Here is a 72,089-nt window from a genome sequence, read left to right on the forward strand (position 1 = left end):
TATCTCAGACACTGATGCTCTGTCTGGTATTCAAAAGAAAAACTGATTGCACAAATATGCAAAATTAGTGTGCATCCTCTGGCAAAGATGAGCATGATCGGGAGTAGGTCAGAAGGTTTGCACAGGCTCGTTGCTGTGGGCGTTTTCTGGCACCAGCCCCGTGGGCTGCCCGCCTGGCTCCCAGCCCCTGCACTGTGAAAGATAAAAACCTAAGTGATACTCAGACATGCACTCACGAGCAGGTTTTTTCCTGTCATAAAGAGGCCTGAAGTCATTGCTGACATCTGCCTTCTGTGGCCTATAAATGCTTAATGTAGAGAAAAAATCAGCTGCCAAACACTAGTAAACAAGAAAAATAGCTTTAATTGCCATCATGCTTCACTCCGAGGCCAAATGCACCAGAACACACATGTTCTGCGTTCAGTGGTTGATGCATGCTTGAAAATTATATTTAAAGGTGGACAAAAGAGAGAAAAATGCTTCTTTACAGGCACACTAATTGACATGATGATTAATTTTTTGTTAACTGTGTTCGGAAGTAGAGGAACAGCCAGCAAAAAGTAGGAAACTCTTTTTATACTCTCAATTAATATTTTTCAATCATAGGAAAAGGGAAATAGTAGTATTATGAATTTACAGAATAATAAAGTGGTTTGTGTTGGAAGGGAGCTTAAAGACGATACAGTTCCACCCCCTGCCATGGGCAGGGACACCTCCCACTGGATCAGGGGCTCCAAGCCCCATCCAACCTGGCCAGGGATGGGGCAGCCACCACTGCTCTGGGCAACATGGGCCAGGGCCTCCTCACCCTCATGGTAAAACATTTCTTCCTAAAATCTCATCTAAGCCTCACCTCTTTCAGGCCCCAAATCTTTTTCCCAACCTCCTGGTTGGTGTTGCAGTGAGTGTGGATGTAATTTCATTACAGCAAAGCACTCCCAGCTCCTTTACTTCCTGTGAAATATCCTTCTCCTGGCACAGCCTTACAGGGAATAGAAACCCTGACTTGGCTGGGAAGTACTGGACTGAGTTGTCATGTATCTCCTCACTGGAATGATAATAATGCAACAAAATAAACCTCACAAGATTTTATGCTGTCCTTGAACTCTCGGATGCAGCCCATGCTCTGCTTGGCACATCAACGCTGTCCCCTCCTGACTCTGCTCCTGTAGAGCCCAGGTCAAAGGCAGTGCCAGGCTGCAAGCAGGTGAACAGAGAGAGAAGAAGATATAGTGAATGAATTATTCATTACGACTTGCTCATTCAGCTCTGTTTGTCATTAAAGACCTGCTTTAGAAGCAAATACTGTACAACAGCGCTTTACAGAGGTAGCAGAGAATATTTTTTCTGCAGCACGTTGTAAATCTATGCACGTTTCCAGCCGTGGTGCTCTCTCCTTTCCTCTCTCCTTTTCTCTCCCTGTCTCTCTCTCCCACCCCATCCTTTCTTTTCCTATTGCAATACATTTCCTAAGCTAGATTTTTCTGTGAATTAGTTTTTAATGCCTCCTTATGAGAGGCAGTTTTTCATATTTTATATCTCCATCAATAAAGATTTCTTCCTTATCACCAGTAAAATTGGAATTTTGATTAAACATGATCCGTCAGCACTAAGCACATAGTCTGTATTAATTTCAGTGCCTCATTATATGCCAGTGGTATTTATATGAGTTTATATATCAAATACGCTATGTGTGCATAAGCAGAGACTTCCAGAACAAATACTACATATATGAGCCATAAAGAATAGAATGGAAGAAAGCCTCTCACTTGGCCCAGCCACAGAGCATTTGCTGCCCTTCCCAGTAAAGGTCATGGAGACAGAGGTGGGGAAAGGGCATTTTCAGGGACCAGGGAAGCTCTGGGAACAGCAGCAGCCTGATGCTCCTGCAGCACAAGAACCGGGAGGTAAAGAACCTCACGGCATTGCACTCACTGCAGCCAACCCTCCGCTCCCTGGGGGAAGTCATAGGTAAAAAGCACTGATGGATGAACACCTTCTCTAGAAGCCATCTGCTCATTTAAGAAAAATGGTGCAGTGTTCTGATGCTCACAAGTTCTATTAACTTTTCATTCCTAGCCTGGTCTGGTAAGATTTGAGGGAAACCTGCTGTGTGAGCGTATATTCCGAGGGGAAGCACCCAGCGACTCAGTCACAAGCAGCCGTTAGTACAAGGGGACTTCCAGCCTAGGGCTCTGCATTGCTCAGACTTCCTTGTGGGTTTGATTGAAAGCACCTGCTGCTGAGAAGGCATCGGTGGTTTATAACCAAAGTCTGAATTAAACAAAGATTACAAAAATGTGTATTAGTGGCCTTGACAAAGTGGGCATTTCCTTGGCTTGGAGAAATGCTCTGTGACGAGCAAGTATCATCTGACCAGAGGAGTTGCTCTGAATGTCAGGGCTATTTGCATTCTGGAGCCTTGTGTGTTCCCCTAAGGAGGGGTTAGTGGTGCTTTAGAGGTCATTACAGGGAAAATGCCGATGATGGAATTCTGTATTCAACCTGATGCCACACGGCAACTAATATTTATGTTCTCCATCCCTACATCTCTCCAATACTCTCTGTCTTGAGCCCTGTGGATGAGATGGCAGTGCCTGTGAACAGCTGAGCACACACGTGGCTTGCTCTGCATGCCGGCGGTGCAGGAGACCAGGCTCTCCTGAAGGGGTGACACTGGATCAAGCAGTAGAGCACACCTTATTCAGCTCTTCTCTTGGCCTTGGCCGGGAAGCAGCAATGTGTTGCGTTGCCCAGCCTGCTGCAGCCCCAGGGCAAGTGCTTGTCCCTGCAAGGCTCTCTGGGATCTGTGTACACCCACTGGAAGCCTGGGCAGTGACACCCACCCCAGCAGAGCATCCCACATCCCTGTGGGGATGGACTGGGGTCACCTCTAACAGCTCATCCCACAGGGTGTTCAGCAGTACTACAGTTTTTCTGTTCTCCAGCTCAGAGCGTGTAATGATGACCTCTCCTTTTTAATTTGATTCTGTTTCTAGCTCAAAAAACCTCTCTGGGGAAGATGCCTCTGCTGTGCCATCTGACAACAGCCGTGAGATACCATTGTCGGAAGACCAACAGAGAAACACGTTTGCTGCTGTTTCCCGATCCCATTAATAATGGTGCTGCTGAATCAGATAAATCTCACAACTATTCTTGAAAATGTGCAGTTTGTGGTTCCCTAAAAACAGATTAAGATTTACTACTCTCCATTTAGATAACAGCTGATGAGGAAAATGGGTTATCTCTGCAGGGCACCATACAATCTTTACTCTCACAGACTCCAAGGAGCACCTTATTTTTATTCTCACATATATAACCAAATATGTCAGAAGAACATAAAGGAAGACAGATAAATCATCCATATTTGAAACATAGTTATGACTCAAGGAAAGAAAAGTGTACAAATTCCAGATTGTTCTGAAGGAAAATTATGGGCATGTGCACAGGATTGGAGGCTTTTCTTATCTGAGTTTAATGTTGAATATACAATTTTTTTCCATTTGCTATTATCAGACAAGAACAGAAAGTAATTAACTTCTAATAGTCCTCGCATCTCCTCTCTGAGACTTCTCTATGTTTTTCCTTTAAAATAAAAGGGAGGCATTCACTGCCGTGTAATAGGTCTTTGTTTGCCATGCTTGTTTAGAGCCTTTTCAGGTACTTCAAGAAGTGTCTGAAATGGAAAGTCAGCACTTGTCACGTGTTCTTTTCTTTCCCTTCTTCAGGAATGCTTGTGCATTTACACTCCAGTGGAGCAGTGTTCACCTGCACCTGCTGAAGACCCGCTCCGAGGTGACGTTGAAGCCCAACCTGCACAACGTGGCTCCGTAGGGTTTGTCTCCCAAAGTAAAGCTGTCCCTGGATGTTGTCTGGGAGGAGAGAAGCAGGTGAAAAAGACTTGTTTCTGAACAATTGGGGTTTTGGTGTCCAGCATCAGGGAAGGGCAGGACTCACCTGCTGAGCAGGAGCAGCCCCTCTCTCAGCCCAGGTGCCTGCCTCCTCGCTCAGCCGTACCCCGACTCACACTGTGCCAGGTGTTGACAGAATTGCTGCAAATCCCTTTGGACTGACAGCAGTTACTACTGCAACCTCTGCTGGGGATTTTTCCCCTTCATCTGCCTTTCCTAGGTGGAACATGCAAGCACTAAATATCAAAGATTCTCTGGAGTATGTGACTGATGAGGTTTGCGAACATTTACTGCCATGCTCGTCACAACTGGCCTGTCAGCTGCTGAGGGAACAAGGGAAGATGGGAGCCTACCATCCCCAGGTACTTCTCAGAGAGGCGCAGCACAGTCACAGCATGGTCGCAGCGGTGCCTCTTCAGAAACCTCCAGGAACACATTCTTCCTGAAACACTCTTCCTTTTGCTGCCTGCGTAGTCACATGCACATTGCTGAACTCCAAGCTCTGGGTGCTTAAGTCACCCCTTTCTGCTGAGCCTGAACCCTTCTTTCACCCACCGGGGTCACTGGGACCCCCTCATTGCCACAGTCCTGCTGTGCAAGCCATCCCCGTCCAGTTCTCCTGTGCCCAGCAGGTGACGTCTCCAGAGCTCTGCAGCCACTTCAATTCTTCATGCTCGCTTCCCCTGATGCATGTATCACCATTAACCACTTCAGATACTTTAAATGATTCAACTTTAAACACATTTTAAGCTATCATAACTTATGGGGATAGAATTGTATCTTCCTGGAATAAGCACAAAAATGATGATTTCAGAAGGAGTGGGCTGGATTTTAAGACTGGAATGGTCTAATGATCTCACGTGCAATGCCTGGTACATTTCCTTTGGGCTGTGCCTATCCCAAGCCCCAGGCTCTCAGATATTCTACAGAGACAGTCCCTGAAAGCATCCAAGCTACATCAACTAACTCCCACCAAAGGAAAATCCTTCATAACTACTCTAACAACTAGTCAGGGGCTAATTAGTGTTTAAAAGATACTTTCTGTCTAGTTATCTACTTTGAAATTATGGGTTTGAATCCTGTAGGATGCTTTCCAGACTTCATTAGGGTGTAAACGCAGAGTAATTTTAAGTAACCTGTTAAGCGAGCTTTTCTGTGATTTTTTTTTTTTTATTAGGATTCCTGATCCAATGGCAGAATGAAAGAGGCAGAGATCAAATATTAAAATTATACTTTATAGTAGGGAATTGCAAAAGAAACCAAAATAAAACTGTTAAGCAATATATTCACATTGCTGTGGGTGTAATTTACCTGTTTCATGCTAGTGAGTTCACCTTTCATAACTGGTTCTGGTTTCATCTGGAGCTCATGCAAGTCTTGGAACTTAATTATAGTTCTAATATTCTTGCTAATGAATTTGAGTATAATTATGGAGTAGGAGTAATTTCAGAGGTACTTTGTGAATACTAATCACTCTTTTTAACTGCTGTGCTGTTTAACTGAAAATACGGCTTCCTCCCAGGGGGTTCTTGGAGGCAGTGCGGTGGCGAGTGTGGCCATCCCTGCTGAGGCAGCTCCAAAACTCTGCTTTCTTAAAATGATGTTCTGTGTGTGTGTGTGTGTGTGTGTGTGTGTACGTCCGTGCCAGGATGAGCCCTGTCCTCCGCTGGCCCAGGGGCAGTAGTTCCGCTGGGATGAGCCCTGACCTGGCAAGGCCTGGGAGTTCCTCTTCAGGGATCACTGGAGATTGCCTTCCACCCACAGGAGCCCCAGGGTGCTGGCAGTTCTGGTGGGCTGCTTCTGGCGGAGAAATGTCTGCAGGTTTCCCTTCTGCAGCAGCGGTGGGGTCGGTGTCCCACCTCCATGGATCACTGCTCGGTGTGGTGACGTGAGCAGGACAAGAAGGCGAGGGGATGGATGGATGGATGGATGGATGGATGGATGGATGGATGGATGGATGGATGGATGGATGGGTGCTCTTCAGAATGATGTCTGATGGAGAAGAAATAGATGTTCCAGTGGAGTAGGGGGATCCAGAGGAGGCTGCAGCTGTCAAATGGGCTAGGTGAACTTGAACAGAATGCCTGAATTTTACAGTATCTGCACAGCTAATAAAATCAACAGATTTCTGTTCCTCCAGGCAAACACAGCATCACTGCTTCTCTGCCTCTTTTTCATGTCTTATTTTATGCTTGCAAGACATTCCAGGAGTCTGAGACATGACATTTCTCTTCACATGCTCTCTGTCTTAAGGCAAAATTTAACCTCTGGGAAAGGTTATTGATTTGAGAAGTTTTGCAAAGATCGATACAAATGACAACCACTATTGAAATGGAAGCTTATGGCTTGCACTGCATTAACACAATATCCATATTGAGATGTGTTTTCTTTCTTTCAAATAATAAGTTCAGATCTGCTCTGAAAGAAATAATTAACTGAGAAAAATGTTAATTAAGGAAAATGATTTTTTCACAGCACAGTCCTTCTAATGAAACAATACTGACCGAAAAGACTGAAGCTTAAATTGATCAAAACTGGTGTCAGTGTTTGCACAGTCTCACAGTGTGTGCACTCCCTGTGCCCAGCAGAATGAGAACTTTGCTTCATGATAATGCCATTATGAAAGGTCTGCAGTCACTTCTTCAGCCATTCTGCATAGTGACAAGTGGGAGATACAGATTTACATCCTTACGTTTACTTCATGGTTATTTAAATTTGAAGCTATTTTCCTTGGCCTCATTCACATCATCACACTTACTGTTAAGCAAAATATATCACTTATGGATATGTTTCCCTATGTGATTTATTGGTATTCCTGTAGCTTAGCATACAGCGGAAAAATGTACATGCATACACAAATATATCTCTATATGCATACATGCGTGCACTTATGTATATGTGCATATAAGGGGAGAGAGAGTAGGATTGCGGTTTGCACTGCTTCTTTGCTGGGGCAGAGGCAGCAGCTCTGTGCGCAGGGATCTGTCTGTGTCTGAATCTGTGCTCTGGCACACAAAAGCGGAGTGGCTGCATGAGGGCTGTGTGCTGCTTTTGCTTGCTTTTTGCACAGCTCTGACGGGCACCGGGGACCTGTTGATGTCTCCACCCTGTGTGCGCCGGAGGCGCCAAGCTGGGGGACCTTTGGCAGCTCCTCCTGCAGCTGCACACAGAAGCCTTCACCTTCACCGGAGCTGCGCTGGTGCTTGCCGTTATTTCCACTCTGGCGCAGTATGAGACGTGCTCCTCTAAATGGCATCTTCCCGCTGAAGTCATGGATGCCTCGTTCTGCATGGAGCAACATGCACACACGTGCCCTCAGGCACAAAGGCAAGCCCCAGTACTTTGCTGCCATGCTTTAGTGAGTGACTGCAGAGACAAATTCCTAATTCTCTGATTTGGTGGTGGCAGTGTCTGCACAGGGTGATGTGCGATGGAAGTGAAGTGAACTCTGAGTGTAAGGCACTTAGCAGACAGCTAGAGGAGTATTCCTTTGATTTTAGACAAATCCTCCCTTCAGTGTTCTGCTTTTGATCTTTCAAGGAAGGATAAGTTTTATGTAAGACAAATGTCTATCAAAGTTTCATTCAAAACGCATGCTTATAACAGGAGGTGGCACATTGATTAAATGTGACATTTGAAGCGAGGCAGTCTAAACAGCCTGGGAATGCAGAAGGATTAAAGTGAGGTCTCACAGAAAAACTATTGCTGTTTTATTAGGCAAGCGTAGCCTTTTAGGCAATGAAGTTTGGGTGCTATTAATCTATACTGACAGACAATGGTTGATATTTGGAATTTGGACAGCTGTAATTTTTTTTTTTTTCTTTTTTTTGCTATCATTTCTGGTGAATAGAGTGTGACCCTGTGCATAAAGGACTCTGCAATGGCTCTACTCAATGTAATTTTGTGAACAAATAATAGTTATCTCTTGGAAACACTCTGTCTAGCTCTTGGTCACCATTTGAAAAGCATGATTCACAGTCATAACTGAGATGGTTCAGAGCTCCTGGGAGCTAAAGGTGCAGAACCAGCTGCTCAGGAGCTGCATCACCACACCAGCACACTGCAGCTCTGCAGAGCTGGGAGGGGCGCCTGGGGAACGTCAGCACCCTTCAGGCTGGGAAGCGAGGGCTGCAGCTGATGAAAGAACTCTGTGCCTGCCATGAAGCCTACATCCATCTCTCAGAGTAACAAGAGCAAGGATGAAGCAGAGCAAATTTGTCAGAGACAGGCATGATCCTCTGATATGTGTTTAGTGCAGGTGGAGAGTTCTTTCTTACTCTGTGCTTCACAAACCCATTGCAAGGTTGCTGTCATTTCTGAACTATTGTAGCAGTTCAAGGAGCCATGAAAGTTGGTCTCAGCAATCCGTTACATTTCTCATTGATTGCTATTTCCTTTCATGCGGTTCATCCTCTTGCCCAGCAGTCAAAAAGGTCAAAGAGCAGCACTTATTGCTGTAAAAGCTAAAAAATTGTCCAGCAGAAAGGAGAGTTGAACTTTAAGGAACATTGTTGATTCACAAGGGATTAATCTCAGTTTCCATTTGCCTAGAACAAAAGTGTCCGTTCCTGTCTTTGCACTTCTGATGGTCATAAATATGAAAAAATTCAAGCACACATAATTTATATTGGTTCATATCAGACACCTAAGTGGCACATGTATGGGCTTCTTGACTCTCTTGAGGGTTCAGTTTACAAAGCAGAAAAGGTAAAAATGGTCCAAACAACACAAGCAGATGTCAGCAGCACCAAACACATGATTCTCCAACCCAGTGGCCAAGAGAGTTCAGTGCCACTGTCCTTGCAGCACTCAACTGGGCCAGGTCAGTTCAGAGGAGAGTTTGCACCACCGGAGTGATTCAGCACTGCCAAAAGAAAACTGAGGGCTGGTGCAGGCCACTGAGGAGGTGCCCGTTTTCCTTTCCCAGCAAGAAGGAACGGACTGACCCCTGAGCACAGCACGCTCCTGCCCTTTCCCAGGCTTCCTTGTCTGTCTGTGCGTGGTGTCAGCAAAAGGAGAGCGAGCAGAGCGGTGCCTGGCTCTGGGTGTGCTCAGGGACTCCTGACTACCCACCCCTTTGACGGGGGTTGCCGGTTTGCCCTCCTGAGACGGTCACTGAGCTGCTCGCCATCCAGGGTAAGGGCACGTTAACACACATGCTCATTCCAAATCCAACACTCTTCCCCAACTCCACCACTGTTTCTGCCCAGGCAGGCAAGCGTAAATACAGACTTGAGTATTCCCTCACTCCTCCTACCTCGCTCTCCCCAGGGCTCAAGGACTGAGCAGTGCTGTGGGGGGCAGACAAGGGCAGCACTGAAGATCCTGCAGAGGCATCCAGATTCCTGCTGAGGAACTGGGTCGTCAGTCCTTGGACTGGCATCGCTAATGGCCCTGTATTGAGGTAATGCTTGTGGCAAGTAGAATACCCAGTTATTAGAGATCAGGATGAGTTATAAGAGACCACAAGTACATTAAATATCAGAAAATGGTATCTGGGTAAAATCTTTGGTGCCTTATAATTAAATACAGGATTCTTTGAATCAGCAATGGTAAAAGTCAGGTTTCGAACAGCACTGACATTAAAGTGCTAGTGAGGATGCTTTGTCTGTTCAGGCTGATCTGAGTCGGGAGAACGACAGAAGCTTCTGTCACCACCTCATTCAGCATGGAGAGCCGGGCCTGCCGGGGGGGCTGGTTCCTGCAGCTGGGACACGGGGTGCCCTCGGATCTGGCTGAGCCATATCATCCACTCCTGGGGTGTGCAGTGTCTGGATGGTGCCATGGCCTGAGGGGGGCTGGGGACAGGCATGAAGCGCAGAGCAGGCAAAGGCACCCTCAGCCCTCTTTGTCCTCTCACAGGGATTACCCACAAGAACTGCTTCAACACCATTTTCAAATACTGTTCTCTAGAAACGAGGAACTGTAGGAGAGAGTTCTGCTCTATTTGCTCCTGCGGGGGAATGAACAGCCGAGGCAGCTGCCCTGTCCCAGCGTGGGCACCATTGAGGAAACTCTCCTTGTTCCACTGGGGAGGGGCAGGAGCCAAGTGAGAAAGCCTGGCTGTGCAAAGCCATTCTCCTGGCACTGATAAATGTGACGAGAACTTGGTTCCAGGGTATGTGCAATAGACCAGCTTTCCTGGGACAGCAGCTGGCAAGGGGCCGGAATGTTTCCAGGGCCAGCAGCGGCAGCAGGCTGCTGCTCGGGGACAGAGTGACCTGTGACCAGCGTGGGAACCACTGACAGCATGCTGCTGCTGCTGGAAAGGAAAGCCCTAATAAACTGCTTGAAGAGCGCTTGAATGCAAGAGTAACGATGGAGGTGGGGACATCCTTTCTAATCACAGAAAGAGTGGGCTGCCTGGGAAGTGGAGCGGGCAGGATTCCTCCTCTACGTTTGCACTGTACAATCAAACACTTCTCTCACTGCCCAGAAACCTCCCTGTTTCCTGGCACGGAAAGAACAACACATTGGAATGAAGTCAGGGCTGCAGTCACTGTACCTATGTCAAAAACATACAAAATGGCAGCAGACACACTGCAAACAGCAGCCGGTGGCACAGCCAGGAATCTGCTGTGGTCAGGGGAGATGGGGGGGCTGACCCAGACAGAGGGGAAGCAGAGCTCAGGCTTGCATCCTGGGAACAGTATTCCAGCTACAGAGTGGGATGTAGACACAAAGACTATTTGCATCTGAGATGTGGGTGTGAGACCTAGAAGAAGTAGAAAGTGAGAGAGCTCCACTCATAATTCTTCATTCAAATTGTTGGGGAGAGTCCATTCAGCTGTGCTCCCCTCCCCGGACACAATCCAGAGGCTGTGCATAGCGATTGAACGTTTTAGCAACATAAAAATATGAATAATGAGCAAAATTTGATTTAGTATTGATTTAATTAGAGAGCTCTAATACTGATTTAATAAAAGAGAGCATCTGTACCATATGCTCAGCTGGCAGAATTAGTCATTTGGTCAGAGGAAAGAATCCCACAAGGGAACTTGCCTGACCTGCTGGTCAGCAGTTCAGTGTGCTTCAGCCAATTGTCTCCCTCCTAAAAAAGCAAAAATAGTGATGACCTCAGGACAGCTGGCAGGAGACGCTCGCTGAGGGCTGCACAAGTCTACATTAAGATGTAAGGTATGATCTGCTGCAGGGTTAGGCTAGAGGACTGTCACAGCAGCAAGACCTGGGTGAAGGAGAGGATCTGGACCCTTTAGGGCTATCCTGAACTATATTTCTTTGGAATTAAAAATGCTCTGCACATCACCAGGAGGCAGCCTTGCTGCCAAAGAAAGATGCAGGCTCTGTCCTTCCTAACTGGATGAAGTGGGCAGCACGCATTTGCTGATTCAGTTTTTCATCGGCCTTGAGTTTTTCTGAGCCCAGAGCCTCCACCTGCAGTCCAGCCCAGGTGCCCAATTCTCTCCAGCTCAGCAGTGCGGACAGGCAGGAACAGCCAGGGCACTGCAGTGCTCCGGGTTGCGTCCCAGCCCAGGGGACAGGGCTGCCACCCCGCTCACTGCTGGTCCTGCTCAGGGCAGCTGCAGCCACAGGTGCCTGTGGGGAGGGAGAGTGGGGAAAGCAGAACCTGGGAAACCTGTCTCAAGACCAGGCACTGCCTCGAACATGGAGGAGACTGGGAGGGATGCTGTAGGGTGGGGAACGGACGTTGGGGAGATAACCTGAGCCCAAGGGGAGCGATGTCGGCGGGGAAAGGGGCTGAGTCCCTGGCAGGGACCCTGCAGAGCTGAGTCCAGGCCAGCCAGGGCCAGGTAGGGTGAGACTATCCCAGGCAAGGTTGGGCTAGAACGGTACCTAATTTGGGCTTGGGGTTAGAGTCCCCAGCTTTGGTATATTTGGTATATAATCTGGATTTTGATTTGGGGTTGAAGTCACCAATTTTGGTACATAATTGTAATTTTGGTTTCGGTTTGCTTGTGGTTTGTAATTGCCTGTGTGATTGGTGAATGTCTGTGCAAGGAGTTAAAGTCTCCACTTTGATTAAGTTTGAGAAAACGACTTTGTCTGGTTTGCTCATTTGTTTTGTTTAAATTGTCATTGAGGTGGTTTGCTGATCTGTTTCTTCTTGGATCTTGAGACTGCAGTGGCTGTTTGTTTTGATTTGTCTGTGATCTGTCTGTAATCTCCTGTTTGTAATATGGGTGCCAGATGATTGCAAGGACGTGTTTGTGTTGTTAGTGTTGAGTGCATTCCTCATGGGTACCTGAGAAACAGATCTGCAGGAGAGCGTGCCTGCCACTTGTGCAACTGAATGGCATTGCCTTTGCTTTCTGGGCTGCTGTGCTGATCCCAAAAGGCTCTGGTTTAGAATGAATAGAAGGTTTCTGTCAGAAAGAATTTTTTTTCTGGTTTTCATTTCAGTGAGAAAACTATTGTTTCCATCCAAATTATTTTTCCTCCTCAAGTCTGGCAACTAATCCCCAAAATCCATTTTTTTTTCCCAGACTCCTAATTACAAGGTCTCACACTGGGGCACATCAAAATATAAACCAGAAAGACCTTCATATTGGACCTGTGTGCAGGGCAGATGAATACTGATGCCAGCAAAAGACTCAGTGCTGGAGCGATTGAAGAGCAACACCAACTTGCTCCTTCTCCAAGTTTCTGGCATCTCCTCGTCATCATAGAGGCGATCTCTTCCTTTTCCCTCCTCTGTTTTACTGTCTTTATCCTAGTAGTTATCTTTACCTGGCTGTGGGTGTATATTCAGGGCAGAGTTAATAGAAAAGGAAGAAAATTAGTGTTTCGCTGTGCATTTCCATGCTGTACTCACCAACTTATTCTGTGATTGCCATAATAATAGATTAATAAGCAAATGGAAACAGGCCAGAGATAGGTTTGACATGTGTTGTGTGTGCTATAACTGTGCTGGTTATGTTGCATACTTAGAAATTAAAATAAGCCCTTTGGAGTACATAAGCATTGCTTTTAATTACAGGTATTAGATAAGAATTATATTGGTTTTATTTCCAAGTCACAAAGTATCTACATTTTTCTGCAAGATGTTTTTCACAAATGGTAAATATAGTGCTCTTGGAGAAATCATGTTTCTTTGATAACGCACGCATGTTTTTTTGTTCTATCTCCCACTACAATAACGAAAATAATGATCCTATGTATCACTACACGAATCAATGTATTAATAATAAGTAAGGCACATTTTTGGTTGATTAAGGCTGGCAGATATCCTATTTCCACTTCACGAGATGTGCATCTCGGAAATGTCTGTTACTATGGACAGTATCAGCACTCTCCATCTCAGGACTAACCAGTTTATTGCTGGTCTAGATTTTGGGAAAATCATAAAAGAGTGTTGGAATTTTTATTGACTATTTTTTTGCCTTGCTTTTTGTTACTATGGAAAAAGCCCCTTCTTATTCTTAAATCATTTGATGGAGCCATTTCCTATTAAGCAGATTCCATTTCCCTGGCAGTTGCAACTGCTCCTCCCTCTGCTTGCTGGCTCTGCATCACCCCAGCTTTTTACATTGCTTCCTCAGAACGGCGAGTGAAACCCCTGACGTTTCCGCAGCGAGCTTCTCCTTGGCAATGGTGGTGCAATAGGAAGAGCAAAGCTCTGTAGGCTGGGCTGTGTGCTGCTTACCTGCACGCCGCAACCACAGGGTCAGTGAGCAGCGGGGTGCCCCCACCCTGGGGCCATGCCAGCAGCCCATCACAGCACCCAGTGTGGAATAATGAGCTCCTGTGCGGTGTTCGATGCCCCAGGACATGAGAGAGGCAGGTGAGATGAGCCTACAGCACCTTTCCCACACGGACCCACTGGATCATCGAGTCCAACCATTCCTAACACTCCCTAAACCATGACCCTCAACACCTCATCCACCTGTCCTTTGAACACCTCCAGGGAAGGTGACTCGACCCCCTCCCTGGGCAGCTGTTCCAGTGCCCAATGACCCTTTCTGTGAAAAATTTTTTCCTGATGTCCAGCCTGACCCTCCCCTGGTGGAGCTTGGGGCCATTCCCCCTTGTCCTGTCCCCTGTCACTTGGGAGAAGAGCCCAGCTCCCTCCTCTCCACAACCTCCTTTCAGGCAGTTGTAGAGAGCAATAAGGTCTCCCCTCAGCCTCCTCTTCTCCAGGCTAAACAGCCCCAGCTCTCTCAGCCGCTCCTCGGAAGACTTGTTCTCCAGCCCCTCACCAGCTTCGTTGCTCTTCTCTGGACACTGAAGAGGGTGTTGATAATGCAGGGATGTTTCTGTTACTGCTGAGCAGTGTTTTTGCAGTGTCCAGGGCATTTCGGCTCCTCATCCTGCCCCATCAGTGAGCAGGCTGCAACAGAGGAAATCCAGGATGTTGTTTTTCTGGACTTAGAGATCACAGTGGTCCGGATTTCGCTTAATCCAGTGTCTGTAAAACTTCTGGGTAAAAATCTCGGGTTTGTCCTCCCCTTCACCTTTTCTTATTGTTACTATTAATTTTTAAATAGGATCTATCAAGCCTCTTGGCCACAGACCCATGGATAAGTCTTGTGATAACTAGAGGAGAAGGAGGAAACACAATGTTTCGAACACACACTTAGGGGAGGCAGATCCTCAATAGGCAGGTTTAGATTTATTCATTTTTGCAAATTGTTATGCTGTGGGCTTTAGGGAAGCATTTTCTTTAGCATGTGAGGGGTGGTCAGCGACGCGTGCAGCACACAATGCTCCTCACTAATCTGGATAAAATGCTAGAGAAGACAGAAGTACTTGGACTGAATGGTGTAAATCTTGTTTCAGTTCTCTATGAAGACTGGCAGTCTCTTGCCAGCTTCTGAAAAAAACCCAGAGCATCAATGTTTGACAACAGTTCTGATTGCTGAATAAATGCTGGTAATTATATTATCAGTTTATCACAGTTTATTATGTTAAAAATCCTTTCCATTATTCAAGCCATACCTGTGAAGATAATGTTTTGAGATGTTTCAGGCCTGTTAAAGTGTTCTCAAGTGTTCTAACAGTAGGGGTAGGCTTGCCTTTGTATTTTTGTTGTTTCTGTGTAACAGCAGATGATTAATGTTCTTACTTATCATCACATTCACGTCTGAATCTGGGTTGATGAATGTTGCTCTTTGTAGTTTGCCTCCCACTCACAAATTCACAGCCTGATCCTAATGCCAATAATCCTAAACCTGGGACTCCTCATTTACACATGGCTCTGTTTACAGGTGTTTAACACTTGGAGCAATTAGCTCTGTCTTCCCTGACTTGGCTACTCTCCTGCTTTCAATGTTATGGTGAGGTACTTACGTATTCAAAAAAAGTAGACTGCTCATGTGAGGATAAACCTTCCTGAAAAATCGGAAATCACGCACATCTCACTGTTTTATGTCCTGAGATTACGGTCAGGCTGACATTACTGTAAGTCTTTAAGCAGTCAGTGTCTCTGCAGGCCCATGAGGGTCTCTCATAGTGTGCCCTCAAATACAGAAAGAAGCAGGAAAAGCCTATCCATGTTGCACCAGGGAAGGGCTCACCGCACGTTGCTGGAATATGCATTGTCCAGTGATGACTTTGACACATGAGAAGGGCTGAGGCAGAGGAAGGACCACAAGCAGAGTGCAGCCGAGCAGCTGCTGTGGGAGCATCTGCGACAGGTGCCCCAGGGACTGTGCGTGGTGCTGGGTGATGACTTGGCTCTGCAGCTGCACACTGGACCAACCACCATCCCCTCTCTGCTCCCTGGGCAGGGGCCAACCTCTGCCTTTCCCCAGGACGGGGACGGTGGCTCCTGCGCAGGCAGAGTGCCTCACATCTGCTGGCGAGAGCATCTGGCAGCCCTTTGCCACAGTCCTACCAGCTGGAAAGGGCACTCTTCTGCCAGGCGTGATCTGGGGAGAGCGTGATGGGTTTCCAGGTCTCCTGGAGAAGGAAAATGAGAGATTGACAGCCTGTGACAAAGAGCTGACTTCAGCTCCTGGCCCCTCCATCATGAGTGAGGGTCTATGATATTTGAAGGGGAGTGCTGCACAGAAGGAACTTGTGCGCTGGCTGGTATTGAGAGATCGTACAGGGACATCCAACTGTCTTGGGTTGCTCTCCTGTGTTGGGAGTGCAGATGAAGGAGAACCTTGGTGTAACTGAGAATTAAAGCTGATAGTGGAATCCGGTCATGTCAACAAGACAAAGGCTTAATTGTTTTAAGTTACTCAGAACACAGAGCTTCTTGAGTAGTATTCCTTGGTGCCTCTTGCTGTGGGGAAACAGGTAATCAAATGCATAATGAAGAGGAGAAACAAAGAAGTGGAAAACTCGCAGTTGTGTTACCAGTTTTCACCTGGGAGCCCTGTGGGCTGCGCATGGGAGGCACCTGTGTGCCAAGCACGTGCTAGGGTCAATGCGTGCCCACAAGCTGAGTGCTGCTCCCATGTGAGCGCACGGTGTTGTTCCTCGCCCAACCTGTCCCACACTTGCCCACTGAGCATTACTGGGATTATTCAGCTTAACACCCCTTGTGCTCTGTGAAGCTGTCTGCCTTTGCAGCACAGTTTTGACCTCACCGTGTTCGGCGCTTGATCTGAGGATCCCTTCGGCAACGGTACTGTCAGACCCTGCCATATCTGTGGGCTTTTCCTTGTGGCCGTCTCTGCTACCAAGGGCTTAGAGACCGGAGCACCTGCCCTTGTACAGCCACGTGCGCATGGGAGGGACAGGCAGAGAAGAGGAAGGATAAAGGTCTAGCCAGCAATTTCAAGCTGATATTGGGGACCTTTTGCACCCAGTATCAAGGCTGCCCCTCTGAGAGGCAGCCTAAGGGTGTGTGCCCTGGAAACGGAAAGAGCTGGGATGGTTGGTCCCTGGTGAAGCCTGCACTGACAGCATAGTCCTCATTGCTGCTTCTCCCCTCTGCAGCTCTGATCTCACCTGGACTGTGCTGTATACCCGCAGATACTGGCAGGGACTGGGGCGATGTACCAGGTCTCACAGCATATTAAATCTTTGCTATCAAGGGCCTGTCTGTACCTTCTAATGAATGAGATGAAACAAAGCTTCAGAAGGTGAAGAGATGAAAATGAAATCTAAAAGAATATAGACTGCAATATGAAGAGTGGATGTTGGTTATTACCAAAATAGATGCTACCAATGTGGCTTACACTGTTATTTGTGATACAGGACAGAAGCAGCTTTCATCTGGGCATTCAGTCCTCTCCTCTGATTAAGAAGAGAAGTTGTTTTTGCTTTAAAACTTGCTTTTGTTTAATTTAAACCTAACTCTGAGAGATATGTCCCTACACCGAATGCAGTGATGTGCCTGTGTCATAGTTTATGACAAAGTGTCTATAAGACGATGATGCAATGATACCTGGATAGATGAGAAATGCATGCAGTGCAAAAGAATGGCAGCAAACTCTCTGTGATCCCTCTGTTCAAGCAGTAGCGAATGTTGGTGGTATGTGCAGAGAGCTTGTGAAGATTAATGAAATGGCAAGTAGAACAAGTGTGACTTCCTCGTGGTCCCTTCCAATCACCTCACAAACCTGTCTGTTATCCGTCTGGCTCTTTGCACTTGCCGTGTGCTCTTATGTTTTGATAGAGGAGAGAAAATAAAAAAAATCATTTCCCCTAGGAACTCATGAGCACAATTGTGCTGCATCAGCCTTGTGATAAGTTGACGTTGGGAAACAACTGACAGTATATTTCCCCTGCTGTATTTGGGTGAAAATCAGTTGTTTCTCTTAACTGAAATGTTCTAGGCTTGTCTGTGTCAGGTAATAAAATTGAGTTGCTTTTTATAACTAAATGTCTTGTGATATCTGTTTCAAAGGCTGACATTTCTAATGCACTCACACACTTGAGCAGAAAAAAAGCTGTTCAATTTCAAGTGTAAATTCATCCACAGATGTTTTAAAGATCTAAGAAAAGGTCGATAAGGATACTGGAAGAATGGTGTGGATGCTCCACGCTAACATGGTCCAAGACGCTGTTTCAGCAGAGGAGAAAGGGGATTTGGCATCCAAGTTTGTTTAGTAAAGCTAATAATCTTAGCATTTCATACATAGCGGGAGTTTACAGGTTGAAAACAATCTCAAAAGGGCAGCTTGAAAGAGCAGTTAATTGTACTAAAAAACCTCTGATATGGTCTTCCATTTTGAGCAATTTTCTACTTTTTCTGTTTATCTGGGGTCTGAGGTGCTCTTTATTGGAATGCCTGATCACAGGTTTTATATTGTGCATTCACACAAACGGTTCCTGTTATGTCTATTTATCTACTTATTTATGTTTGTGTGAAACACCACCAATAAATTGTTAATGCTAACTGATGCCATCTGGGGACTTTCAGAGTCCTCTGGTGTTCCTGGCCCCTTTGAAAGGTCTGTCTGCATATTTAATTGACTGTTTTTCCTCTTTGAATGCTGTGTTCATGCACTGACTTTATTTTATTTAGGCTTGTTGTCCGAAGGGCAGAGGCAGATCATGGAGGGCGCCTGACTGCAGAGACACAGGGCAGCACTGGGCTCTCACTGCAGGAGCTCGCTGTTGAGGGTGAGGTTTTCAGCCGAGGTGTCTCCTGCGGCTGCAGATAGAGGGTTGGTTGGGCACTAATGCTCCTTCCTCGACAGAAGAAACGCTGATCTTCGCCTCATCGCCTGAGCCTGGCTGGACTGCCACAGGATGGCATCCTCTGCATGCTGCAGTAGATGACCACACCACGACCCTTTGGTTCTGCCGTGTGGCTGAGAGGCAAGCGATTTACCCGCACAGGCAGGTGGATCTGTGAAGGGTCATTGACTTTAACCCTCTGGCCTGTGAAGGGTCATTGCCTTTCTGCCCTCTGGCACGCAGTGATGAGCAGAGCCCTGCCAGCCCACATGTTCATTGTGGTGGGACAGGTCACCCCCAGCCCAGCAACTGAATCGGTCCCAAAAATAGGCTGAGAACCAAGCGTGAAATCCATTCCTCAAAGAACAGATGGTTTGGGAGCAAACACAGGCCATGGACGGGTTGGTCCTGGTGGGCAACTGGACAGAGCATCCCTCCTCTGGGTACAGCTCTGTATGACAGCTTAGCATTAGGAGCAGCACCCACATCTTGCCTTACAGACTCGGTGCCAGAGACCAGTCCTGAGCACGTTTAACTTCCTAAGGCACACATACCTGTCCCTAAAAAAGATGAGGATAAACACTGGTTCAGCCTTCTGCTGTGCTTTTCTGGCAAGGACATTTGTGCTTGTGGACTCCACAGGAGTGTTCCTGGGCCGACTCCTAGCCCAGATCCCCAGGAGAGCAGGACCCTGTGGAGGGCAGTTGGAGGCTGGCAAGAGGCAGTTGGTATCGATGTGAATAGCTCTGTAAGCTGCAGTCTAATTCTTCTGTGTGGTCCGACTGGAGGAGAGCAGCCGCCCTGCTGCAGCGACTGCCCTGGCATGGCAGAGGGGATGGTGAAGGCTGTCTGTCTGCTCATTGCTGTCTGCTTCACACGGAGACGCACCTCCAGGCAGCCTGGGATGATATCAGCCTATGAAGATGCTCCTGCAGGGAATTTAGCACTGCACGTCTCGGGTTGGTATGTAACACAGAATGGAAGGGCCAAAAAATCATCAGTTAAAATTATCTTCAGACATTGTGGTTTTACTTTCCTATTTCAGGACGTCTCCCCTCACTTTGGAGTGTGAAGGCAGAGGCACCCTCAGCTGCTAGCAGCTATCCATGCCTTGATATTAAATATTTATGTCTCCTGCACTTCTCAATGTGTGGGAGTCACTAACGCTCACCAAATTAGCTAAAGCAAAGTGATAGCCTATGGCACGTTCCCAATGATCTGCCTTGATGCGTGGCACGGGGCCTCTCTGAGGCTGTGGGGGGACATTTCTCTACACCTGCAAAACAAAGATGTGTTCCCTGATGCCTGCACCTCCAAGAAACTGCATCTCCAGCGCTTGAGGTAATTAATGCAAAAACCTGCTAGAAACAATTTTTACACGGCCAGGGGTGCTGCAACCCAGCATCGTGTGCACCTACACACACGCTGTGGCAGTCAGGTGCAGACATGGATAATTGGGACTGAAGCAGGTTCTGGTTTGTGGGGGGAAGCATTACTGTGGCCTGCAGAGGTACAAGATTTTACAGCTGAAATTATCTTCTCTCAAATAAAAAAATCTTTGAGGACCTGCAGAGAATGTTTAGGCATACGCTTGCAAAGACAAACTGTGTAAGGCAGGAACACCATGCTGGGTTTTTCAGCCAGCAACTCTGCTGACATCACGGATTACCCAAAATTATAACTGCACCTATTTTACATCAGTTTTTCCTGTTAGGGTTCCCCCTGGACTCGCCCATGACCATGGATTTTCTGGAAGATGTATTCCTGATGACATCAGCCATTGTCCTCAAAAAAGTCCAGCAGAAACAGAGATGAACACAGGGAAGGAGGAGAATGTGAACTAATGTGCACACACCCAGCGGCTGATATTTTCCTGGGAGTTCTTTCAAAATCTGACTTCCTTTTAATTGTTTATTCCAGAAAAGGTTTATTTCTGTGTTTTTGCACATGCAATTAGTTCTGTTATGCTAGTTTTAGGGTTTCTGTAATGTGTATGGGGTACTGAAGAGGTTTGGCAATGCCGAAGAGAGTTCATCAGGTCCTCAGTGGTGCCTCATTTGCTCTAAAATCCCAGTCAAATGCTGAATGGGCAATTCAAAGCTGAAGGCAATTGTGGAGCAAGATAATGGACTAAACTTTGATGTTTAACTTAATAATAGATTTTTTTTTCATTGTCAGTTTTGAAAATCAGAGTCAGTTTTTAAAAACTAGAAAGGTGAAATGCCCAAAAGTAGAGCGATAAGTCCAGGGAAGACCCTGTAACTCAGCCTCAATGCTATCAGAGGTCATGACAACGCATATGTGCATTTAGTTTGCTTGCTCTCCTCCCATAGGTATTGTAGACACATGTATGCAGAGAGAGAAACAAAGGCACAAAGCTTTTTATGCTTAAATTTTTAAACCTACACATTTAGGGGATTTACTTAGAATTCAGGGAGCGACACAACAGCAAGGTGGTAAACAGGAACCTTTGACATACAACACTCTGCACAAAAAGATGGAGTGTTGATTCTTTTCCTTTCTCTGCTTCAGCCATTTATAGACAGTTTTCAAACTGTGTTGTCTCTGCCAGCCATTATAAGCAAATACTGCTGTTTGCATTTAACTTTGCCTGCACTGAAGTACGTGTTATTTCAAGGCATTTGGTTTTCATAAAGACTTTATTGGGCACGGGAGTATATATGTTTGTGATTTTGTTTTTTATTAATTCAAATTATTAGTTTTCTAATTAGGAATAGGGGGAAAAAAAAAATCTCCCAGTTCTGCATCCCTTGTAACAGATGTCTATGGAGAAAGGAAACACAGTATATTTTAAAAGGGAAAAGCATGGTAGTGCCAGCTATACTCCACCAGAGACGTTGACCCCGGACAATCATGATGCTATGACCAACCCTGTAACATCAAGCATAGGGGCAGATTTGCTGTAGCTGGTATCTATCGCTGCAGCCGGTTGTTTGCTCAAGGCACCTTTCAATACAGCAGGGAAAGGACCTTTATCATGTTTCATCATCAAGTTAGTTACACGCTTGCAGCTTCACTACTAATATAAATGTGCCCTAATTTCTGAGTTCTTCTCTTTTCCCTTATTAAAGATACCGCGAAGAGCTGTCCCATAGTTTGGTACCGGAGGTGTGCAGTGCACGTCTGTTACCATGGCAGCACCATCACACCATCCTAAACTCCCTCCACTTTAAAAAAACTTTGATAGTGTCTCATAGGCACGATTAACCATGTGTGAAAATCTTGCTGGTGCTTTTATGAACAGGTTTCTTCAAAGAAAACACAGAGACAACACACAATTGTCTGTTGTTCAGCCGCCAAGCTCTGTGGTTATTTTCTACAAGCAACCAAAGGGAGCAAAGCATTGACTTGCTGCTTTTGTGAATGGCCAGCAGACAATTTGGGTCTCTATTAGAGAGACAGAGCAAAGTGGAACACTTTTCTGGGGATATTAAACAGCAGCCAGTGTTTTCAGAGTGTACTTGAAACCTTGCATGCCTTGGAGAAGTGGTGAGGACAGAGCACAAATTCTGTCAGGCGTATTTTCAGTTTCCCAAAGCAAGCTGTTTCCTCAGACTTACACAGAGGTACACCACAGGGCTCTCATTGTACTGGAAATTACTCGAACCATTGGCTGAACAAACTGAATGTCTCTTATTCAAGATCTTTGTTTGCCATCATGAGTGGTGAAGCCAAACCTGGAGGATCATGTAAAGAGCTGGGCTCTGCAGAACAGGAGAGACACGGAGATACTAAAGAACCCAGTGAAGGGCTGTAAATACAATGAAGGGTTTGGAGCACCTCTCCTATGAGGAAAGGCTGAGAGAGCTGGGACTGTTCAGTCTGGAGAAGGGAAGGCTTAAGGGGATCTTATCCATGTGGATAAACACTTGAAGGGAGAGTACAAAGACGTCTGTCCCAGGCTTTTCTTGGTGGTCCCCCTTGACAGGAAAGATTGAGGTTCTTGTACGTGCTGGCGATGCGATTCACCATCTCTACCCAGCCCTCCAGCACAGGAGGAAAGTGTCATCTGCCCTCCTGGGGCACTGGGGCTGGGGTTTGTTCTCCCGAGGGACACTACAGACCAGGGCAAACAAAGCACTGCAGCTGTGCCAGTGTTGAATAACAGCAGTAATAGCCCCTGCCAGAATGCCCTCAGCCTGGCTCGCTTTTTGCAGAAATAAATGTCTGAGGGCTTCTCTACAGTGCTGTCCTGATGAGAGCGCAAGCTAAGGAAGAAGCATGTTCTCCTTCCAGCGTGTGGCAGGCAACCTAGCAGCTGCTAGGATGTGTGGGCACTGCAGGGCAGCTGAGGGGTTCTGCCACCCCACACCTGGCCCTGAGCGAGAGCCAGCGACCGGAGACCAGCATCCATCCTGGGGGATGCAGGCATGCACGGATATCATCCACACCATTCCAGGTGTCAGGTGACAAACCCTTCAGCATCCAGGCTGCTGGAACCATCACCCCTGTCTTCATGGAGTGGAGCAGGCTCTATAAGACCTTGCTACTAAACACCCCCATCTGCAGCTTCCTGAGGTCAGCACACCAAGTTAGAAATGTGTGGAGCTGTTCACAGATTGAGGCCAATGCGTTTTGTTCCTAAGAGGGGGAGGATGACGTGTGGAGGAACTAAGTGCAACAGGGTGCCTCTGGAGAAGCATGGGTAACGTATTAATTGCAACTGTCTGCAAATAATAACAAATAATATCTCAAATCTACTCTAAGTGTTTCAGTTTTTACTGTTATCGCATGTTATTTTCTAATATTCTCCATAAGACCAACAGAAAAGGGGGAAAACACTTTTTAAGCAGTCCACCTACAAGCTAGAGAAAATACTTTATTTAAAGCTTTTGCAGCTCTATCTTATCTTTTCCTTTCTGAAGGATTTGATCATGAATTATACATTCCAGTGCAACATGAAATATTTAACTTGTGCTCTTCAATTCCAGTTCAACTTCCCAAGCAATGAAATGAGACTGAGCATGGAGAAGACTGGGTACGTAGACACGACCCCACTAGTGCTTATAATAGTTTTCCCCTGCTTAATGCTCAGATCAATAGGACTGAACCCTCAGAAGGCTTCAGGTGGTCAGCGCTGCTCTGCATGCCATTCAGTTAATGACAGGAGAAACTTGGCTTCAGCAGATAGAATGTGCAAATATGGATTCAGGCTTGATGCTCTGAAAATATACCTGCAGATTTCTGAAGTTTGAGGAAAAAATACGTAAGAAAAATTAAGTAAAATAGTTATTGGTCATGCAGTGAAGCTGTTCCCTTGTTTCAGAACTTCTTCAAGCCAGCAGGAAGGTCACAGCACTGTAACAGGATGGCAAACATTACGAGAGGATGCGATTTCCTTGTCCTGGACTGCTCGCCTGCACCGTGCTGCAGTTTTGGTGGCTTCTGAGAGTGGTGCTGGAAGAGATCTGTCCCAAAGCAGACATGAATCAGGTCAAGAATTGTAAGCGAGTGCATCCAATTTAATTTTAATGAGTGTGCATATAATAGGATTAAAAATAGAGATTAGAAAGTAATTTTTACTTAGTTTCCAGAGGTGTGAAGGTGTTTGTGGCTTCGTGGTGCTGTGCTGCTCAGCCAGCAAGGCCACGTTGGTGCAGAGGAGAGTCAGGCAGCTCTTGCAATATCATCCCTGGGGCGCAGGATCAGGGTCACCTCTCAGAGCCTGGAAACAGCTGCTGCACAGAACGCGCGAGAGAAACGTGTGCTTGGGCATGCTTGCGTGTACTGGAGGGTGTAATAAAGACCGAGCATTTCCTTTTACTGGGCACCAGTGAGTTTCTCTCAGCCAGACAGTAAATTCTGAAGGTAACTCTCTCTCTGAATTTTGCCACTCAGTGTTATTGATGGAAGCATTAGTAGGGTAAATAGGTGCTTATCATGTACAGTTGAAATCCTTATTCATGGTAGGCATATTTTATACATGAGGGTGAAGTGAGGCTGGTATGTAAATTATTCAGGCTCAGTTTCTAAATGAGTAAGGAAAAGTGCATTTTCCTGGGCCAGTAAATATAGATCACTTGCGACATGAGTCATTGTTATGACTTCCACAAAAGCTGAGTTGCACTCAAGTTAGGGACTGTGTGTCTTGCATTGGGGAGTGCCTGTGGTAATTAAAATTCAGGAGGAGCAACGTGTTTCCCTCTGGCTCATTTGCTATTACTGGCCTTAAATACTCATTCTATCAGCTGCAGAGCTGCACCATCATCTGTAGGAAAGACACTCTAAGATGGGATGTAAAATGTTATTAAATGAATGCACAGATGTGTTTCTTTAAGAAGAATGTGTTTTGAACAGAAGAATGTAAACATCTAGAAATCTGTGGACCATGACCTGTCCTCTCTGTCCATGCAGAAACCCACTCTTGCTTTCTGTGTCCAGCCTCAGAGATGTGAAAAGCAAAAACATGAAGGGTGTCATACAGGCTGGTTTAAAATCCTCATGAATTATAACAGCAGTGATTTAAATTTAAATTACACTTTTCAGACACAACAGTCAAGATTCACAACAAAAAAAAAGTCCAATTCAGGAACAATAAACAATGATTTTTGTGTTGGCATCAATTTTGGTTTCCTGGGTTCCTGAAACAGCCAGGTTCACAACAGCACTTTAGCTTGCAACTACGCTCCTTTTTCCTGGTCTTGGTCATTCATCCAGCTGTAAAAACCTCTGCCAGCCAAAGTTACTACAAGGGGGTTTTTGTTAGGTGATCTTAGGAGAATATGAATCACAGGGAACTTTCTGCAATGTCATGGAGATGAGGGTATGGGCAACACTGTTTTTTCTTTTGTCAAGATTTTCTGCAGGGGCAATTTCTGATAGCTCAATAAATCCTAAATGTAAATTTCTAGTTATTTCCCTGTAACCTTTCCTTTCCTAAAAAACTTCTCCTCAGATCTACCAGGGAAAGGCTATTTAGTTCAGGTCTGTTTAGGTTTAGCCTTTATCTCTATAGCTGAAAACTCACTTTTCTTGCATGTTCTCACTTTGTCGAGACTAAGCAGCAGCCTGGAATATCTATAATTTCTCTGGGGTGATGGACTAAGTATGGTCTTCTCCATCCTTCAGTGCAAGTGAGGTTTTCCTGGTTTCATGCCACCCCTGCCAGGTTTGTCACCCCTGGTGTGAGCCCTTGCACCTCTCCCCATCGCAGTGCCTCTGCATCGCCTCAGCAGTGCTGTTCGTTCCTCCTGTCTGTACCTGGCTGCTGCCCTCCCGCCTGAGTGCCACCGCTGACACTTGCCCGTTTGCCGGGGAGGCACAGGAACTCTCAGCGCCACAGGTTCTCACAGCTCTGCCCTCAGCAAGTCTGCGCACAGTAAACAAGCGCAGTCCTCGACTTCTCTTCTTTCAGCATTTCCCCTGCTTTCGCAGGGCCCATCTTTCTCAGTCGCAGCCCTGGTTCTTCCTGACCAAACCCACTAACACCAGTTCCCACCAGCCATAGCGTAAGACCCAGGCCCGAGCTGGGTAACGGCACCGAAGCCCATCTGCTGCGGAGCAGCTTGAGGAGGAGGCTCTGGGGACACCGGGAGCTCGCCTTTACCCCCGGGCACTTCAGCCTCGCCTGCGGCGCTGGGCAGCAACTGACCCGTGAGAATGCCAAACCTTGGAAACCAAAAACTCCTCTAGTGACCCTGCTGTGCACGTGTGTGGAAGAGGATGGCTTATTTCCAGACCCCCCCTTAGCTGTGATTAGGAGATCGTTGCAAATCATGTTCATGTGGGGCTTTCTAGAGAACCTCGTTTATTCTGTAGCTGAAGAACAAGGATGAATGCACTAACAGACTTCTCAGGCAAGGCTATAAATGAGAAACCTAACTTATAGAGGGAAAGCGAAGGAAAAGCAACCAATCATGATCAAAGGGCTTATTATATAATTTACACTCATTCATTACAAATGAATTCAGCCTTTTAGAGCCCTTAATAATTAACACAACACTGGTTATGGCATTAATGCATTAATTTTCTATCTTCCGTAATAAATAGAAGCTACAAAAAAAAAAAAAAGTGCAGAAAATAAAATCAGATGCAGAAGATAGAAGGCCTTCAATCTTGCCACTTGTGTAAATCTAAAATTGAGGAGTTTGGAGCGATAGAGGGATAGAATTTAATGTTTTTCCCTTTTCCGTTTTTTTTTTTTGTTTCACCATGGCACAGAAATTTCAACAGACCAAAGACAAATATGAAGAAAAGTAAAGCTGAATAAAGGCATATTAACCATTTAATTCAACCTAAATTTTAAATTCCAGTTATCAATATAAAAATTTTAAAAGGAATTATTTCTGTTATGAAGCCCAGTTCTTTGAGTAATCAAATGTTATTAATTTACTTTACTAATCTCTTTGAAAGAAATGCAGATATTTTAAAAACAACATATCATGGCCCCTGTCCGTGGGAAAAGCCTTGTTCTGTGCTAACAAATGTTAATTGAAGTCCCCTGTGGTATCTGAGTGGAGAGTACTACCAGTGTGATCAATCACACCTGATCTGAATAAGAAATGTTGTTCCTCAGGTGGGTGAGACTGAGCTTATTTCAGATGACCCCAGCTGTGCCCTGGCCTCCTCCCTGCCCTGCCCGTGCGCTGACTGCCGTCAACATCGTTGGATTGGGTGTTCTGGGTCCTGGGGAAGGGGATGAGCAGCAGCATGAAAGCAGTGCCATAGAGAGGAAAAAACATGTTTCTGGTGTCAGCAGGAGCAGAAAAACATCAGAGGAGCAGTATGAGCAATGCAAGAGGACTGTGAGCCCATGACTGAAGCTGTACCATTTGTCCTCGCCTCTACCACTCGTGGGCTGCAGCGTTTGCTCATTGCTCTGTGTCCCTGTGTGACAGCCTGTGACACGCCATCCTCGACTGCGTCCTGCAGAGCAGCTGCGGCTGGACATCTGGGCAAGGCTCCCCGAGAAGATGCCCTTCCTGTGTCTCGTCAGCACCTCCCCCCAGGCTGTGGCATTTCCCTCACTTAGAGCTTCATAAATCAGGAGAAGCACCAACAGTGACTGCATCTTAACAGACGAGGTGAGCCTCATCTCATCAGCTCTTTTCAGGGGCCATATAGAACATTGTGGAGCATGAGTGATTTGTTGTTTTGGGAATGTTTTCTGCAAACGTCTTCACTGTTGCAGGGGTGATGTAATTTCAGTGCAATAACTCTCCAAGATGTGTCACTGCAATGCTCCCACTTGCAATGTGGTATTGAGAATAAGCAAATTTGCTCCCCAAATCTTGAGATTGTTAACATCCTTTGGATTTATTTACTTCCAGCATAGCCTGCCCCATCCCCCTTTAACTGGCTCCCTGCCTCCTTTGTATTTCCTATATTAGGTTTAACCTTCTTCTTTGCTTGTCATTCCCTCATGTAGCTGGTGACTGATGACCAGAGAGAATTGCTGAGCCTGCACCAATTCCCTTTTTAACTATGTTGTCAGGGTAACTGTTGTAGCCTTGGAGCGCTGTCCTGCGTGCTCCTGCAGGGGAGCTCTGCTTTTACTCTGGCTGCAGGAAGGGCAGGACGAAACATGGATTTCGGTGATAACAGAGCCTGTGATCAAATACAAGGAAAGATGGTGCCAGTGGATGTCAGTTGTGGTCCTTCTTCAGTAAGTCTGTCCAAACCACCTGCAGCTCACAGTAATTGTGAACACCAACAAGCCAGAATCAAGGGTCCTCTGGCTCACCGCACGGACCAGCTGGGAAAAGGCACTCATTCTTACTTTGGGGAAAGCTGAAGGGAAGAGAAGCCTTTGCAATAAATCCAAACAAGCACAAAAAACCAAAACAACTTGCAATGACAACAATCCCAAACCCCACAAGTCGTGTAAGTAGTCACAAAATCTGCAGCTCTGTTAAAGCCTCAGTAAGAGCTGCCCGTGTTATGGCTATGTTCTGTTGAGCTCTATTGATTTGGCTGAAGTCCCTGGATGCTTTTTCTCTTCCTTTCTGTGATTTTTAAGTGACCACAGACCACTTAGTGTTTGTTTTTATATATCTGACTCCCCTCCCTGTGGAGGAGGCTGGATTCCTGTTGCTCTCCAGAGTGCCTTGAGCAAACGGCTGCCTCAACAGTGCGGTTGGCAGCTACAGAAACATGGAATGAGCTTGGCCTTGCAGATCGGCACTGTCTTCAGAGGCTTTTCTCTTCAGAGATGTGGGTAGCTCAAAGTAACAGAAATTCATGGTCTTTATGTTTAAAAAAAATTGTTTGAATTTGATTTCAGAACAGAACCATTAGCTCTATTTTGTTTTTCCAAAGTCAAAAGATGGTAAAGCTCCATGTTAGCAGGAATACGAGGTGTATTTGTCAGGGGTTTGACTGTTGAAGGTCAGTAACTTCCCTATGTTTTCAGTTCTGAACAATTCACCACGTGCCGTTCATCTCTCAGCAGTGGCTCTTGTCCCTGCATCCCACCTGATCTTTTACGCACTGACGACTTGTGTAAGGCTCGAGGAGGTGCGCATGGCACGTGTTGTGTGACAGCCCAGGGTCAGAGGGACATGGGGGCAGGGAGAGAAATTGATGTGATTCCAAGGGGACGCAGTGACACAGATCAAACTGTAGTCCTGGGAAGAGTTCGTTTCACCTTTGAACTCTGGTCCTCTCCAAGTCCTCACCATGCCTATTAATATGCAGTTTTCTTAACTACCTCGGCCATACTTGTTTTCCATTTGTCTCTCCAGTTTAATATAAGTGTATACAAACATATGCATCGTTAACCTTAGGTGCACTTCAGCTGTCAGAAACTGTGTTGCTAGCCGAGTTGTCTTTGCTGGCACTCTGCTTGATGTAGCAACAGCCAGGGGACAAACTGCTGTCCTAGCTGGAAAGCTGACATTTCAAAGCGATGCTTAAAACGCAGAGTTGAGCTTTAAATGCTTAAAGCATGAGAGCCAGTAAGGAGCCAAAAAGGCTATATTTTGAAAACTGGCCCTTCTAAAATATCATCTCCCCTTTGTGCTACTTTACTGCTCCCTGCTCCCAAAACAAAACCTGAGGAAGGACTTGAGATTTTCACCTGTGCTATGGATAACACAGGGATAAAAGTAGGAAGAGGAACACTTAAAATAGTAACTTCTCTTTGAAGAGTTTGTGTAACCAATACAAATAAAAACCACTCCAACATGAATAATATCAGAAGATGACTTTGTTTAGAATTCGGTTTCCAAGCAGACAGCTTACTTGCTTCGCTTATGATACAAATTTATTAGATGTAATTTCCTCTCTGAGAAAACAATGATATCATAACTTTTCCAATGAATTTACAACTACATCAAGCACAGAAAACATAATATCTTCTACTGAAAGTAGTATAAAATGAAGTGTTCATATATTTTTGCATACAGTTCATTTAAGTTACAGTTAATTTCACTTTGGTTTGAACTAAGTGCTCTGAGATGGTCTTGGCAGATGGCTGGTGCATTTCCAAGGGTGTTGGTGCTGTTGGTCTTGTCTCAGGACAGGAGGGTGGGTGTAGGCTGGGTGACCTCTTGCAGCGTCCTCCAGAATTCTGCTTTCTGAACTGGGTGCCAGAAGGCTCTTGCTGGTGCTGGCTTTTGGGTGTGCTCCCTGCCTGGTCCTGATGTGTTTGGTCCTACATGCCCATTCGTTTGGATGTGAGCAATGATTAGAAAGCTGAATGTATGGCACAAGGGACTGCAAAGTCTCACCAAAATACTGTAGGAATATTTTTTCCTCAGCAAAGTTGCTTCTTGTGTTCTTTTCCCTTCCTTCGGCATCAGGAAGATGGAAGGAGCAAAATCTTACTTTGATTATTAAGGTAATTCACATAGGTCCTCAAAAGTACCAGAAAATTAAGGTTAATGATAAAAGCACAGGTAAGACTTTTTCCAATTCTTTTCTGAACCAAATCTAGAGTTCAAAGAAGTGCAAAAGTGGGCTTCAGTTGACTTCTTTCTTTAAAAATGTTAAGGATGTGTCTACGTGTGTGTCTGCTTTCATGCACATTTGTTTGGCTGGCTGTCACTAAGCTGCTGTTCTGATGGCTTGTGAGGCATAATTATTTTGTGAAGTTATACATTGGGATAATAATAGGCAAAATGGGCCTTATTATTGCCTGATGGAAGTGTAGACTTCCTAAGAGCTACAGCAGGGATTAGTTTGATCCACTACATTAATTAGGCATTTTTTTTCATTTCCCACATATGAATTCTCTGAGATAACTGAAAATAGTGAATTTGGAGAAAAGTGTGATAACTGAAGATAACTCGATGTACCAACGGTGCATGTGAGCTCCTGTGCTGTAGCTGCCGGCACTCTTCACGGCACAGGGCTGAACACTGTGGTTTGCCCCTCCTTGTCCTGCTGCTCGCCCACCCCAGAGCCCCGTGCGCTGCAGCCAGTGTGGTGGCTGCTGAGCTCTGCCAGCACAGCCTCTGCTCAGTCTATGCCACTGTGCCGCTTCACACGAAGCAGGACAGGCTGCTGCTGCCTGGGCACCGCTGAGGTGCTGGGTGGGCAGCGAGGGCAGCTGGGGGTCCTGCCCGATCCCACTGCGCTGTGTGCTCTTCAGAACTGGGAAGTTGAACCTGCTGCTCCTGAGGACGATGGTCTGTGCACGGCTCCAGAGTGCCTTATAGTTCCAGGTGTTTGGTGACATCTGACCTTGAATTTTTCTTTTGGAGATCAAATCTGACAGTCCTGTTCCTTCCCATGTTTCTTGCTATGCTGTTCCTCTTCTACCTCCTTGTGCACTGTTCAAAGCTGAGTTTGAAAATCTTATTTGCATGCATACAGTGTCTGCAATTTAGATTAATATTTCTTGGGGAAAAAAAAGGATAGATCTCAGGAATTTTTTTGATTTAAAGTAATTTTATTAAAATTACTTGGCAATTTCATTGGCGATAATAGGATTATGAAATCCATTTGAATTTGAGGGGAGTGAGGAACACACGGAATCAATTTAAACTTCTCTGTAGAATGGAGACCTTCTCAAATCTCCTTAACAAGAAGTTTTCACTAGCTCTGTGTCACGTATTGGATAATCCAATTAGGAATTTTAGATTACATATTTTGCTAGTAATAACACCTGTGGACATGGAGTAGATTTCAGGCAGTTTGAGGGTACAAGTAATAAAATAGTTGTTTTGCTTTTTCACTGTGATGCCTGAAACTGCAGAGGTACCAACAATTTGACAGATTTTGTTAAACTGTTGTGTTCACTGAGGTGGGGTTTTGCAGGTCTGCACATTCTCTTGCATGCTGCCTCTTGCTCAAACTGCTTGGCTGCAGAGTTGGAAGGGTCTCAAATCAAGATGCTCATTGTGGGAGTGAATCTCAGTTGCGTTCATTTCAGCAGCCTTTTCCTCATTTGTGCATGAGGGGCAGGTGAGTGGACCAGAACCTACAAACACACAATGCTGGAGCCCATGTTCGTTTTTGAAAGCGGATTGCACAGCCAGGCCGTGAGTTAAATTGCAGTGGGGAAGTGGAGGGTGGGATGGAGTAGCTGATGTTGGAAGTGCAGCATTCGCTCTGGGAGAAAGATTTTGTGGAGACTCGTTTAGGGGAAAGATTAAAATAAATAAGGTGCCTCCCAAACACACAGTGTAACACTGCCTGGTGCTGCTCCTGTATTTTCAGAGACAATAGCAATACTTTAGCCAGTTATGGGTTTGTGCTGCAAAGACAACACTGGATATGGATGTATCTTCTGTTTGTTTTACTGAGATGTCCCATATGCAAATCAAAATGTATCAATACATCTGGCTTGATAAATTTGCCATATATTGTTTATAAACCTAGTTACTTGAAAACAGCTATTGTCTTTCACTATTGTATCTTCTACAGCAAGTCTACTTCTGTTAAAGCAAATATGTTATGACTTTCTGATTATTCAAGCTGTATGTTTATGTGGAAATTGTACTTTCTCCAGATATTTTTGCCTTGAACACTGCACATTCGAGAGTCCAAACACAGCAAGAAAATTCTAACTGATATGTTCTTTGGACAGTGCCGCAGGGACTTTTTGAAAGTAAATGTTTTCATTCCGGGGCATTAATCTTGCACAATACTCTGCTTCTGGAAGTCCATGTGGGCTATACATTAGCAAAATGGATTTTAATTTCCTGACATAAAAAAAAAAAAAAAAAAAAAGATGTGAAAGCATAGGGAAAAAAACCAAACTTATAAATTGATTTCTTCCACAGAGGGGGGGAAAAAAGCTCTCTCTTTAAAAGTGGAATTTATGAAGTTTTCCAGTGAGCATCTTCATTTGCAGCTTTACTTCTGTAAATTAAAACATGAAATACTTCTTAATGGCACTGCAACTGGGATTATGTAACTGGTATGGAGATGTCTGGCAGAGAAGTTCACAACATTTTTTGCCTTTGTAATACTGATTCCATCACTTCCTGCACAGAAATACAGAGACTCATTGATCATGGACATATAAACACATTTGATCACTATAATCGCTATGAGAGTGGGGAGGCCCTGGCCCAGGTTGCCCAGGGAAGTTGTGGCTGCCCCGTCCCGGGGGGTGGTTTAAGGCCAGATTGGATGGGGCTTGGAGGAACCTGATCCAGTGGGATGTCCCTGCCCATGGCAGGGGGAGGTTGGAACTAGGGTTAGGGTCCCTTCCAACCCTAACTATTCCATGATTCTACGATTTCGCCTTTGCATACATGCCCTCGTTTTAACAACTGGTTAAACAGTTAAACTGTTGCTGAGTGTGTGGAAAATAAATGACACATTGGAACCTTCATATCTTAATAATTCTCTGTTTTGGTTTTTGGTTTTTTTTTGGTTTTGATTAATTTTTTTTTTTAATGAACTGATGTTTTCATATCCAACATTTACAAAGCAGTACTTAGTGGCTACTTCATTGCTTTTTTTTCCTTCTCCTTCCTATGTAGAATTTAAGTATCCCCTTTAATTTTGTTTCTGGAGGCAAAAGGGTTAAATGCTGCGGCTATAACTGTTGGACCCTTACTATTGACTGGCAGTCCGCATGCTGGCAGCTGTGGCTGCACGCCGGAGGGCTGTGCCGTGGGGTTGTGTAGTCATGCAAGTAACGGTAGGCTTCATGTGCTTTTAGGGGAACAAATGACACAGCAGTGCTCAGGGTTTATCCTGATATCAGCCACCCTCATGATGGAGGGGTGGGGCAGCAGCCTTCATCACAGCCCATTCACAAGTCTATGGGGCCGGATGGGATCCACCCAAGAGTATTGAAGGAGCTGGCAGACATGCTTTCCAAACTCCTTTCTATCATCTTCCAGCAGTCCTGGCTGACTGGGTAAGTTCCACTGGACTGGAGGCTGGCTGATGTTGTGCCCATCTACAAGAAGGGTACTGTGTTCATCTCTGGGCTCCTCACCACAAGAAGGACGTTGAGGCTCTGGAGCGTGTCCAGAGAAGAGCAACGAAGCTGGTGAGGGGGCTGGAGAACAAGTCTGACGAGGAGCGGCTGAGAGAGCTGGGGTTGTTTAGCCTGGAGAAGAGGAGGCTGAGGGGAGACCTTATTGCTCTCTACAACTGCCTGAAAGGAGGTTGTGGAGAGGAGGGAGCTGGGCTCTTCTCCCCAGTGACAGGGGACAGGACAAGGGGGAATGGCCCCAAGCTCTGCCAGGGGAGGGTCAGGCTGGACATCAGGAAAAAAATTTTCACGGAAAGGGTCATTGGGCAGTGGCAGAGGCTGCCCAGGGAGGGGGGGAGTCACCTTCCCTGGAGGTGTTTAAGGGATGTGTGGATGAGGTGTTGAGGGTCATGGTTTAGGGATTGTTAGGAATGGTTGGACTCGATGATCCAGTGGGTCTTTTCCAACCCAGTGATTCTATGATTCTTTCAAGGAGACCTCTCTGATCAGGGAGGAACAGGAGGCTGCTCATGCCTGTAGGATAAAAGCCCATTAAACACCTCTCCTGCTGCTTTCTGTGCCCCCAGTGCCAGTTTTGTGCATCTGGTCTCATGGATGCCTGCTGGGAGAGTGGCTCTCCTGAACTGGGTGTTGGGATTGTCTTTGCTGGGGCCCGAGGGGAAAACGCCCGGTCCTCCTCTGCTCTTTCCCTCCCTGCCCAGTAATCCCTCCCTGCCAGCCTGGGAACTCCCTTGCTTCCAAGACCTTCATTCCTTTTCAAGTCCTGGCTGTGAAATCCATGAGACAGTTCAGAAGCTGTTAGGAACACAGATTGCAGCAGAAAACAAAGGCAAACATTTTGGTTCTCATTTTCATTCTGGCAAGGACCTGCCCCTCGGCTTGTCACAAGGCCCCAGGGAATTGTGGTTTTCTGTACAGCCGGCTTCCAGCACCTTGTTCTGCTCTCCTGTGACCTTCCCCTGTGCTCCCCTGGTTACTGCTGGTGCTGCATGGTGATGTTTCTGTACCTGTGACCACGTTTCCTGGTGTGAGGGACACCACCTCGGGCGACTCTGTTGGAGCAGGCATCTCCTTGCAGCACAGGCAGTGCTGGAAGTGTTGGGTCAGGACAGAGCAGGATGGGTCACGATGGGCAGGCAGGAGCTGCAAAGGTGTCCTTTCGCTGGAGGAATGCCACCACTGCTCAGAGCTGTCTGGGCCTCTAGAGTTCACGCCGTGGGTGCAGGGTCCGGCTGAAAACAGCTGCTGTCCCCGGACCCTGGCCGACCACACAGCCACCCCTGGGCAAGCGTGGCTCTGGCAACCGGCTGCTCCCTCTGTAGGACACAGTGACCTTCTGGAGCAGAAGGATCCACTGTGAGGGCAGTGCAAAGCCTTTTGATAGTGCAGCCTTCAGCAGCGAAGCTGTGAGATGGTCTGGCTTTGTCTATTCAACAATCATGGGAAATTGAGGCCGCTTTGTCCTCCCTGGCCGCCTGGTTCAGGCTGTGCTCCCCCTTCCAGCAGAGCAGCCTCCTGTTCAGGGCCAGGTTTGTGCTCCTTCTCCGTGTCTGGCTTTCCAGCGAGCAGGCCCCTAGCGAGGCAGACGCTTCCAAACGGGTACCTGAGAGATGGGAGAAGCGTCGGTAGATGGCAGTCGTGATATGCAGCAGATTCCCTGGATTTGCTTTGTACAGAAAGGGGAGACGGATTCACTTTCATGCATTTTGTCTGGCTTTCACTGACGGCTTTAGGTTCAGCTGCTGGCACGTATTGCTCAGCAGGAGGTGAGGGCAGTGAGGATGCTGGCAGGTGTGAGATGGGAAGATTCGATATTCCCAATGCCGGCAGCGCTCCCGCCTCTGGCAGTGGGGGCTGTGGCGGTTGGAGAGCAGAGCTGACTGCGTCACGCATCCGGGCACGCACATCAGTGCAACCTGCGTGCGCTTCCAGAGAGCACCCTTGCTCATACTTCCCACTTGTGATTTACTCAGCGAGAAAATCCATCCATGCCGAATGTCACTGGGGAGGCGAGTCTGTTTTAATGCAAGGCCAGCTCAGCTTCTAAGCAAACTGCCGGCTAAGTCATCAGCCTGCGTGCATGTCCTGCGATCCCATCCCTGGCTGTCGTTGCTGTACTCCCTCCTGCACGCAGTGGTCTCGGGCGCCGGATCCGTGCTTCGGAAGAGCACAGCTCCACTCCTAGTGCCACCATAGCGTAAACTGTCCAGACCTTCGATAAACCACATGTGAAAACCTAATGTCAAATTGTCGGGACTTGAGATGTGTTTTTCCAGCCTCTGTAGGTGGGTGTAGCAGAAGCTGCTGTGATGATCTGTGGCCAAGGGGATAGCTGGAAGCTTATTGATTCTGGCTACGAGAGGTGAAGGGATGGTCTGAGCACAGCCTGGATCTGCTGTCTGTGCCAGGGAAGTCCTCTCCACCGGCAGAGCCAGGCGGTGCTGGGACAGGCACAGGGGAGGCCATGGCAGCCCCATCCCTGGAGGCTTTAGGCTGGACAAAACCATGTCTCACCACATTAAGAGCTGCTGACAGCCTAAGCTACTCTGGCGTAAGTGGCAGCTTAGGCTGGTGTCCCTTCCAACCTGCGCTGTTGTGGCTCTGCATGTTGTGCTAAGGAAATGAGGACAACTGGTAGACTTTCATGGACTGATACCTACATGAAACACTCGATTTCTCATATTCTGTGCTTTGATCTGTATTTCCTTCTTAAAGTTTACTTTGTGTAATAAATATTTTATGGAATTGAAGTTACAAGACATAATACATCAAGATTAAGGGTATGTGATAGGTCCAAAATTTATATTTTTATTTTGAAAATTTGTATTCTGTTACTCTTGGTTACAGGCAGTGGGAAGAACATTTATATTAAATGCAGAGTCATTACTAAATACGTTGTTTACAACCATTTATGGTTCATGGAGGATACTGATGTAATGAACCTGAATTTAAAGCATGTATGTACAATTTTTCAAGAGATGCACACTCATAAGCCAGTTATGCACGCTCATAAGCCAGTTACTCCTCTGCAGATGACAAGAGGGTGTGTTCTCTGTATAACTCGGGCTCTGCTGAGATATTCATGACATTCCTGAGAATTTTCTATAAACAATGCCCTTGATAGACAATTGATAACCCTTTGGAAATAGGCCTTAGCAAAAAATTATAGAGCTATTAGGAGACTGGAATCCTATGTGTGAGTAGACATAACTGTCTCATCTTTGTAGCTTGGCACAGTACCTTTTAAGTCAACTGTTAATACTTTATTAAAATATTTACTGGTGTTTTGTGCACACACTATGGAATATTTATATCCTTCCGATAACCAGTTGTCTTCCTTCAGGGCTCACAGAGTGCAGGGCAGTGCAGGTCTGCTGCTTTAACCCTGTTTTGTTAGAATTCAAGCCCAGAAAAACGGTATGACTAGTGCAGAGATCACTTAGTAGGTTCGTGGCAGAGGTGGGGTCAGAAGGCAGCTCTCCTGTTCCTGCAGCGCTCCAATCACTGAGTCAGCGTGCAGGATAAGGGTTGAAAGGACAATTAATTCTTTAATGATTTGACTGTACTGTTCCTGACCAAACTAGTCCCCTTCCCACCTTGCTCGTTGCCCACACAGGGATGCAGCTTGCCAGGCCCTTGCGAGCCTTTTGCTGGGGTGCTGGGCTTTGAAGTTGCCCTTTGTGCCCAGGATGGCTGCAGCCAGCAGACAACATTGTGCTACCCATGCCGTGCCCTTTCCAGCCTGAAATGCCCACAAAAGCTGAACATGAACCTGAAGAGCACTGTCTGACCTTCAGTAAATGTCCCTGAGGAGTGTTCCTTGGACATCTTAGTTTCCCAAAGGCAGCTGGCATGGTGATGGTGTAGCAAGACTAGCCATGAAGAACAAAGTGAATGACGTAGTATTACTAGAGAGTCTGGAATGTTCCATGGTGGGTGGAACAGCTCACCTACTCTTATTTGATGAAACGCAGTGTTCCGTGTCTCCATGTCCATGAATGCAAAGCGGTAGCTTACTTGTAATGGCAATGTCATGGCCATGCCCCAGGAATGCAGCTGTTCTGCTTACACAAAATGCCCTTCGATGTTGAGTTGTATTTGTATCCCTGAAGTTCTGTTTGTGTTCAGAGTTTTTTCCCATTTGGAGTGTGGTGTTGTCATCTGTGATTTTATCTGTAAATAGGACAGCTGAAGATCTAAAGACCAAGAGGCATATGGTTATTGCCTTTTGCTTGGTTTTAGGCTATGGCTGTACTGTAGAAAAAACCACGCTTTTCCACCACTCTCCATCATGGCTGAGCACGGGTTCTGTGCTGGGTGCCTGGCTGAAGATCATCTCAGAGGGCTGGGAGATCACTCTCAGTCAGGAGCCTGGCCAGCAGTGCAGGGTCTGGGTCTTTTCCAGCTCCCCAAGTCCCCACCTGCACGGCTGGGGAGCTCTGCCTGCCTGGCCTGTGGCACCCTTGTGCCCAGCATCGACTCCAGTGCTGCCCAGGGCCGAGGTGGGGCAAAAGCAGTGCTGGTCACTGGGACATAGAACTATTACTGCAATTGTACAGGAAGGTGTCTCTTTCACATTGACATTTGGTTTTTCTTCCAGACACCGACAGGTAATCAAGATATTTAATCAGAATACTCATCTTCCTCTCTTTTCCCCTTCCTCCCTCCAGAAATATAATCTAGAACCCAGTTCAAAGAAATCAAACGAAATCCTTGCCTGGAAGCATTTATTTCTGGTGCATTTTAATGGTTTATCTGTAAGGATTCAATTTTGTCAGCAAGTACCAAAGGCACGTTAAAGCTCTTTTCCCTGGTATGAAATGAGCACTTTAAAATCATAGCTTATAGGTAAAAAAATGATTCTGTGTTGGTCTTTTGGCATCCTTCTCACAGATGCATGAGGATAGTAATAATTTTTGTAGATTCTGGCACAGATGGAATATTGTAACAGACAGACATAACACAGAGCAGCAGCGGTGCCGTCCCATATCTGATGCCACTGAAAGGTAAAGAACAGAATAATTTACTGTTACAAGTATTTGAGACACATGAAATATCCTTGACGTGTTCTCAGGCGGTGTTTACCTGAGATCAGCATCACAAACGTGCCAGTGGCAGCTGATTTTGCTGCAGCCCTTCAGAAGCCAGAGGAGTGAGCCCACCAGTCTGGCACAGCGGGGCTGCGCTGGCTGGAGATGTGGGGTGCCCTCACTCCCGCGGCGTGTGGGGTGCAGTGGCAGCCGCCAGCCTCAGCTCCTGGCTGGGAGACCGTGTTGCACAGCAGAGCCCAGAGGCTCCTTCCTGCTTGATCTGTGCCGGGGATGGTAACGATGTCAGAAACAGTTCTAGCAAGGATTTTTACTGTGCATAAAATTGAGACTATTTTAAGAGTAGAAATAAAAGACTCTGTGTTCATAATTGTGTTCCCATGAGCGCATCTCTGCTTATAAATATCTCCTATTTGCATTGAATTGTTTATTGTTAATAGCCTTGGTGTTTAGAAGGTACAAATAACATCCCCACTGGGAAAAAGGAAATCTCTTTCCTGACATATAGACCATCTACTTTGTCTGCTTTTGAACCAAGGAGAAGTATTTTAAGAACTCTTAAACATTTGTGTTCAACATCTAATGGGAAATTATGGTTTGCCTGGCAACACCACCATCTCGCTGGTCCCGTTGTCCAGAGGAGAAGCTTGGGCAGGGTGACTCTACCCATGCCATCCGCTCCCCATACCCCAGGATTCCGGTCCCCTAGCTGCAGGTCCCTGGCAGTGCCTGGGGAGGGTCGCTGTGCCTGGTCTGTTGCCCAGAGAGTGTTGTTGTTTATAAATTTTGCGGACTCCAGCTGAGAAGCATCACTCAGCCTTGTTCAGTGAGGATTTACAGGTACCAGCATGATGAAACCGGCTCTATGGTTATAAGCAAGTTTCAATGATCCAGTTTTCTGCTCTTTTCTGTTGGTTTAAACTGCAGTATTAAATGAAGAAATCGCCTAGTAAATTCATTTATTAGTCCCTTCAAAAGCTAATAAAGAAATATGTCAGGCGTTAATTTACCTGGAAAGATAATCAGAGACTCCAACTGGAGCAGTGAGTCTGGACAGCATATTTAAAGTTAATGGTCTATAAAGTGAGAAGCTAAGACTCTGTGTAGCTTCAGTCTCTGTTAGCATCTCTTTGCTGGTGGTATGCAGCAAGAGTTAGCAAAGAATATTGATTTCCTCCAGAAATACCCTGTAGACCTCCCCAGTCCTCAGCTCCCCACAGCAAATGAAAACTCCTCGAGGGAGAACGGATTTTTTCACAGCCATTTTCCAGAGGTGCAATACTCTCTTCATGAACAAAATCTTCTTGCATCATTATATATCGGCCAGCAGCAGCAGCAGCTGGCGGGAACCAGCGTCCCTGTGAGGAGAGCAGCCTGCCAGCGACACTCGCTGATGAAATTAAAATGGCTCTGGGATCCCGGTGACAGCATATTTAAAGAAAATAGCCGATACTCTCCTAATTGGCAGTATAATGTACTTAGTTCCCACACAGCATGGCTGATGGCTTCATCTGTCACATGCCGTCTTTCTGTGGTTTACGTGGCTGTCACAGTACAAGTAAACCATTAAATCACCACAAAATTGCTTGCGAAAAGCTAGGATATGTAATGTATACATAAAAAAACTGAGGTTGTTTGAGTGCTCCCTTAGTGTCTATGGAGCACCTCCGGATGAGACGGAAGAAAGGAGCTGGAACAGAACCCGCGTCTGTGAAATGGCTGCTTTCTCCCCTGGATGGAAAAGGCTGTAAACTTCTGTGTGTGTTTACCATATGCTAAGAAGTAAAGTATCTCATGGCATTAAATGAGCCTTGTTTTTACATTTAGAGCAGACATGCCAGTTTCCGTTTGTTCTTACTCTAAAACTGAGGGGCATTTTTAAATGCAGAATATCCTACAGAAATGGGACCAAAATAACATAGTGGAAAAATAAATATAACACTCTACAAACCAGGAACAGCAAATGCATCATCCATAGGCCAGATGCCACCCAGCGAACAACTTGGACTGCTCCACAGACTTCCAGCGACACACGCAGCCCATCCCTGGAGGAGTTGGTGTGTGGGGCTTTGGGGAACCAGCCTGGTTCTCTCTGTGAGACGTTTCGCAGCACTTCTGGATCTGCAGGGAGATGAGGGATATATGCCCCGTGGATGTAGTCCAGCTGTGGGGTTATAGAGAAGATTTTATCTTATTCTTCTGTCTGCTCCACATGCTCGTACTCTTGAGACTGAGGAAAGCATGAACGGGAGGAGTGGCATTCTGCCTGGCTCTGTGTATTGCCTGTGTGTTCCCTGACTATGACAGAGTCTTTCCCAGCGTGTTTACGAAAATGAACTGCCATCCCATTTTTCTCCATGTTAAAATCAACACTTCAACATTATTTCTTCCTTTTCTAGAGATACTTTCACCTCCATATTGAAAAAAAAATTACCTGTGGGAAATTGGTTTGTAGTGATTTTATTTTATAAGTTTATTTTTCCATATGTATAGCATGACAGACAAGATTTAAAGGACAGCTTAGCTTTTCATTAGCGAGGTCTGTTGGTATTGCTGTTGCCAAGTTCAGCTCAGCACCAGTTGGTAAAGGAGCAGGGAGCCACGGCTCAGAGACCAAAGGGCAGGCACTTTGCAGCCAGTTACTGCTGACAGGGCAGCGTATGGTTGGCTTTTCCCTTTTGAGTTACGCTTCCTTTTGGGCAGTATTTCACCTTTACTAAAAGGTGCGTTTCCACTTGAAGTACTACTCAGTAGAAATCAGAGGAGTTAAAACCTGTGTTAAACAGCTGTTTTCTGGCTATTTTCTTAACACAGATTTACCTGGTCCAGTATGACCTGAGCTATGCTATCGAGAGGGTTATGCCATTTCCTACACTGCCCACTGCACTTTTCTTTGATCACTGCTAAAACTACTCCTGACTCCATCTCCCACTAGCTGATACTTTTGTTCCCTCTTATGTGTAGTTTCACCTTAGCTGAAGTTCATCAGCTTGCATGAAAAATTATGAACAGAATTCTGAACACAGGAGTCTGAAGAGATTTGAGCAGCTGTCTCTCAGGAACTATAGTAATCAAAGATGTACAAGTCCTTTCCACTCACTGAAATCCAATGGACATTGCCTAAAATCCTTATAAAACCTGTGAGGTGGAAAATGCAACTTCTGCAGCCCCTTTTCCCTCTGTCATAAACACATCAGAATGGACATACCAGGTCTGTTTGGGTTCTTGGGTGGACTCCAACTGCTCCAGCTCAGGGTCTTCTGTTCAGATTCCTGCACTGCGCTAACCCTCTGTGTTCCTTAAAATTTACTGCTTCTAAAAAGCCTGAAAGCTCAGCGCATTGCTATGAGAAAGGCAAAATGAGGAGTTTTTGACTGACGAACAGTCATTTTTCCAAACCATTTGTTCCTTTCATCCCTCTTTTGATTTTATACACCTTTCCTTTCTATCTTCTCCTAATTATGGTCTGTTTGGGCTGCAAATCTTTCTGAGCATCAACCTCTCACTCTGCCATACCTGTCCACAGCCCCTCACATGTAGTGGCTGGGGAGGAACACTGGTTTTCAGGACAGAGTGAGTGTTCTTCTTTAGAAAGGAAATGCCCATTTCACAGTCTGAAACACCTCTTTTATGAAGATGTCACAAACTTGGAGATGGAAGTGGTAATGCAGTTCTCTTTCATCACCTAACTGCAAAATCCTATGTTTTAGGGGTAATAGCACATGTCCTCCTGGAAGCTAGGATTCCTCAGCTGGGCAGAGATGTTGAGCTGATCACATAGGGCTGATTTGTGAAACGACGGGAAGCACCTCTAGATATGTCAGTAGTCTGCTTCTGTGCAGCATCCAGAGGGGCAGTCCTGGTGGAGATGAGATCCCTGACTCTACACCTTGCCCAAGGAGAGACCTCTGCAACACTGCCTGCACCCTGGTGAGAGACCTGGATTCAGACCGCAGCAGTTTAGCCGTGTGCAGGCTAAAGGGATGTGGCAGTCGGTCCCAGCCTGCACAGACAGGTTCCCTGTGGCTCTGCATGGCCCCTTGTGCTGCTTCTGGAGTGATGAGCTGCTGGGAGAGCAGTTCCTGGCAGCACCTCCCACCCCAGCAACTCCTCAGGTGCTGCGAGGTGCAGGGACCCACCTAGAAAGATGACGTCCTCACAACACAGGTGGAGGTACAAACCCCTTCCTCCCCAAAGGCTGCTGCAGTAGTTGGGAGAAATGACGCCCATGTTCCCCTCTGACCGCTCATGCCCCAGCATCTAAAAGTGCACTTGAGAGCCGTGGCAGTGCTGCCACCAGTGAACAATGGGGCTGCACGGGCTTCGCTGCTCTTGGTAAGGTTAGCAAGCTTCCATGGGTGCATTCGGATGTACAAATTTCATCCGTGAAAAATTAATCTTCTGCCCTTTCATGCTGAATTTTAACTCAATTTCTGTTCACTGTAATTAAAAAAATAGGCTATTTTGCACGTTGTCTTAAAATAAGAAAGAAAAAAATTTCTTCTTTAAAGAAAAAAAGAGAAAAACGTCACTTTTTGTGGAAAAAATATTGTTCATCCTCTATAATATAAGTTTTTCCACTAGGATTAAAAGGTTTTAAAATATATTCTCCAATGTCCACTGTTCAATTGTTTTCCTCAGGGTCACAAAACATTTTGTGTATGGAAGGAAGAAAGTACAGCTTGTTCTCTAAGCGTTCGGTCTCCTCTTGCCTTTCCAGGAAATCTCAGGCAAGCTGTGTATTTTGGAAACAACAGCAGATTTCCAGGAACATCCCAGTGAGTAAAGACTTTCTCACCAAAGCAGAGTCTGAAGGCTAAGCACTTGGATCAGAGAGAGCTACTGCTGCTCCTCCTGGGATCCCCCAACCCCACCACAGAGGGTGGTGAAGATCCCGCAGACTTGATATCATCTCACCAGAAGAAAGAAGCCTACCCAGGCTCCTGCCATGTAAAGCACAATGTCAAAACATTATAGAATTGTGCAATAGCCCAGCCTAATGACAACCTTTTCCCTTAAAGACAGATGTTCCTATTAATCAGGTATTCACTTGCTTTGCTTGAATAAGCCAAGCTCATTCCAAGAACAAAAGGGCTGCCACTGGAATAGCCTGGCTTTTCAATTTCAAACCATCTGCAGATTACAGAATAAATGAAATATTCAGCATACACAAATACTGTACAGAGTGATACGATACAGACCATTTCACTTTCTTTCATCCTTTTACAACTTATTGGCTTCTACGTAATGGATAGACCTACATCAAATACTCTGCTCAAATCCGAATAAACAAATACTTAAAGCACACATTACACATGTGTTCCTAGCCATCTGTAAAGGATACAGAATAATTTATTAAAGAACAGAGAGAGGGATTCTTAAACTCCACCATGAGACCAGAGCATGAAACAGTGTTGGGGTGACGTATCTGCACACTTGGTATGCATAAGCTCCAGCTGTCTGTTAGGGAGCGCCTGTATCGGATGACAAAAGTCGAGAAAGACTTTGCTGATAGGACCTTACAACCCGTGTGACCTGCCTCTTCTGACTGCTTTCAACTCATTCCTGTTTGTTTTCCCCCTTTACTGTTCAATACCTTGAAGATTGCCAGGCAATCTCTTTTACATCAATTTTTTTGGTACTTCATCTTCTATAGCTCTGTGTCCTCATTGCTCTCCTCTTACATGTCTGTCTCCTAAACAGGTCTGTTGGAGGATGCTTCTGCTCTCCTCATCAGCTTTTTGAGGTGGCAGTGTCCTCAAAGCGGCTTTCTTCCCTCCGCCCTCAGCCTGTGAAGCCTCACCCATGCACAGATGCACCCTCTGCTCCAGACCTGCCTCTTGCCATCCAGCTCTGTCCTCTCACCTTCCCGCACCCAAACACGGAGAATTCTTCTGTCACATCTCTAGCAGTGGTCAGTCACGCAGCCCATGCTCTAGCTGAAACTTTCTTTCTCTCACAGATTTCTCTTGCCTTGACACATGCAATCCTGGCCTAGTGGTGTCTGCTCAGAAGGCTGCTGCAAAGATCTCTGTGTGATCTCTCTCTTTAAATCACTCTACTGGAAGCTGTTTCTCTGTCATATGAAACATAAGCTGCCTGTTGTCACATAGAGGGCTCCTGGCACGAAGTCCCTTCTCTGTCTGTCACTCACTTGCTAGCGCAGTGCACACGCCCGTCTTGAATGGCTCACGATCGCAGCCTTCAGCACCACACTGCCAGCTTTTCAAGCAATCCCTCTTGTGACGCTCTTGTACCATCCCTGAGCTCGGGACATGTATTCAGTAAGGCTCTGAGAGGCAGCTACAATATCCGTCTCTATATCTACTTGAACGTCTTTTTCTGCCTCATCGGTTACGATGGTTGGCAGACTGGTGTATTGCTTTGCCTGTTCCCTTGAATCTCCAAGTGCTTAGGCATGTTCTTGGCAGCCAGACTGTACCACCTCATCACTCTGCTCTTCCAGTTAGGCCCCAGATGTTTATTTAAAGTTGTGTTTGTGCAGGACCTACCACAGGACAGGAAGGGGGTCTTTCTGAAGGTGTTCCTGCTCACTGCAGCGGGCGTTCATACCAGGTGGCCTTTAAAGATCCTTTCCATCCCAAGTCATTCTCGTGATTCTGTGACCTTATGCCTGGTCTGGATCCCCTTCCTCCACAGTACAGGACAGTTCTCCAAGGTGCGTCCCTGCCACCATAGATGACCATGTTTCTGCTTCCCTGGGATTGTCCTATAGTATCTATTACTATCAGCACTCGATATCAGCTCTCCGGCTGCTATCAAAGTGCATATGAGTCAGCCCAACTCTTTCTAGGAACTCCCCTTCTTTCTTCTTACTTCTTGACACAGTTGAATTGAGTTTGGTTATGTTTTAATGTCTTTGAAATTACAATGAAACACTGTTAAGCTGCCTGAAATTTAAGTTCTTTTGTATTTAGAGGATAATTCAGAATGTTTTCCTTTATTTTATCTTTGTCCTACTTAGTACATAGTTGAATGACAGTTTTACTTGACTCCTCTGATGCCTTGAAATGTGATGTACATGTTCTAGAGTGCTTTTCTTGGAGCTGTTGTCCTACACAATAAGCATTGCACACATTAATTGCATAGTAGTTCCTATAGACTCCTGGTTTGCAACGTGATGCTGTCTTTCCTTAAGATACCACAAACGATTTTTTTCAAATGGTACAGATGGCTGACATTGTTTTGGAGTAGTTTGTCCCGAGCACCTCCTACTCACACCACCTTTTTTCATGCCAGTAAGTCAGACTGCGTCCTAGCCATCATAACTTTTCCATTGTGTTCTTTCTACCCAAAGTACCAGCTCTCATATTTCGTTCCAGAATTTCTGACCCCTGCAGCATGATGCACCCCCAGCTCTTGCCAGAAGCACACAAACCTTTCCATGTTCCTTCCTGCCTGTACTCCCTCCCTTGCTTGTCAGGAAACTACCCTGCTCACTGACCCCATTATTGACTCAATTGCTGTTCATGGGAATTAATTGCTCATTTCTGGCCACTCCCCATCCTTTTAACTTCTGGTGCTCCAGTTCCCATGGCTAAATTGTCACTCACATGATTTTCCCTACCTTTATGTGAAAGTAGACAGTGTTTCCATGTTCTTTCCCTTTCCTTCCTTAGTGTTAATGGCATAAAACACCTCCAAGCCCCGGAGAAAAAGCCTGAAGGATGCACCTTTCCCAGGATGTGTCCATTATCCTTTTCAAACATGTCCTGTAGCACCAGTCCTGAGCCCTGTACTTCTCTGCCTTATCTCATGGCATCTCTGCATTCCTTCCTCAGAAGGGTCCTGATGGCTCAAACCTTCACATCACACCTTCACATCACACCTTCACACTGCATCAGTCTTTTATGATCTGTGCCAACAAGCATCTGGCATCATCAGCCTTTGAGTTTTATTCCTCAAAGTTGGTCCTTTTCTCTTTTGGTCTTCTAACGGGTCTCTCTGTCTGCTATGATTTATGGTATCTCCATAAAAGCTTATGGAAACAGCATGCAACTCCCTGAGCAACCCCCTCCACCAGGGCAGAGTCATGGTAATCACCTGTTTATCTCCTGACTTGCTGCAGTGCAATCGTTTAAGCTGACGCACAGTGCCCATTGTGTCCTAACAGGGATGCTATCCCATCTAATGGATGCTAAACCAATGACATTTTAAAATTGCATAATGTATCCCTGTAGCAGACTGCATCGCTGTGGCTACTGACGAATTCTCACTCCTGAGGTTTGTTTGTTGGCTCATATGTTAAAACTTTGTTCCCAAATTCTCATCCCCCTGTGGACATACTGGTCCTTCCCTTGTAGCAAAACCACTTTGTAGGTGTACACACAGGTGCCTTCGCGGCGGTGTCTGTGGAGTGCTGGGTGTCTCCGATGTGGGGACGTTGCTGCGAGGCTCTAGGAGCCCTGCTCCCTGGCAGCCAGAGCCTGCTTCTCCCTCTGCCCGGGGCAGTGACCTGTGCTCTCATGTACTGCATTGCAGAGGGATGTCACAGCCCAGTGATGATCACAGGGCTGGTGCCTCTGTTGCAGAGGCAGTGATGTCCAGCTAGGGTGTGAGGAATAGGAAAGGGCCAGGGGCTACTGTTTGGCCCCAGAGAGACCTGTGTAGGCTCTCCTGGCTGCTGGACAGACGGTGATGAAGATGTTATTCACGCTTGTTTTATGCGTACAGGGTGTCCTACTTCACTTGTGGATAATCCATATCCTTTTTAATTAGCTGTTGTTAGTGGAGTACTGCCAGGAGATAATCATGCTATTTGTTGACTGGAGATGGGACCTCTGTCCTTCTCGCTCAACACATTGGCCTCCCGGGACTCGCTCCGGCTCATTGCACATGGCCTGGCAGAATCCCTCCTCCACTGATCTAATCTGGAAGTGGGAATGGTCAATAAAGGAAGAAACTGAGTACAGTGTAACTGAGGAACCTAAATGAAGGGTGAGTTACACTGTAAATGGACACCTGCGGATCAGGCATCCCAGTCTCCCCTTTATATCCAGTCTTTCCTTCCCAGCTCCGTCTGATCTGTATGTGGAGGCAGGCAGGCCACGTCTGTACCTGCGGTGAATGAGCTGTCTTTCCACGGACAGTCAGCTGTACCTCCTTGTTGTACTTGGGGCTGTATCCTGTCCTCAGCTGTCCTCTCAGGGAAGCGAAGCTCCCCGCTCCCTTCGGTGGCTCTCGGCATTTACTGGTCAGTGATGGTGCATCCTCTTCCTCACCTCCCCACCCCTGGCAGCCTGGACCTTACATTCTTGTGCACCCAACAGCCGATTGTGTGTGGGCCAGTGCTGGCCTTCCGCAGGGGCAGGCACGACCCTGGTGCTTCGCTCTGGGGCTGCAGGTGGCTTCACAGACACCCACAACCATGCTGCACTGGGGCGTTGCTCCAGGATCCTGCCAGGGTCTTGCGGAACTGATAGGAGTGTGTTGAGGGGGGGTTTGCGTGGCAGGAGTGAATTTCTCTCTTGCTCACATCAGAAATGTATTTTAGTCCTAAGCAATTCTTTGATGTCTTTGCACAGAGGCACACTGGACTAACAAGACAGCTCAGGAAGATATTTACTCCCTTTCCTGGCTGCTGCTAAGAACATCAGCCAAGTTTGTCTAACTGGAGCGAAAGGTGGTTTTGAGAATGGTTGTGCTGTGCAGAGCTGTTCAGAAACACCCAGGAAGAGACGGCACAGCCAGCTCATTTTCTGAAGACTGGCATAAGCTTTGCAGCAGGTTGTGCCAAATGTCTTATCACATCATATTCATCTCTGCAGTTCTAGGGATACTTTTAGTTTGCAGGTGCAGAGAGGCATTTCCAAAACCAAATGAGGCTCCTAATCATGAAGTAATGATTGTTCTTGGCACACTGCTTGACGTACGAAGGCAAACTTTGGCACAAGCTACTGTGGTGCCAGCTCCAGTCAGTGTTTCAGCAGCCAGTCCTGTCCAGAGCAAGACAAGAGATGGAGCTCCTCCAGCCAGTGTCAACGTCTTCTGGAGAGATGCTTTGCTGCAGTGTCCTTCATTGTGTCTGCAGGTGCTGAGCACAACAGGTGCTGTAGCACATTACTGCCTTAGAACGATATACATTTATTTCTATGCAGAACAAGCTGGTGTGCTTTGTCACTTCAGTGATTCTTTTTACACCATACCACGAGATTGCCAGCAGCCCAGCGCGGAGCAGCCAACACGAAGCTATTTGCTCACATCAGCCCTGAGCCTTGTTTTGTGCTTTCAGACGAGAGAGAAGGCAGCTTCACCTTCCATCTGCTATAGTGGGTCTCTTTTGGATGAGGCAGGTTACCATAGCCCTATGCTGCCGTGAGGGTCAGTGGTTTGTGTCTGACCTCTGCCTGGACCACGGCTTCAGCACTGGTGGCTCAGCATGGTGGGGACCCTGCCTACCTCCCAGCTTCTGCAAGGTGCTTCTGGGTGGACTCCAGCCATGCTGCCTTGGAGCTGGGGCTTCCTGCAGCCTGTTAGGGGCAGCTGCATGCCCTCAGCAGGGAAATTCACCCTGGGCATTTTTAGGCTGAGCACATCAGAGGCTCTGATCATTTGGAGAGCACCAGCCATGGTGGCCATGGTGTGCCAGGCTTCGGGCTGGAGTGGGGTCAGAGGCAGGGAATTACTGCAGCAATCCTTTTGTCAGGAGCAGCATGTGGGAGCAGCGTGCTTCCAGCCACCGCTGTCAGACCTGCCGCTCATCAGCTTATTTCTCCAGAGAGGAAAAAGCTGAATTTTTCTGGAAGGTCACAGACAAGACATATAAAGTGCTCTTGGCCAGAGACTTTGCTTACTGGAAACAAATTATAGTGTTCTATTATTCTGTTTCATTTAAAATAAGAATTCAGCCTGAAAATCCACAGTGGCCCTTGTATGAAGGCAGAGGGAACTTCTGAGTCATGCGAACCGCCAAGGGCCTCAGCTGACACAGCTGATGTTTGCACAGCGTGACGGAGTTACCGCCATGAGCGCAGTCCCGAGTCCCCCCAGCACTCAGCATGCAGCAGTAGCTGCTGGAACACTTGCTTCTCTGTGGGTGTCTCATGCAGTGCTCTATTGCAATTCTGTCTGCAGAAGTGCAGTGCCTCAAGGAGGTCCACGTAGCTGCTGGTGCACAGCTTCACACCTGCTCTTCCAGCCCTGTTTTGCTGGCAGGGAGCTGTAGCACCAAAGGCTGCCTTTTCCTCCAGGAAAGGCAGTCGTGGCTGCACTTTGCCCAGACCTTCTTCCTGAAGCAGCAACTTGGTCGTGGTTGGGCAGCATAGTGCTGCAGCCCCCCAGGATGTACGATACCTGCAGAAACAGTCCCAAGGGTCCTGGCTATATTTGTGATTACCCAAGGAGCTAATGTCTGGAGTGGGAAGGATGAGTCCAGGAGGGTTCAGACTGCTCTGCCTTTCCATAAAGCCCGGTATTCAAGAAGTCTGGCAACTGCTTTTTTTTTAAAAGGGGCTGGAAATTCTCCGTGTGCCTCAGCCTCCCAGGGCCACCTCCTTTCTCCACAGAGCTGGGGTGTCCAGCCCTTTGCACAGGCAACCCACACCCAGGGCAGAGAGGGCAGAGAGGCCCTGAAGCACTCGCAGCGGGTGGATGTCATGGGGACCCCGGCACTGCAGGGGAGACCTCAAGCATCTTCAGTCATGGCTGGTACTTGGCTTGTGCAGACCCAGGAGTGGCTGGTGGGAAGGAGGGTGAAGTATAACCTCCCTTCTCCCCCTTCCAGGCTTTGGGAACAGCAGTGGAGACCCTGTTGTACCTGTGATGATGCCGTAAGCCAGAGGTGCCCAGCTCCTCCCAGTGTCTGTACATCTTTCCTCCCAAAACCTGCTAATTTTTACAGGAAATATGATCTGGGCTTCAGTTCCCTTGGAAACCTGGGAGCAGAGGTCTCAGCATGAGACTGTTTGGATGCCATCCCAGAATCTCACCACTAGACAAATGCACAACAAGCAGCCAGCCAAAAAAGAATATTCTGTGTGAGATCACAGAAACACTGTGATAAAAGGAGAGGGAAGATGAGGCCACTAATAGCCATTAAATTTTTAGAATGGAGCTGCCTTTTACCTTGGGATTAGTGGTAGAATTTCCTTTTGTGTGGTGTGGACTTGTAAAACTCCAATGTGTCAGAGGCTTGCATGCATTTAAAACTGCAGAAGCAAAATAAGGCCCAGTGTTGGTTTTCAGCTATTTTTACTCAGCCTTTGGATGTGTGGTGTGGTGCTTCCCCTGCCAGGAACTGCTTTGTTCCATGCCTGCCTTGGCAGGATCAGCCTCCACCTTGGGAGCAGGAATGGTTCCTGTCCCCCAGCAACTGATACAACAGTCTTTCCATCAGTTCACACAACTTCATGGGCACGCCAAGCGCCTCTTCTGAATCCCCTCTTTTTAAGTCATGGCACACTGCACGTTCGGTGCAAGCCCACTGCCTGGTGTGACTCCGAGATTGCCTCTAGTTCCTGGGCTCCAAACATGACTGAATAGGCACAAGTGCTAAGAGGGCTCGAGCTCATGAAATCCTGTGGCTGCTGGTAACAGCTGTCATATGTGGTATAATTAAAAGAAATGTGTTGCCTGGAGTTTTAATTAGCGGGCAAATAATCAGTGCTGTACCTGTGCACCTGAGCTCTTCCATCCCACTGCAGAAGTGCGAGTGCTGGCGCTTTGCTTACACAGCCACACGGTCACATCAGTGCCTTGAAATGGTCCCTCGCTTATTGTGGTTTCATTAAAGGAAGTTTGGTGAGGAAATCTTGTTTTCACAGATGCCAGTCATCTGAAAAAATTCCCCAATTTTTATTGAGTGCAAATTAATTATCAAACATCCATGTAGAGACAATGCATGTAAAAACCGAGAATTTCACATTATTCAAGAACTATCCCTCCAGTTCTGTCTTTGTGTCTATTTTCCCACCTCCTCATCAAGAAGGGACGGCTGCCGGCTGCTGACAGCCACGGGCTCTGCCTGAGGCAGGGTATTATTCCCCCAAACGGGCAGCCTGAAACGACAGTGAGGGCGAAACACTGCATGATTCTGGAAAGTCCATCTGTCAGGGGAATCACAGACAAATTCCCAGCTGCAGTAGTTTCAAGCGCGGTTCAAAAATTGGATCCTTGGCTATATCAGTTTCCATTCCAGATGCAAGGGAGGGAGTCAGCAGCATTTCCCTGGGATAAAACAACCATGGTCCTAGCAATGGGAAGCTGGGGCTGGGCTGATGAGAGGAGCCAGAGTATCTGCAGGGTTATGAGCTGTTGATACACAGGAGAAGATGTGGGAGGACAACACAGATAGGGAGTGACTCTGTGTGGCCTGACAGCTAAGGTCTGTTTGGCCCCACAGCCCCGCTCCCTCTGTGGGCAGGGCGGGTGGTTAGAGGCTGTTTTACACAGTGAAATCTGCTTCCCACCACTCTGCGCTTTGGGCAAATGCTGTCCGTGTTTAAGGGTAAGAGTTCTCAGTGGATTTTTCTTCTGAAAACTTGTCTATTTCTCAGTTATCTGTACTTCTGGTCTCTGTAACAGTCCATCTCAGCAAAAAGCACTGTTTATTTGCATATTGCTTTTGTTGCTTTAGAGCTGCCACCTGATATGTTAATTTGATCTTCCCAGTTCTTGCACAAAAGAAAGAGTAAGAAGATAGTTTGCTTTCTCCATGCTGGTTATTTCTTCCAGACCTCTCGCGCTTCCTTGTACTCACTTCTGTCTTTCACAGCTTGAGGAGCCCTATGCTATTTACTCCCCTTTTCAATCACGGATTAATTTAGGCTGCAAAGCCTTTGGTGAGGCTGTGTCAGCTCTCCCCAGGCCTCCCACACACCTGAGCATGGCTGCCAGCAGGATTTGCTCTACCACCTCCCCAGGACTGAGGCTGCCTGGGCTGCAGTCCCTGGCCATCCTCCTCGCCCCACTCGGGGACGGGCGATGCTTGCCTTCGCTGCAGCCGCTGGGGACTGTCCTGGCTGCCGGCACCTTTTGGTGAAGCAGGAGAGCAGCACTGCAACGACACCGACACCTTTGGATTCATCTTCTCAGATGCATAACAGCATAATGTTACCTTAACAATTTCTGGCAGTAAACTTTCTTTTCTGTAACTGACGAGCACTGAGCTGGCATTTTCTTACTTCTATTATAACTCCAAGTTGTCACCTCTGAATGGTTGTGAACAGTGTTCACAGCTCATGAAGGTCTCTATACAATTTAGAGGGGTTCCTGTATGTCCATTATTTTAACATCCATCAGCACTGAATGTCGCCCGGCACGTCGGCTCAGAGAGGTGCTGGGATGTAGTTTGCCATGTGACTGTGTGTTCTCTGTTTGTGTTTCAATCACACAGCGCTGGGAGGCTGGCTCAGTAGCTTGGTGACTTCTGGCCACCTGATCATGTGGGGTGCTGGGGCAGGACCCCACCTGTGTCTAAGCCGGGCAATAGCGGCAGGACATGCAGTGACAGCACAGCCTCCATGATCTCTGCCTGCCCGACAGGGGCTGTGGGTGTATCTGCTGCTGCAGGCCACTCAGTGGGGTGTCTGGGTGCCTCTGGAACCATAAATCGATTTCATTTTCTTTTGCAGGTTATGGGAGAAATGTATTCCCACAACAGGACGTTTCCAGGACTGGCTTTGAATTTACCAGTCACTCATCTTTCTCAGTTCTTGATTCCGTTTCCATTGTCCCACTCATACAATGCTTCATCTTTCCTTTCTACAGCATTGGTGAGAGGAAAATTCTTTATGAGTTGGTGCTGTTCCCCACAGATGTGTCAGTGTTTGCCTTTAGAAGCTGTGACATCTGACTTTGTCATCTGATGGCACCCAGGATGCTTCTCACCCTAGTCAAGCCACTGATAATCATAATTATGATCATAATATAATGATCACGACAACAGTAATAAATGATGTGAAACTGCTTTTTAAACAAACTCTTTGATTTTGTTTTTTTTCTCTTATTCTCTACAAAGCAGCCTGAGTAGTAACAAGAAGAATGTACTAAAAAATTATAAGTAAAACAAAAATCACAAAGTTGTTGTTCCTAGCTGTCCATAAAAAGATTCAAATTTAAAGAAAACATACAAAAATGAGGGGGGAAAAGCATCCTAGAGAGCCTGTCTGTGCTTTGTGATGATGCCCTGCTGATCTTGGAGAGCTCTGTCTGTTCAGTCAAAAAGTCAACCCTGCGTTTGTGGGTGCTGGTGGGGCAGCAGGCAGTGCCCTCCAGTTCCCGCAGCCGAGAACCAACGAGAAGCGGCCTCCTCATGGCAGGAGTCCCTGCCTGTCCCTGCGGTGTCTCCCGGCTGGCGGGCGGGGGGAGGCACGGCCAGCACCAGTGGGGAGAGCCTGCAGGCTCCTGTGCCCGGGCTGCAGCGCAACACCTGTGGTCACCACAACCGCTGAAGCACTTATGGGTCACCACAACCAGCGCAGAAACCATGTTCAGTGCTCGCAGTGCAGCACCCGTGTTTGCTGCAGCCAATGCGGCACCTGTGGGTCACAGCAGAGACCTGCCTGGAGCTCTGCTGGGGGAAGCGCGTGGCCCGTGATGCAGGTGCTGGGATACACATCCCTTCGCTCTCTCCTTAAAAGAGTGGAAAGGGATTTGGTGAGAAAGGGACAAGGACTGGGCAACAGTTAATCTTCTCCAGCTAGCTTATGAATAGTGGACACAAATTTTGGTTTGGTAAGAAAAGCAGAAAAATGCACCCATTCTCCTTAGTAATTACTGGATGCATTGTGAAATTCCTTCCTCGTGTTTGGAACTCCTGATAAGAATTTCGTTGGAGGTAAACAGCTTTGCAACAGCTGTTCTCACAAGCGTGTTCTCTGGCTCTATCTGTTTGCATCGAGGTTTTACGATCTGCCCTTTCAGCAGCATTTCCATCTTGTTCGATGGCTTTTATCCAAGTTGGTTAATCATTTCTGTTAACTTCCTTTTAGCCTGAACAATTTTAGCTCCCTTGAATGCCTTGTTGTTCCTTATTAAGACACTAGCTCCTACTGGTGGAAGATGACTGATTGCAATAGCTGTAGGCAGACCCCATGCTGATTAACAAGCCACTTGAAAATAATATGCTCTTTAGCCATTAGAATTATTAATAGTAGCTTTGCTTTCCCTTCTCAGGGCATTTAACACTCTAGGATTTAAAGATTTAGCCAATCGAGAGAATGAAGCTTTTAGCTCATAGTGGACTTCTAACTCAACCTCTCTCGCTGGAACAGGGATGTGCACTCCTTTTCTCTTCAAGGCCCCATAGTGTTTGCTATTTCAGCTGAAGATAATTGCTAAAACTGTCCTTCTCCTGACAAACTGCAGCACAACTGAGTACGGAGCAGTGGGGCTGATGCGGCTGGGACGGGATGGGCAGGCCAATTCCTGACCTGGGGGATTCTGGGCTGCCTCTGGCACGTCCTACAGCAGCTCTCCTGTTCATCACAGGTAGATCCAAGGGAAGACCCTTTTCTTGGCTACTGCTCTTTCCTGGGTTAATTGCATCTCTCCCTGTGTTTGGATTGCCATGTGCCCATCCTCTTTCAGTGCACAAATACTACCTGGAAGAACAATGTCAATTTAAATGCTTGGAGAGATCTTTCTTTCCTTCTCCAGTGAATAAACCTTTGCTTTACATTTATGCTAGTCACTTGCTGTTTTGCTGCTCATCTCCACTGAAAGCTGATAGAAATTTTTCATACGTTATGCTCAGATTACCCTACACCTCACTGAAGCCCTGCAAGGCGGAGCTGCTGTACTGTGCTGTGGCAGTGCTGCTGCCACTTCCCGGACCTCCAATAGTGCTGCAAAAGATGTGGAGATCACATTGAGCATCGCCTGAGGGAACATGCTCAGAGAGGCAGCAGGCGGTTCTCGCTGAGATTTTCATTCTGCCTGGCTTCTAAGGGTTCTCTACCTTGTAAACCCCAGTATTATTGAGTAATATTTCTAGTTTGTTTGTAGGTTAATGAGCAATTGGGATAGGGTAAGATCTCATGGCTTTTCCTGGGTTCTCTGTTCACCCCCACAGAGCATCCGTTATGTAGAGTCATGATGCTGTTGAGCAAAACAAAGCTGCCGCTCACACATAGGATGACCTTTCCTTCTCTCTGTTTAAAGTCTTTTCTTTTTTAAATACCCCTCTGTCTGTCATACCACACGGTGAGGAGCAAGGCTGCATTTCAGCCTCTCTGGGAGAAGGTGATTTAGTTATTAGTGTTAAGAAGGAGGTTCCTTGAGAGACTGACGGGCAGCTGTGGTGTTGATGCTGTTAATCTACCAAAGCTCACTCTTGTGTGAGATGAAAACATGTTCCCCTGACAAAGGCACGGTCTTACAGTTCTGAGCAATATCCACATGAGAAATGGTTGCCCAGGACAGAACAGGACTGCTTCTGTGCTATGAACGCGATCCAGATCCAGCCTGGCCTAAACTGGCAGCAATTAAGCCAATTCTTGCCAGTCTTTAAAATATTTCACTATACTTGGGTATTGTGACACTTTCCAGGCAGCCCAGTAAGTGAAAGTAATGTAATACTGGTTTGTTCAATTATTTTTTTCTGTTGATTACTGGGAATATCACTGCATATTTAAAATACTGGTGTTTGGACTGCACTTAAACTGCAGAGGCTTTATGCATCTTTCTGAAAATTTAGCAGCAAAATAACGTCTGCCTGGCATTTAATAATTAGAGATACAACAATAAATCTTGCTTTTAAAAGGATGACTATATTACCCGTACTAAAAAAAGAGAATGAGAGACAAGAAGAATCTCTTCCCCCCAAAAAACTTCTACCAACAGCAGCGACATCCTTGGGAGGGGGAACCTGAGAAAGAAGATCAGATTTTGGGCGGTGTTGGCCTCAAATGTAAGGACATCAGCTGCTCCCAATGCTGTCTTGTACAAAAGGAATCTGTCCTCATTGCAGCTCTACCAACTGAAAACAGCTGCATTGTTTTCACCAGACAATCCTGCTTTCCCTTACTTGAAAGTGGGAGTTTGAGAAAACACAGGGAATTTCCAGAGGAAAGCTCTGTCTAAAATCCTGCCCCCGGCAGTCAGCACCAGAGGGTGAACAGAAGCCGTGTCCCCATCGAGCGGAAGGTACCCAGGAAAGATGCTCCTCATTAAGGTGGCTGTGCCTGCTGATGGTTTGACGTGGAGCACGGGCTGCTACAGCTGAGTTCAGTTCCTGGGGAACAGATTCAAGGCTCTGTGGGCTGAAGCTCAGGGCTTTCCTGTGGGCTCAGTCCCACTGCTCACTGTCTGCTTTGGACTTCTTGTCACACCCTGAGGTTCAGTGTTCCTTCAGTGACAGAGAGGTCTCGCTGTCGGCTCCCACTCGAGTGCTCACCCCGCTATGTTCAGTCGGATTAAGAGCGATCAGGATTGCTGTGTTTTCCATCACAAGCTCAGCTGGCGCGCCAGCTGGAAAAATCTGAGATTGATCTTTGCCTCTTTCCTCCATTTCACGTAATGCACGTGATGAGCACAAACGCTCAGAGTTAGAATTAATGAGCTTCCAAATTCTGTGCTGCTTCTGTGCTGGATAAGCATGGAGTAATTACTGTAATCCTTACATGGAAAATTAAAGCAACATAAATGCCACCGAAACTCAGAAAGCTCAGGTTTTACAACTTTGATCTCTTTACAAGCAAACACTTTTCAAAACGATTTAAAGGAAATACTGGCCATAAACACACTCCGCAACACCATCATAAAGAGGAAACTGTACAACAAACCATTCAGACGAAACCACTGTGGGTGGATGCTGCCTCCCTTCAGGAAAACCAGGAACATGCTGAGCTACAAGCACTGTCTAGAAATGAGTAGTAAAATGAATAGAAATGAGTCAAGCTACTGCTGGAAGTATTAAAGTATTACAGTTATGGACTAAGCACATGTGAAAGTGTCACAGTTCCATTAAGATGTTCCAGCTGGATGTCTGGACCGAGTTTCCTTAAAAAATATCTTGAATCAAGGCTGGTGTTTTCTGATCAATGTGTGCAACTGCTGGTCTGTGAATGTGACTTGAACAACCTGCAAGGTGTTAAAGCAGTTTAGATGAGAAGGATAACTGAGTACATGGATTTCACACGCATTTACTGAAGAGAAATCATACCCACAAAGCTGAGAGTTGATTTTCTAGGCAAAGGGTGCTCTGAAAACCACATTTACCTGAAAATCCTTAGTGAACCTGATATGCAGCCACATTTTAAAGGAGTCTGTGTTACTCCACAAGGCTGGTGTTAGCAGAGAAGGGAGGTTTAATATTGTGAGAGAAGGCTTGGGACAATCTCAAAAGATGCCTTGAGTACCGAAACTGTCAGCAGGATGCCATGGGCTGCAACATTTTATATTGACAAAAATGCCGTGGTTTTGGAAATATGTTAGATATCTGTATGCATATATTAAACATGTAAATGTTTAATAATTACATTTGCCTATATAATGTATGCATAATATACACACAACTTGTGTATATATCTCCCAACCCTCTGTTCAGACACAGCCAGCCCAGACGTCAGAACCAATGTCGACGTTTGTCTGGATTGCTCAGGGCCTGCCCGGTCTGGCTCTGAGCATCCCCACGGATGGAGATTCTGCGGCACCTCTGGCTCTGCTCCAGCACCTCACCGCTCTCACGGCCAGAAGCATTTCCCAGTCCCTGACTGTGCCTTGCTGTGTGCTGGCTGCCGTCCTGCCCACCTTGCAGCATCCCCAGGGGCAGCTGGGAGAGCGCTTGGAGCCTTTTCTGCCTCTCACCCCGCTTGCGTGGGGCTGCTTCTCCCCACCCGGGGGCTGTCACCCCTCCTTTCTAAGTGCTTCAAAATAGAAGGATTTTGAAAATATGTACCTGCAAATGTGTTGAAAACACGTACCATCTCTAGGCTGCCAGCACTCTGGTTATGCCTTCCTCAGTTTCTGTAATACACAGGTTGTATAAAGTCATTAAGGACAACCAATTCAAAACTGCTCAAACAGCTTTCTGACAGCCCAGGCTTAAGGCTACCATACGCCATGAAGATCTCCCTGGCTGCTTCATGTACCTTTGGCAATGTTATTTAGAGGATGGGCTGTGCTGGAAAGACATTATGCCCTGGGTCCGTTCTGTTATTCTTTGGGCAATAATACTGCTTGGAGTTTCAATCAGGATACCAGGTCCCCAAGTACACTCACCAGAACATCAGTGTATTTTCTGTAGATCTTCACGGAAAACACCATTCCACAGCTCTTGTTCTCCCTGCCTTTGTTTTAGCCTCTCCTAAACCACCCATTTGGAGCTGGTGATACACGTCCATTGACAATAGTATTGTGGCAAAACGCAGCGTGGCAGCTGCAACGTGGCACGATGCGATACAGTTGGCTGAGGAGACAGCGAGGAGCACTTCTCTGAACCTGTGGGTTTGAGAGCAAATCAATTACTGCAGCAAAGCTGCTCAGAAATTACAGCACCCTGACTATCCTCAAGACAATTTCAAATCAGAGGAGCTTGTGCTGTTTGGACCTGGGGGTGCTGGTTGACAGCCGACTGAACGTGAGCCAGCAGTGTGACCAGGTGGCCAAGAAGGCCAATGGCATCTTGGCTTGGATCAGAAACGGAGTGACCAGCGCGCCCAGGGAGGGGATTTTGCCCCCAGACTTGGCACTGGTGAGACCACACCTTGAGTACTGTGTTCAGTTCTGGGCCCCTCACCACAAGAAGGATGTTGAGGCTCTGGAGCGTGTCCAGAGAAGAGCAACGAAGCTGCTGAAGGGGCTGGAGAACAAGTCTTATGAGGAGCGGCTGAGAGAGCTGGGGCTGTTTAGCCTGGAGAAGAGGAGGCTGAGGGGAGACCTTATTGCTCTCTACAACTACCTGAAAGGAGGTTGTGGAGAGGAGGGAGCTGGGCTCTTCTCCCTAGGGACAGGACACAGGACAAGGGGGAATGGCCTCAAGCTCCGCCAGGGGAGGGTCAGGCTGGACATTAGGAAAACATTTTCACAGAAAGGGTCATTGGGCAGTGGCAGAGGCTGCCCAGGGAGGGGGGGAGTCACCTTCCCTGGAGGGGTTTAAAAGATGAGTGGATGAGATGCTCAGGGACATGGTCTAGTGTTTGATAGGAGTGGTTGGACTCGATGATCCATGAGGTCTTTTCCAACATGGTGATTCTGTGATTCTGATGTGTTGGAGGTTGTTCAGGGTTAGCGGGAAAGCTGTATCTGAGGGCACCTGTGAGACGGAGCATACTGTCATACTGACACACCAGCCATACTGACAAACCCATCTATTACTTGCTGCGGCCCAAATATGCTGTGGAACTCCTCAGGCAAAACAATAAAATGTATTTCTAAGTGCTCTGTGCTACTCCTCTGTCACCTTTCCACTCACCTGCTGCCCCTCCTCAGCCCTCACAGCCTCCATCCAGCACAGACCTTTGCTGGACATCACCCCCAGGTCCTCCTGCCCCTCCCTGTTCCCATTCCCACGCAGACCGACAGTGTGGAAACTCTTGCTTGTAAAACACTGTTCATCTGGTAACTCAGTCAATAACTAAGAAGCTGTGCAATATTCATTTTTATTCTTTGGTATCAGCTTTTGAATTTAGGGGATTACACTCAGCCAAGAGCACTGATACACATTACTGACTAATATTGTTCAGTTTATCTCTCAAACAGAAGGTTGTGTTGAATTACAGAAGCATAAAATATATATACCTGAAAGCAGGAGAGGGACTGTCGTAAAGGAAATTATGATCCTGTCTTACAGATGCGCTTATGGGCTGGTAGAGCTATAAGATTGATCATAGGAATTCTACATACAAGCTAGTTTTTCTTGTTGCTTTCAGCATAATTTAAGGCTGCAAAGGCACTAGGAAGTAAGCCATTTAAAAAGATATTCTGTGCCAAATAAAAGAGTTCTCTTCAGAGTTACAGCTGTTGCATGGGAGCATGATGTGTAGGACAGGATCTGACAGAGTGCCCCGGAGTCGCCTGTCTGCCAGGCTGATGCCAGGCTGGCTGCTGGCAGTGCCACCCTTGCCAAGCACCCACCACCCTGCCTTGGGGGTGCCTGAGCACTTGATTTGGCTCACAGTGCAGTTCAGACCTAGGCCACAAGATGTTAGAACAGGAAGAAATATTTCCTAGCTTGCCGTGGTTTTGGTGCTTTCATTATTTTAGACTTATTCCTGACCACAATAAGTGCTATATCCAAACCACACCAGCCCTCAGGTCAATGTGGAAGCTGGTTTGTGCCTTTTTCTCAGTCAAAGCTACCATTCCATTTGTTTTGTTTTCACCCTGAATGATTTTTATCCCTGCTGTTCACAATGGCACTGAGTTTCCCTGCTGCTCCTCTCCCTGTGTCGGCAAGGCTACCCTATCACCCAGCTCCTGCTGCTTGCCTGCAGGCACAGGGCACCTTGGCCGTCAGCAGAGCAGGAATTATTTAACAGATCAGTCACTTTAACTGTAAGAACTGTTTAAATGTAAGGACATGTTTAGCAGTTTGAAACAAGCTGCAAATTCTTGAAATAAATGTGTTTACTGAGACTGTGACATACATGAGATAGCTGGCCGCACTGCCTAACGTGGTGTTATATCTATAACGAGGATCCCATGCCATTCCATAATTAATCTCATTGCAAGTGCTGTATGTGCATGCCTAACACATCAAGAGGCTCTGTGCTGATGTGTGTTATGTAGTTCGTAAGCTAGCATTGATACCATCAGTGCTGGCAATCAGCTCATGGAAATCAGTTGCCAAATCCCAGCAGGACTCTGCTACCCGGAGTTTGAACCCCTCTCAGGAGAGATGAGCATCCTGTGCTGAAGTGCTGTGTGTCTGCAGAGCGGAAACCAAAACCCTTGTGAACTGAACAGCCTCATTTGCTCTGTAGCTAATTACACGTGGGTTTGTGCTGCTCTGTGTTAAGCAACATCTTTTCAAAACTTGTATTACAAAAAAGGAAAACGTTGCCTACCATGCAGTAGCCGGGAGTCATGGGAATGGGATGTCTGGCTCGACGGAAGCTAAGACTTGCTGACCTCTATTTTAGTGCAGATTTTGGTGGTGCACAGAAAAAGGTATTTTTATGGCTGGAGTTCACTGCAAGAGCTGCTGATACCTGCAGGCACATGCAGAGAGGATAGAGGCAGGACTGAAGGCTCCACAAAGGACAGCATCGCGCAGCAGCTCTCCCTGATGTCTGCTGAGCATCACTGCTCCTCGCAGCGAAACCTGGGACAGCTTCTCAGCAGGTCACGTACCAAAGCTGATTAGTGTGGAGGCTCTTCACTCCAGAAAAGGCAGTGCCCAAGACGGGCTATTACAACAGCCCTCAGATACTGAAAGGTCTGTGGGAGAGGAGACCACCCGCCCCACAGGCCCAGGGTGAAAACAGCAACAAGCGACAGTGTCTGCCTTGCAATGAAGATCCACGTTGGGCACTAGGAAGGGCTCTCTAAGAACAAGGAAAATTAACTGTCAAGAGAAACCCTGAGCTTTCCTGCAGTGTTCCTGAAGAAGCCAGACAGTTCTCAGTTCCCAGCCCTTCTGCTCCTGGGAAAGGTCGTGGCTGACACTCACTGTATCCCTGTGCTTAGTTTTCAACAGTTCCACGCTTGTGTCTTAATGCATCGGTATTTTCTGGCAAAAACCGAGTTTCAGCAACAAACTTACAAACAGCTCTACTTTCGCAATTGCAGGTAAACAGCTAAAGGGAATTCAATACTGTTAATAATCTGAGATGTCCCGGTGTGTGAACTGTGCACTCACGACTGAATGCACAAAACAACTCAGACTTGTGTGCACAGCTGAGACTGGCACAGTGCTAGCTCGCACCTGCAGAAGCAGGGCTGAAAGGGAATTGATGGTCTTTGTCTGGGAACTCTTGTTTCTGGAGCTGCAAACACTGGATTTACCAGGAATCAGTGCCCACAGCGCTGCATTCCTGAGCTGAAGACTCACTGTGTCTGTTTTTATACTGCAGTTAGGCTGTGCTCAGCCCCAGGGTTGAAGGGCTCCTGCTGAGCACAGGACAATGACAGTACATGGTGGTGGGGGCTGGGACAGCACCGGGACCCATCCCACTGCTGGTGGTGGCAGTGACCCCCTCCCTGTTCCTGCCGCCCCTGGAGCTCCCCTGGGTGGTTCACTGCTGGGCTCTTGCTCCCCTCTCTGCTCACCGGCATTGCGGTGTCTGCATTGGGAGTGGGGCTCCCGAGGGGCAAGAGCTCTTTTACCACCTCTTTCTTACCATCCCCGGCACTGTGAACGGTCCCAGACTCAGAGCAGGAAGGTGTCCGTGCCTTGCACTGATTTCTCTATCATATTTTGCATCTCTTAGTTATAGAATCACAGAATGGTTTCGGTTGGAAGGGGCCTTTCCAATCCATCCAGTCCAACTCCTCTGCAGTGAGCAGGGACATCTTCAACTCAATCAGACTGCTCAGAGCCCTGTCCAATCTGACCTGAATTAGTAGATCTTGGTTAGTAATCAGGGAGATCTGAACAGAAAAAGCCAAGGACCTCTCTGGTGCCTCTCCTTGCTGAATCCACACATCCCCGGTGCCCAGTGGTCCCTGGAGTCACCCAGGACACCAGAGTGGCTGCTGTGCTGACGGGGCACCTGACACTCTGTGTGGCAGGGCTGTGTGGTCCGGTAGTTTGCAGCAGGAGGATGCTCTGCATTGGCCCTCATGGTTTGCTTCTCAGTTTGCCTCAGGCCAAACAGAGCAGAGCAAATCAATCCTGCAGGCAGTAATCAGGAACTGTCTATTAATGTGCCTAATTTTCAATGACCTGAAAATGATGCTTATCTTGTCCGAGGATGTCATTCTTATTTCACACTTCTTAAACAAGTCTTGTTTTCTATGAAGACTGTTCAGTGGAACTGTCTGTGATTTAGTGCCAGAAGCACTCTTCTAAGCAAACTGATGGTGCAACATCCCCACTTGCCTTCTGGTTGGTTTGCAACACGGTGTAACTGGACCCCTAACACGCTCCACTGGGAAACAGAAATGTAATGAAAGATGTCGTTAAGTGTCAGTGTGTTGTTACGAACTACAAAGTCTGCAGGCTTCCACAAAGAAGCATTTCTGATCAGGAATGAGACCATCGAGGAAGGTTCTCATTTTGAAGGGTTTTTATCTAGTTACACTGGGCTCACAGTTTCTTTGATGACTAAAATATAATTGAAGGAAGTGCTCCCATCAGTAAGACTGATGCAAAAATACTCCCAAGCCTGAGAAGTATTTTATTGGGGTTCTTTTTGGAAAGATTAAAAAAAAAAAAGGACATAAGGAACTGGGGAGATGAACAATAATGCCTCTTCTAGTTGGGTTTAAACGTGCTCAGCTGTGCCTGCAGTTCCTTCTGTTTGAAGCTCTGAATTAACAGTTTAGGCTTAGCTCTGGCAATAAAGTTTTTTAAATAATAGTAATTGTTCAAACCATTCATAGGGCAGGTTCAGCTCAGCCTTTTGTGCAAAATCATGTGTGGAGAAATGCTGAAGGTTTGCTTTTCTCAGCAGAATGCGCTGCACAAAGCAGTCTTCAAAGCATCCCACACCTGTGAGCTCATGGAGCAGCCTCAGCCTCCTACAGAATGCACAGAATAAGGGCAGGTATGGGTCTGACCCTTGCACATTTGGAAATGGGAAAGGATTCACTGAACATTTTGTCCAGAGAAAAAGAGGCCATTGTTCCCTTGAGAGACCCATTGTGCTTCTGAATTACTGTGCCGCAGGAACTGACCCAGTATTTGCTTTAAGGCATCAAATGTATTTTCTTTTCAGTGCTGTGTGAAATTTCAAGTCCTCCTTTTCTCATTCACCTTCTGTAAAACTGGTGCTTCAAAGATAACAGAAGTTCCTTCCCTGGTACTCTGAATTCCAGCACTCATCGTCTATTTCTGGCCGAGCATTCAAGAACATGATTTCATTTTGTTTCCTTATGGAGTTAAGCAAGAGCACATAAAGATGCTCAAAGCCTAATCTGAGCCAGTCTCCACACTTTCTCTACACTTCCCAGCACCATTTTCCCCCCCCACAAATCTGGTTTCTAAGCCTGGTTGGTGTGGGAACGTGGTGTGGGTGAGAGGCGTGTCTCACACGGAGCAGCAGGGTTGGCAGAGCACATCACTGGCAGCTCTCGAGCTTGTCTAACTTTCCCCCGTGAGTAGATGTCCGTCTGGCTCCTGGCCCCAACCCCACCCGGTGCCATTCCTGACAGCAGGCCAGCTGCAGCCCAGTGGCTTGTTGTGGCGATGGGGGACACCAACCACGTGAAATGTGAGCTGAGGGACAGAGCAGGACAAAAGCTGTTGGTGGCTTCTCCCCCATCCAGCCCCTGGGAGAGTTATGGGGGGAGCGGCTTTCCCCACTGGGCCCCCAGGATCCCTGTGGTGCTAAATCCCCTCCCGGCAGGTCTCACCGAGGTGGGTGTGGAGTACCTACTGAGGGCTGGCACAGGAGAAGGTGTCCAGGAGCCCCCCAGCTCCTCCGCTGGCTGTGCTGGACGCGCCCAGCACCGCAGAGGCATCCAACCCTGGCAGCTCGTGCCTTCGCCCGGGGCGCGTGGAGCTACCGCCCGGGCGGTGCTGCCGTCCAGCCCGTCCTCGCAGAGTCTGCCAACTCAGCCCTTCACATTTATGGCCTCTGAGGGCTGAAAGCAATCCCCTTATAAATAATTGATCTGAGAGCTTCTCAGAAACAGATTTTTAGGTGTTTTCACCGCTTCTCAAAGCAAAGAAAGATAAATTGGAGACATTTGCTGATCTGTGTGGCATTCCCTTTCCTGCGCTTGTGAGGTTTTACCAACGAGGCAGGACACCCACGTCAGAGCCACAGCACGCCTCCAGGACCGGCAGAGTTTGTCTTTCCCAGCAATATCTTCTTTTATCACAGCCAGTCACTCAGCGTGAAGATGTGTTCCTCAGTCTATGCACAGTGCTCATCTCTGTCGAAGGATCTTGGCTGGAGAAGGTTGTTTTTGATTTTCACATGAATTGTATCAGCCAGACCTTGAACATACTGACTCAGTGGGCTCGGTTTTCATCATTCTAATTCCTGTGCAGGAATTCTGATAACGATGGTTTCTTCTGAGCCGGAGAAGGGGGGGTTAGAGGGGAAATGGCTCCTGCACTCTGTACAAATCCTAAATTACTGCTTCTGAAGGCAGGGGATGAAATAAGACCATCTGCATAAGCAAAGACCAAGCAAGCAAAAGGAACAAATGTTTCACAATTGACTTTGTGTCTCTGTCGGTTGTACATGGCTTGATTATTACAAAGATGTCAGAAGCCACGTGCATGGATACAACCCAAATAGTCAGTTTGGTTTGAAACTTAATTAACAACTCATGAGAAGCAAGTATTTTTCTCAGCATGGCCCTAATTCATCAAGTGCACTGAAATAACCAAAAATATTTATCTTGAACAGCCCCAGACTCGTACACATTTGCCTAGCTCAGTAGGAAAATGAAAATTACATTTATACACTTATAGCTTGCCCAGAGAGTACTACACAAGTTTGATTCAATGTCTTGTAAGACAAACAGTAAGCAGCCTTCCACGTCTGCTTTCTAGTAGAGAAAATCTGAATATTGTCGAACAAGAAAAATGACCAATATGGTGAGAAATGGCCAATAATACCAACCAGAGATAAATAATCTTCATAAAGGCTGTTTTCTCCCCATTTTCTGATTGCCCAGGACACTGGTGATTTGGAGCTGAAGCACACAAAGCAAAGCCGATGTTCACTTTAGCCGTCGCAAAAGGAGAAACAGGATATCTCTCACAAGGTACCTGCAGACTGGCACAATACAGAGAGCAGAGCAGCAGCAGGGAGCCAGGATGCTCTTTCAGGATATTAGGTTAGTATTGGGTTGCTGTCTGACATCAGAAGCTACTTTCGCCCTAACAAGTTAAGTCTATTTTCCCAAAAATGCATGACAATTGTTTATTAATGGACTACCTTGCCCTAATAGCAGTAAATTTCCCCTCTTCCCCCCATCCTCAGTATTTGTCCTGTTCTGGCAGTTTTATTCTTAAGAATCAAACCACTTTAAAGACAAAGATTTCGTCTCTGTCTGAAGGAGTTTGTACTACACTCTGCTGCAGGATCAGAAAGCACTTTGAGGAATTGCTTCTCTATGCTCAGCTTGCTCTTCTTCCCGTTGACTTCAAGAGTCTTGCCCGTGATCAGGGATGGGACGGTGCCCGAGACAGATAGGAGGCAGCACAGGGGACTGAGGGGGTGACACCAGGTCTGGGGAGGCACTGCGCATTGATCACTTTGAGGTATCATTCCTCTAATTAACAGGATTATTTCTTTGTGTCAGATTTCTATGAGTATCCCAGAAATTAGGATTTGTGTCAGCTTTCTATGAGTATTCCAGTTAATGGATGTATACATGAGGATGTGCATAGAAACAAGGAATCTTCGCTTCATATTGCTGGGTATTTTTGAGATAGGATATTCTGAATTAATATCTTGGATATTCATATCTGGGAACTGTTCCCAACAGTCATTTGGAGCCTATCTAAAGCAAGTAGAAGGATGGGTACATATTGCTTTCATAGAGCCACAAAGGAAAAGAACAGAAGCAGCACTAATCTACTCCAAACAGGTCAGATGTTGTAAACAGAGAAGTTATTGAAGACAAATTTATCTGGCAAGATTAGAATGCTAGGAATATTTAAGGAAACTGACCTTATAACCAGAAATTTGAGAGCAAGGAACACTATGGAGATAAATAGGCACAATATAAATGTTTCCGTCAGCCGAAGTTGTTTAAAAAGCCTCCCAGTATTATATGAATGAAGTTTAAGTAATGATAGAAAAGCACCTTTAGACACCTTATTTCTGTAAGTTTTTTATGCATCATGCTTGCTTCGTTCCGAGAAGATTGTTGCAAGGTGGGTCACTCTTTCCTACACTGCAAGCAAACGAAGAAGAGAAACAATGGGTTCTGCTGAGACAGTTGGCTCTCATAGAGCGCTTTGTGCACAGCTTCAAGCAGACAAAGTGCTGCCTCAGACAAAGGTTTCTTGGCTCTGCCCTTGGTCTGCACTGTCTGCAGTCGAGTGAGCTCTAAACTCACCCTTCATGGTGCACGAAGCCCACAGGTGTCCTGGCATTCCACATGCGCATGGGGAGACGATGTCTACCCAAAGACTAAACAAAGATGCCTGTGGCATTTGTGGTGCAGATTTGAGTGGAGATGAACATGGAAGCACTGCACATGTTCCTTCAGAAAATGGTTTTTTGGGAAAGCCTGTTTAGAGGAAGAACGTGAAAATGCGCTTTCACCGGAGCTGAGAGCAAGAGGAAATATGAAAATAATTTTTTTTGCAGATGAAAATGGTTTTAGAGTGATTTACAAATGTGGCATAATTAATTCTGCAAATGAGTCTGGAGGTACAATATGTCCAATCTGGTAAATTATGTGACTCTCGGATCTCGGCCGAATTGCAGTTCTCGCCTCCTGGCAGTGTTCGAGCATGTGTCTGGGGTCACACTGGTGTTCTCACCTCCTTGTAGGAAGACCTACTGAAATATAGATCTTGGGCTTCATCTCTGATTTCACTAATCAGAAGCTTTTGACAGTGGGATGAAGCTGTCTTCGCAGGCTAATCGTATTGTTGTCTTATTTGGCAAATCTACAGGCAGCAGAGATCAAGAGCATTCAGGCAGATGAACACTTGGATCCAAACCCTTCTCCCTGTCAGGATTGCAGCCATCACGCCACCCTGGGAGCCTGCTGTGCCTGCGGACACCTCCTGCTTCCTGCACCTTCCCCTGCCGCAGTCAGGAGGCTGAGTAGGGTTGCAGGACATTGCAGTCTCCCCATAAGTTAATTTTGCTCTCACCCTTAGGGTGGCAATCAGGCATTACCGATGGGAAGCCCTGACTCGGCTCCGATTCCTGCTAGGGGCTGAGGCCATCTGTCTCCCTCCTCTTTCCTGGTTCACTGCCACTCCCATGGTGGATCTTGTCCTGTGTCGATGCCATAGGGAGCTCCCAGGGCTCCCAACTCCAATTCGTCTGTCCCAGCAAAACTCCGAGCAGCTTTGCCTGCTCAGCCAAGCTGACACCGCAGGAGTTTGGAGATGGGCGAGTGCAAGCTCCCATCATCAGTAAGAGTGTGGGACCTGCTGCTGGCCTTCCCAGAGGGGAAAGCACAAAGCCAGGTTCTGCATCAAAGAAAAAGTCAGTTAATTTGGGTGGCCGCTGCCTTCTCCCCTTCTGGAAATGTATCTAAACATAATGACAGTGTGCATTTTCTCATTTGCTGGGATCAATAGCCGGGGAAGATGATGCGTGTATTAATCACGTGCCACTGGAGGGGGGTGACAGGGACTGCATTCCGCAGGGTCATGCGAGGGATCGATATGTCTCCTTTATGAAAGATGACAGGTTAGTCACAAGAAAACAAAGAGTGCAGTTTTAAAACCAGCTGATATTTGACCCCAAACATCCAATTAATGTCAACCCAGAGAGTTCTAATGGGAGATGAAGTGAGTGCCTGGGAAGACAGAGCTGAGGACCTGACCTTCGAGTCCACCTCACGGGGAGCAGCTGGAGTAGCTGAACAAGTCAAACACGTACTCCTTGATGATAAACCACACAGCCCATCTCATACTAGCCTAATGCCTAGACTGCTCTTACCTTCCATAGTAATAAACCCAAATGACAGGACTCACCAGGGCAAAGCAGGAATCAGAGCAGGAAATTTGCATCCCAAGACCTCCTTTGGAGAACTCAAGGGCTGGTAGTTACCTTTAGGACCTGCAGAGGTTGCTGGGCTTTGTGAAGGGCTTGTGCTCAGGAGGTACAGACAACGAAGGAGGACAGAAGGAGGTATCACAGCTTTGGACACCCCACAGACAATCAGAGTGTTCCTAGGTAGAACGAATTTCCAGACTAGGGTCTTGCAGACTGTGGCACCCTGGACTGCACTCCCAGAGAAGAATCCATCATTTGGAAACCATGTATAGTTAAAATGCTTAAACCATCATTACAGAGGTGTGAACATGCTGTGGTAATTACTCAGATGTTTGTTCATTAAGAGGGGGGTTTTATACAATTACAATATTTACAGTTCTGCACTCTAAGAGCCAAGATGCCATTGGAGCTTTTAGGAGTGATACAAACAGTCGTATCTTCTCTCCAAATTGGCCTTTGGATACGAGAGCTTACTGAAAACTGTCCCAAGGGCAATGTACTCAGGGTACTACCAGAATTTTCCCCATTCAATTGACTGATACCAGAAATTTGGCTTAAAGGCAAGAGAGAGGAAAAGGGACCTCCCAACAGCTGTACTGACACTTGCACAGTGTAACATCCAAAATCCCACTCCATCCTTCCCCACCTTCTGACCTCAGAAATCATCCAGGAGACACCAATAACAAGCAGCAGAGCTCAGATGGTGAGCGCTACCAAACACAACTGGCACTGATGAAGGGACAGAGAATGTGGATGGATCACCAGGATTTACCACCAGTCATTTGGGGTTTTTTTAAATATAAAACTTGGTATAAAATAAACTATTCCCTGCAGACTGCACGGCAAGCTGCAGAAGAACTGGAACCATAGCTTGGACAGCGATGATATTTAACTGCTCTGATAGTAGTTACTAATGAAAAAGTGAAATTAATTGCACACTGCAGGTTGCACTTGACTTAGATGAAGTGGACGCAGATAAAGTGTCTCTAGTACATCAGTCAGACCTGAGTACACAGTAACAGGAAATCAATTAATCTCCACCAACATTTGTTCTTTCCAGTGTGAAACAGTTTTAATTAGCTTATTTTGGGTGGTCAGTCACTGCTTAATGTGGAAGGGCTCCACAGATTTAATGAAGCACCATTCTCTTTATGTTTGTGTTGAAGAAGTGACAATGATAAATTTTGAAGCTGAATTACTTGGCATATGTTATCAGTTAATGGAATACTTTCCTCATCTCAATTATTTAATTCCTGTCCTATTATTTTTCCCCAAATAAGCAGCAGGCTTCTGACTCAGGCTATGAACCCAGGAGCAAGCAAGCTATTGTCACTTAGCAAGACAACAATTTGTACACAAGAAAATCACTCCAAGACAGGTCATAGATATCTAATAGTTGTTTAATACTTTCTATAGTCTTCAAAGTGTTTGAAATAAATAAGATCCACATGCTGTTGAGGGCAGGTCCTTCGCAGCAGACAAAATGGAATAACAGAGTGCCTGGAGTTGTCCCGTGGTAGCAGCCGTGTGAAGGGTACACAGTGGGGTCTCTGCCAGCTGCACAGAACACACTCGTTCTCTTCAGGCAGCAATGAGCATGTAGAGCAAAAGGTTGAAATGTATTAGGACAAGATAAGTCCAATTCTCACTAGTGCACTACAGCCCACAACGAAACACCTGTGGAATGGGTCTAAGTAGGAAGAAGAGGAGGTCCTCTTACCTTTGCAAGCATGAGACACCAGTGAAGACTCAGCACTGGGCAGTGGGGGTGCTGAGCGCACCAGGGCAATAACTGCCTGGCAGATTTCCCAGGGTTTACTTCAGCACGGGTGTCTACACCTGCCTATCTTACCAGCACTCATGACCTTCACTGCAGCACCTGCAAGCTGCCTTGTGCCCAGGAGAGCCAAAGTCTCACCACTGTGAGGGATACTGGTGCTCCTGTCAGAAACACACAAACCCTGTCTCCAAAGCTGGCAGGAACAGCGCAGCGACAGACACACACCGATTAGAAGGAGATCCCAAACAGCTGGGGTCTGATGGATCTTGCAGCCACAGGTGAGCCGGTGCCAGTCTACACTCCAGGTGGGGTCATGGACATTGTTCTTGGATATCAGCTGTGTCTGGATCTGTTTGGAGCAGTAGCAAAGATTGCCCACGGGTGGTGACTGAAGGCCACACTGCAATAGTTGGAGCCCGGAGACTCAGTCACTGTGTGGCTTTTTAAGCATGGACTCAGTGGTTTCAGCTTTATGGTGGTAGAAGTGGGAGTACTACATAGCTGCTCAGGCTCAGGGAAGGCTAACTTGACATCTGCAGCTCCTTTATACCTTCCTAATGGCACTATGTTTCTTCTAGTAATTATTATTTCAGTTCCAAGTCTGTCTGCATTGGCTAAGTGCTTCAGCCTTGATCTTGCAGGGGCTTTTGCTGTTTGGGAGGTCTGTTCTGGAACACCAGCATCGTGCTTATGAACAGGAAAGAGACACACAGCTTC

This window comes from Cuculus canorus, chromosome 5, assembly GCF_017976375.1.
Source record: "Cuculus canorus isolate bCucCan1 chromosome 5, bCucCan1.pri, whole genome shotgun sequence".
NCBI classification, from domain to species: Eukaryota; Metazoa; Chordata; class Aves; order Cuculiformes; family Cuculidae; genus Cuculus; species Cuculus canorus.